General features: G+C 40.1%; 1 protein-coding gene across 1 annotated transcript; it reads left to right on the top strand.

Annotated features, from left to right (window-relative positions):
* The first annotated feature begins 15,739 nt into the window (after positions 1-15,739).
* On the top strand, positions 15,740-20,373 carry LOC137470010 (serine/threonine-protein kinase pim-1-like). Its single transcript, XM_068182993.1, has 5 exons — positions 15,740-15,898; positions 18,940-19,020; positions 19,113-19,163; positions 19,472-19,838; positions 20,203-20,373. Exons 1-5 carry the CDS (start codon positions 15,740-15,742, stop codon positions 20,271-20,273), a joined length of 729 nt encoding a protein of 242 aa, XP_068039094.1. The 3' UTR covers positions 20,274-20,373.
* The last annotated feature ends 51,716 nt before the right edge of the window (positions 20,374-72,089 follow it).

Below are 72,089 nucleotides of genomic sequence, written 5' to 3'. Positions count from 1 at the left end.
TTTAACTCTGAAAATTACATACACATCTTCCTCCTTGGGTTTGAACTAGAAGCTAGAAATATCTTTATGTAAAACAGTTGTAGCCATTCCTGTGTTGATTTGCCACACTTTACCCTCGGTAAAGCTGCAGCATGTAGTCCATGCTGTGTTCAATGAGAAAATTTAAAGAGTTTGCAGACTGTGGTTGTCTCTCTCTTGATGGATTTGGACCACAAATACAAACATACAAACATTTGATTCAAACATAAACCTGGGACATACCTCCTGCACAGAAAAAAATGCTCTTGAATAACTATTAATTATTAATAATAACAGATTATTAATAATGTGAACACACAAAGTAAAACTGATTCCAGATGGCTTTGTAAACTCCAGCAACACAGCAAACATTAGATAAATTGTTCTGCTCATTAGTCTCAGTAGATGAACTAAGCTGTTAAACAGGAATACAAAAAAACCAAAATCCTATTATACATATAATTTTGATCTGTTCAGAATTTTAGACTCTCATGCTGAACCCTAATTTTAATGCAAGTGCTATGTTCTGGTGTGGGGGACAGAAGACTGACTCTGCTAGCTTGGTTTTGGATTTCATACTGATACAAACAAGCCTGGTTCATAAGAGATAAAAATTGGAAGTAAAAGTCACAAAACAAGGTATATGAACATTAAAGTTGTAAACTCCACAACTTTTTTTGATGATTACAAAAGCTGAGAGTGAGTATGGTGGATATAATTTGTGCGAGCAAACATTGTCACCCAAATATCGAATGGGGCTTCATGTACTTTTGTGTCCTCAGTCAAATGCTTGATATAATTCCAGCAGTAGCTTCCCAGCTGGAAGATTTTGGCTTAAATGACCGCATCACTTCCTGAAGGTGACAGAAGCTGTGTTCCCTTCTACATTCCCTTCTAGGAGCCCATTCACACCTTTGAAATACAATTTTCATCTTTTGAATGCATAATAGGAAAAGTGTTCCTTTGTGTTTGGCAATGTACATTTTACCTTTAGGCTGTGGGTTGAAGAGTGCTCCTCTGTGGACCTTTCTTGATGCCAAATTTCAGCTATTCCTTTGCTGTGCTCTGGGTTAGTAAAAGTAACATTATATCAAGTTTGCAGGAGCAAGGGAAAGTTCAAGCAAGGAGAGCTTGGTAAGCGACTGTCATTTACATCAAGCTGGCTGATTCTGTCCTTGCTTATCCAAGGCATACCTCCAGGAAGATTTCCCCCAGTGTGAACATTTTTTTAGGATCTCTTATTTTCTGCAATTGAGTAAGAAAGTTTGTGGTGGGCTGACAGCTTGGTCTGGGATGGCATTGTTTTCCCTTTCCTTATGACTGTACTTCCCACGACATTTAGGGTCTGTGCACAGGGCACAAAGCCATCTTGTGCCAGATAGCCCAGATGAAGGGCTGCAGTTTAGCTGGGATGTTGTGGGAGCCATTCTTGCTGAGGAGCAGAATATCTAGGCTATGGTAATGCTAATATGATCTCACTGTTCCCAGTGACCAAGCTAGGTTGATAATTTGGGTAATATACCCATCTTAATTTGTATGCTTATTCTTTTGCTTTTTAGAATAGATGAAGGAAATTCCTGTTTAAAAATCCAAGCATCAGTAAGTTGTCCACACAATAACACATTTAAATAAATGTTTTGTCTTAAGGATGAAAATCAATCCATTGAAAACATAGTTCCTATGGCTTCTTTAATGGATTTTGCACTTACTGTCTGTAAAACACAGTACCTATCTGTGATCTCCACACAAGGTGTCTCCAGACTCCCAGGGAAGTGATATTCATCAGTTCATGAACAGGCCAGGCACCCAGATCCTGTATCATGTTTTACAATGAACCCAGTGTTAAGTACCTGTCCTGGAAATATAATTTTTAAGCTCATGCTATGTACTTAATTTCATTCTGAACTTAGTAGGGACCCTTGGGTATGTAGGATTAGTATTAGCAATAGGCAGCCCACAGGGATACATTGAAACAGCCTGTGGAAATTGAATTGTCTCAATACCTCCCCACCCTTTTGATCCTGGGATAGGAGTGGGATTTGCATCCTAGAACTATTTCATGAGCTCAGGTGATGAGCTGTTGTATAAGAAACATATGTGCTTAATGGGGAGGAATAGACGTGCTTTTCCTTTTGGATTGTGAGGCAGAAGTTGCTACTGCTGCATTAAATGTTCCAAAGATTGCAAGCACAGTGATGCTGGAAGAGTTCACAGCAGAAGAATTGCTAGGCAAGGACGTAGCCTCAAAAGCAGGAGTATTACAAGCAGCAGAAAACCAACAGTTTTCTGCTCTCAAAACCAACAGTTTCCAGACGATGATGCACTGGCAAGACTGGAAATCATTGTAAAGAAGAAACTGGTAGCACTGTTACTACTGCAGTCCATGGAAAGCTTGGCATCCCAAAGCTTGATGTTTACAGTCCTTCAGATCCAAAGGAAGGCAAGGGTTGAGTGATTGTGTTCTTTAATTCAGATGGCACAGCTGCTTTTGTCAATGTAAACTTAAAACTTTCTTCTGAGGCAGCTGATGTTTCCATTGTCCATTCTGTTGGACAGAATTTATGTAGTGTTCTGAATGTTACTGTTTGCTCTGCAGTCATAAAGCTCCAGATGGAATGGTTCTGGCAAGAAATCTGAGAAGTCTGAGATATTCAGCTTTTCTTTCATTGGTGACTAAGATGAAACTATTCATTGTCCTGAAGATTCCCAAATTTCCATGTCTTTCACTACATAGTCAAGAAGTCTCTTCATCTTTATAGCCATCAGCAATATTTTGACTGTTTGTAAATGCAGAAAATGTGCTCTGCAAAAAGTCCTTGACCTAGGGTAAGAACTACTTAGCAACAACCAAAACATCAGTGTGTTATCAATATTATTCTCATACTAAATTCCAAACCACAGCACTGAATAAGCTACCAAGATAATAAACCCTATCACAGCCAAAACCAGGACACTCACAGAGGAGTGTTACTTTATCCAAGTTCCCTGGGATTTATGTCACAGTGTCATCATCCCTGACATAAAAATAGTAGCTGAAGAACAATGATTCAATTTAGAATAAGATTCAACTCTTTTAATGTTAATTGCTTTGGAGTTAATTGTTGAGTAAGAAAGTGATCTAGGCTCTTAATTGTTGAACAGAGAGACAAATGACTCAGCCCATCCTGAAATGGGAGATGCCTGATGAATCACTGAGCAGAAAGATACCTATATCAAAAAATGCTCCTTTGAGTATGGAGGAAATGGGGAAGACTTGCTTGCCAAAATTGTTGAGCTTGAGGCCAGAGACAAATTGCATCCTAGGTTTGCTATAAATGAGGGTTTGGGTTCCCTGTGAGTCACACCAGGAGTGCCTTAATGTAATTGATTTTAAAGAGCAGATGGGATGTCAAAGGAGGAGTCCGGTTCTGTGAACATAAAACTGTCCAGTCTTCCTCCTGCATATGTGAAAATTAAATGATTGCCCATGTATGGAGGAGTTGCACACCACAATAGCCTGAACAACATGGGAAGCAATTCTGGTGTGTACAACGAAGCTGCAACTGAAAGCCCAGGCAGCTTTCAGAGGTCTGGAGAGCTTTTTGAAATGTTAGCCCTTCATGTAAATTTAGTGTATATATTTGAGGTGAAGAAAGCCATTGTGGTTATGTTTTATTCATATTTATCTTCTGCAGAATGGTAGCAGTTTTAGGAAATGAGACATGCTGTGCCCCCAGGGAAAATCCTCCTGTAGATATGTCCTGTACAGGCAAGGACAGAGCCAGTCATCTGGTGGGCACACTGCATATATGCCTTGCTTGGTGGAAAATTGCAAGTTTAATTGGGTTTTCCTCCTGCTGTTTTTTTAATAGTACTGAACCTGTCACTATGCAGGGAACATTGTATATGAAAAACGTCAAAAAAAAGATTAAGGTAAGTGGCATCCTAGTGCATTGTTTTGTGCTTAGGGCATAAATGGCAAATCTCAAAAGACTGACAACAATAGCAATAATGTGTAAAAAACAAAGCAAAAATTACCATACCATATAGCTTAGTTGTATGCAAATCAGGAAGCATTAAATGCCAGTATCCTAACATTTTTTAAGAAAGAAAACACAGAGCCAACAATGTTCAACTTCCTGGTATCAGAGGTGACATAAATCCATTCAAATCCCATGTGGCACCAGCAGCAATGTAGATTTCTGTTCATTCTACTCATAGTGTGTCAGTGCCAACCTCAGGGGTTCTTCAGGAGACACAACACAGTGAAGGGAGCATTGGTCTGGGTCCACCAGCAGTTTTGGGTGGTGGAAAACTGCGTGTCTCTGTGTATAGTCCAGCTTTAAGGTTCCTACTGCCATACAGGAATCAACAGCCTTACAATACCTGTCCTTTCTGCCCCCTCCAAGGACTCATGTCTCATAAGGAATTCACACTCAGCACTTGGAGGGGAAAGGTGTCTCAAATCACTTTGAGGGGCTACAGGGAATAAGCTTCCATCTCACATCGTCATCCTTGCCTGGACTCAAAGTCATCCTACCTGTGCCTCCCGAAAGGTTCTTCATTCCAGACACACTGAAGTAAGCAGAATGTCCCAGAAATTTTCTTTAGAAGTGGAACAGTAGTCATCTATAGGACAAAACCAGAGGAACTATCAAACTATCAACTATTACTTCCTTACAGGTAATCTATGTAATGTAATTCTGGGTGGGCAGAATACTCTATATGGGATAGAATTCCATTCCCTTCTCCATCTGAAAGAATTCCAATCACCTCCCACCACCTAGGTGAATGTCTCAGCCAGCAAGGTATAGATGCTCTGGCAGTTGTTAAAGGAAAGAGAAGGAAGAAGAATAGAAGGAAAAGGGCTGCTAGTTACATTTTTTTAAGCGTTACCTAAAATTGAATTGGAATGACTTAATTTTTAAGGTATTTCTGTAGGATAATGGTCCAGGGAAAGAGCAAAGTAGCTTCTCCAGCCTGGGGTCAGGAGAAGCATGGAGTCACACTTTTGCATGAAAGGCAAAGTTCTTTTACACTGTAGTTTCATGAAAACTTCAGAAAACTTGTGAAACATATCCACTTCCTCACAGTTAAAAGATTGTAAGAGTTAAGCAGATTGTTTTACAGTCACTCCATTTTTCTGGTACACCTTACTTGGAGATCCATGCTGCATAGGTCTCTTCCATGTCCTTTCTCCCTGTTTTTTTGGTGTCTCTGCTAAAGCTTTTAGCTGTTCTTCAATTCACAGTGCTGTCTTTGATGTCTGTTTATTCCTGGCACCATGCAGTGTCACATAATCAGGTGCAATATCCTCATTGAACAAATCCTTCCTTCCAAGCTGAAAATATTTCATGCTGTTGGACCTGGAGAAAAGTATACTTTCTTTTGCAGGAGCCATATTTCCAGTGTCATTTTTTGGGCAGCTAATCCCATAAGGCAAGTTTTAGGAGTCACGGAAATAGTCCCAGATAATGATTTTTTTTCCTGACACACCAGCACTGTTTCATAAAAAAACCAAAATTTTGCAAGTCCAATATGAAAATAAAGAGGTCCTAAAGACAAAAGTAGAATTCACAACAGTTGTTTTAATTTTTTTTATTACTTTATACTTTTGTCTTTACATTTTTAATGAACTAATATGAAAATTTTCTTATTGAATGTCTAAATAGCTGCTGTGGGTCTTCTGATACCTTCATGCCTTTGACTTATTCACAGATCAGAGCTCAGTGGTATGACAGGTGTCATGAGCAACCATAACTGTGTGTTTTATTCCAGAGAGTTGTTAACGAATGACAAAGAAGTAACAGCACGATTTTAGCATATATTCTGTACAAACTTAGGAATGTATTCTGTGAGTTAGCTGCAAAGAATTTATTATAATTGGGAAGGTCTATAATTTACAATGTTCTCTGCAGTGGGTACAAAACTGCAAGAGAAATGGATATATGGATATGACACAAATTTTTTGTATAAAATTCACTTCTGTGTAGAAGGCTAATTGAGAAGCCTAAATGCCACTTCTTATCTTATGTTACAGTGAACTTGAGCTTTTTGTTTACTATGTGTTAGAAATTTTAAGTTTAGTTAAGTTAATATACCTACTGCATACTATATCACAGGAATGTTAAAATGCTGGGAATTTTCTTCTGCTGATGAAGAAGTCATGTCTGAATGTATGTTTATACCCATATGGTTCAGTCATTTGACTTAATGATTGTTTTCATAGACAATTTTGATTAAATTTGGAATTTTACTTCCTTCTCTACCTTGTGCTGTTCTCAGATGATGATGGCTGCATTTGGCAGGGGCTGACAGTGCATGTGTTTTATTTCAAATATACCCAAATATAACCATAATTTGGGAACTGTTACAAATACTACTTTGACCTGCTATTTCTTTATACATGACTCCACAAAACAGGCTACTAATGAATGGATTTCATTTTTCTTATTGCATTGCTTTCCTGTATATTTTTGTCCATTTATGGATCAGCTAGAATCTCTGTAAGGCAGGGACTAATAAGTTTTTTAGGCAGTGCACATCTTGAGATTTTTATCTGTGACTTTATTTTTGTAGCACTCAAAATAATAAGCATAATTTACAGTACTTTCCTGTTTTGCAATGTTGAGTTATTCCATCAGATCTCAATGTGAAAGTTGCTTCAAAAGAAAGCTGCTGGTTATGAATACAGAAAGTTGTCAACTTGTGAAGTGGTTTGACTCCTGAAGAGAACATTCCTGTTTAAAAAATATTTACATCCTTTTGTAGTATTTTTTGATCTTAGGTTGAAGATTTTAAATTGACTTTTGAACCCGTGTTTGGCATTTTATAGAGCTGAATTAATTGTAAGCTTTATGTTTTCTTTTTCTTGAAAGATTATTCAGTTCAATTTTTCCCTTCCAAAAATGCCATAAGGGGCTCCCATGAGCCCACAAGAGAAAATGAAAGCTTTCCGTTAATAAAATGCATTTACCTGTGTGTGTAAGCTGTGACTGACTGAACTTCCCCCAGCACTGCTGTTATTATATACCATATATCTCCCACAGATATACAAGACTCAAGGTCAGTGGGGAGCAAAAGTTTTTGTAGAAATGCTGGTATGCAAGAGTCCTTCATCTTCTGAAGCTGTTGTGCCTGAAGTGTGAAATGGCCATGAGAAAATTTGCTAAAATAACTACTGTTTGCCTGTACACTCAGCTGCTTCTCCCAGAATGACACTTGCAGATGCAAAGGGTTTCTGTGAACAGGTGCAAAATGGGTGGTTCAGTCCACAGAGATTTAAAGATAGAGGAAAGTAGAGAAAGGAAGAGAAGAGAATCATAGAATGGCTTGGTTTGGAAGGGGCCTTAAAAACCACCTCGTTCCAGCTCCCCTGCCATGGGCCGGGACACCTTTCACTAGACCGGGTTTCTCAGAGTCCCATCCAACCTAGCTTGGAACACTTCCAAGGATGGGGCATCCACATCTTCTCTGGGCCACCTGTTCCAGTGCCTCACCACCCTCTTCATAAAGAATTTCTTCCTAACATCCAATTTAAACCTGCCCTCTTTCAGTTTAAACTCATTCCCCATTGCCCTTTCACTACAGGCTCTACTGAAAAGTCTTTCTCAGTCTTTCTTATAAGCCCCTTAAGTACTGAAAGGTTCCTCTGCAGCCTTCCCTTGCCCACACTGAACAACCCCAATTCTGCTAGCCTTTCCTCATAGGAGAGATGCTCCATTGTTGACTTGTGCTTTAGCAATGACAAGGCAAACTGAGGTTTTCTGTGGAAGTATCACTTTGTTTTAGAGATGATGACTATCTGCTTATGTACTTACATCCTTTTTAATTCTTCAAACCTCTTTCAGACTTGATGCATCTCAACTTTTTATGTCCTCCAAAGACTCCCACACAATCATCTCCTGTAGTAATAACTTAAATATACTAAATAGTACTGGCCCTCTACAGCTGCCTTTAAATTCTTACAATTTACATGCCTAAATTCTCTACCTTTGTATCCTTTAATCAGTTTCAAATCCCACTACAGAGGTTTGACATTTAACCCATGACTAATTTGTTTGCCTAATAGTCTTAAAAAGAACATAATGACAATCCAAATAAATTATACTGTACCAACTTGCTTTATCTATTACTAGTATGTTAGTAGAGACATAACTTTCTCCTGCAGAATTGCTTTGTCTCTGTTGCCTTTCCTCTCAAACACACAAAGAGTGGGAGCCACACCTTCAGATTCACTGAACTATTTTCTTTGAAGCTGTGCTAATTTGCATCCATTGAGGACTTGACCAGAAACACACAAGTCTAAGAACCTCATCAAGCAATCCCTTCTCATGCAATTAGTCCTTGATTGTGTGAGTAACCCAATTTAGGTTAGTAGTGAGATAGAATCATATATTCTGGCAGCTGCAGCTATTTTTGTGCTGAGGTGAGTCACACAAATGTGCCCACATCTGCAGGAGCATTTACTTAGGTGAGACATCTTAGTGCTTCTCCCCCAGTGCTTGGTAGCTCTGTGAACTCCCAGAATTTTCCAAGCTTGGTTGTTGTCTGCTCATGCTGCTGAGGGATGAGATACTGAGAATGGAGGCCCTTCTCCCCATTCACCTTTGGCCTTTCTCTGAAGGCTTAGCTCAGCCAATGTTGTTCATTAAGGAAATGGGATTCCCCATCCCACATACCAGCTGCTGGGTAGCAGAGCTACCCTCTCAGTGCAGGCAGCCTGGGGTATGTCTCTGACCCACCTCAAGGGAAGTGAGCACTTAAACTTGTGTTCCTGTGATGCCAATTATCTGCATGCTTTCTCTATAAATTCTGTGACACTCACATTGGTTTTGTGGTTTTCCTGTGAGCTTCCTGAGAAGCTTGCAGGTACACACTAGTTATTAGCAGTGATCAGACTCTACTTGCTTTCAAGATAGCTTTTCTCTGTATTAATTGTGAAAATCTTCCTCAGGGTTTTAGCTCAAACCAAACCTGCAAGCAGCATGGTAGTTGTTGGGTTGTAAGAGTGATATACTGTCAAGTGAAAGGGAGATGCTTCCTTGAACCCTTTATATTTGAGCAATCTATCAGTGCTCCCAGGGAAGATGAGACCCTTGTACATGACTAGTCTGTCAGGGCTCTGTTATGGGGACCCCACTAAATAGCCACTGTGTCAGAGGGTGGTTTGACCATTAATTCAGGGTCACACACTGACAGTTGTCCCCACTCTTTGTGGGTATATTATCAGTTTTGTCAAGCATGTCATCCCCTGCCAGCAGCTACCAGCACCCTTGAAGGACTCAAACTCACATTTTATGGAATAGCACACTTTATTATCAAACACACTGGTAACAGAAGACTGTGACAGGTTAAGGTTCAGAGATTGCCATCAGTAGTATACTGACAGCAAAAATGAATCTGAAGCAATATCCAGACAAGCTCTAATCACCAATGAAAGCTTACTGAGGATAATAATTTGGTGAACATAAAAGAAGGTTCTTACCCAACTGGCATTCCTATGGGGAAAAGACATTTTTGGCCCATCGATGGATCCTAGAAGTTACAGTGGAGTCTTCTCTAACCTTCCCCCTATTTAATCTATATTTATATTATTTTCATTGCAAGAGGAGAAAATCTAAAGTTACAGTTTCATGTTTAGGTGGAGTTTGAGTGACTTATTACCTTATGCAGGGCATGAAAAGTAGTATGTATTTTTTAGTTCAGCTCTTGATTACCATCTGTATAATTCCTTTAGCTTGGTTCCCCTTAGCTTCATTGTTTTAAACAGAGCATAACTGCTGTGCTGCTCCATCTTTTGCTTCATATGTGCAATGATTTCAACAGAGCATGACTGTGACACCTTCATGTCACTCCATCCTCTGTTTCAGGGCTCCCTTGGAGTGATACACTCACCTCCCTCAGCATTCCAGCTTCTAAGGTGTGCAGGCAGTTTGTATCTGGTGAACTATAGCCAATGCACGCACTCCTTGGTGAACTTTGTTTTTTGGTTTCCCCATGTATTATGTACATATTTATGTGTCCATATATGCTTTTTCCCTCCCTGCTATTGGTCAGGTGCTTGGGTGTGTTCAGGGTAAGAAGTAAGAGCTGTAATTTCGAGTTGTTGATGCCTGAGTGCTGACCCAGGGGATTAATCAGCTTGGTGGTTTTGTGCCTCAGGCAGCTGAGGATGAGCACAACCCCATGTGGACTTCTTGAGGAGGAGTCCCAACAAAGAATGCTTTGTATTATACAATAATATATCGAATAAAAATATCAATGTAGGCCTGTTTAAAGCCAGAAGTTTCTCAATAGATAAATATGTCTGCTGTGATCCCCATCTTATTTTTAAGAGGTCTGGGTAAAATGACCATTAGAATTGATAGGTCTAGATGTAGAAAGTAGAAAGTATGAACTTAAAAGTAAGTGGTTTCAAATGCTGCTATTTATATAAAAATATTTGGTGATGCTGAATTGTGAATAGGAATAATTTGTCAGCTTCATTATCAAAGCAATATCTAATGCTGGTGTCTGGTAAAACAAAAAGTATCATTGGAGAGAGATAATGCTGTGTTTCTTTTTTTGTAAGTAAGCACTGAAATGGTGGTGGTAAATTCAGCCAGGGTATTTTGTATAGTTTTAAAAGGATTCTTTAGTGCTTTCATTCTTTTCTATTGGTTCACTCTACAAATGGCAGCTAAAATATTTTCACAACTGCAGATGAGCAGAGGGCATATGCCATGAAGTCTCTCAGGCAGGAAAAATCACAGCATGTGGCAGTATAAATATGACATTGAACATTTACTGGTTGTTCAGAGACCCATGATAAACCCAGAGCAGAAACATAAATCTTCCTTCTTCATTTAAGACTATACCTAAATAATGTAGTCTTGTCTTCTAAGTTAAATACACAGGGTGATTTTTTTTTGGTTTTATATTTGAGGGGAAGGAGAGAGAGCAACTAATTTACAGAAGAGTAAAAGAGCTAACTGTCTTGAATTTTTAATGTGTGCTGTTATCTTTGAGGTGGTTAAATCTTCTGGGATGCAGTATTCCTACCCTTAGGCATAGGGTGCTATAAAACACAAGGATGTGAAACTGATCATGTGTAGGCAAATACCGTCCCTTTTTCACTCCTCAGTATTAAAAATAAAAATCTTGTAAAGCATGAGATGGAAAACTCAATCAAGTTCATATGTACTTTAAAAACTCCTATGAATATGAATACTTCTCTACCAGTAATAAAAGTCTAAAATGAAGAGGTATGAACTAGAGTAACTTATTTTGAATGAAAATACTGACATCTCAAATTCAGCAGGAGAGAATTAAAGGAAACCCAGAGAAAGCAGGAAACTAAGTTTAAAATAAATTCTTTTCATTGCCATTCATTGGGGAATATGCCCAACCATAAAACCTTCTTTTATCGGAGGCAAGTCTGAGGAACTGTCTCAGTACAAAAGGACACCAGAAGAGACTTATAAAATTTAGTGGAGAAGGAAGAATCAAACTGATGGTATCAGGCAGTATGAGCCAAGCATATACCTGTTGAACTCAGGGTTGAGTTTGTTGAACAATTAGTTGTAGCTTCCACCTTATTGTTTAAAATTATTTTTCCTTTTGGATGGTTCAGGAGTGACAAAAACTGTAGCACCAGTTTTTATCAAAGGGTTGCAGAGAGAATTCAAGGAAGTACAGAACAGTAACTCTGACTTTTGTGTTGGACAAATTGGTAGAAGCTGTTATAAATGACAGAAAAGAGTAGCGAGGTGAAATACAGCATAGAAGAGAAGGGTCAAAGCAGATTTCTTAGACTGAAGTCATCCCTCACAAATCTATTCTAGTTCTGTGAAGAATATGTGTGTAAGGGTGTTATGGTTTGACACTGGCGCAATGCTAGCGCCCTTATGAAAATGTACTTTTTTAACTAATTGTTGTGAGATGTGATCAGGAACAGAGCAGAGCAGGCTTAAGATTGATAACAAAGAAAAAAAAACTTTATTAAATTACTACTACTATAAAAACTACAGACACTAAATCTAGGATGAAGACCTTTTAAAACACTCCTCTTCTTCTTACTTAATTTCTAAATAAACACACTGTGAGACACTACTTAGGATCTTGATCAAGTTGCTACCTTTTAGACAATTAATATTCAGTCTATTAAGGGAGACAGGAGTTTCTCTTGTGCCACAGACCCCCTAGGAAACACAACTGCTACTTTTGTGTCTTTATGTTACACATGGTAACTGCACAGAGAAAATCTGTTACGGTGACACTCTCGTTTCCATGTCACAGTGCTCTCACTACTGTGCATGGACAGACTGCTCATAGGGCTCCTTTAAGGGCACTTTGCTAAGGACTAAAAGAAACAACAGTTCAGCATCTCATTTCGGGACTACTGTCCCCTCCATTTCTCCCTGGGGCCGAGGATCTAAGAACAGAGATATTCTTCTTTTCTTTTTCTTCTTTGAAGACAGAGGGCCTCTCCACACTCTCTTCAACTTTCTTCTGTTCTCTCTATTCCTCTGTTGGTAGTCACTGAAACAGGTCTCTTGGTCCACCACTGCATCCCCCTAAGTGCAGTCTCTGTCAGGAGAATTTGGTTCAGTCTATGGCTAACAAGAAAAGTCTAGCCACAAGCCACTCTATCATCTCCTCCTACTCAAAAATTTCTTCTTCTATAACTTCAGATCTTAGACTGTCTCTCTTCTACTTTAAATTAAAGAGGAGTAATATTTTACAAAGCCTTCATTTCCTAAGAAAGGGTTAAAAGTTCAGACTCCCTGGACAGTTAAAATCTCTGCTCAAAAGCCGATTCCCAAAGTTAAGGCTGGGCACCTTCCCCCCCTCTTTCTCTTCTGCGCCAGCAAAGTTACAGGTGCCGTCTGGATTCTCTGTCTCTTCCCTCTGGGGGGGGACGACAAAAGCATCTCCACTTCTCTCTACCCTTCCGTCCACAAGAGCTGGCTCAGTTCTAGTCCTTCTACTCCTCAGCTCACCTCGACCACGCTGCATGGCTTCCCCTCCCCCACCCAGCCCGTGTCTGGGCAGGAGAAGTCTGCACTGCACTCTGACCAGAACTAAAGAGAGCGAACTCTTAAGAGTTCTTGCTTTTAACTCTCTGTATTCTCAGAAGCATATTTATACTTTCAGTAGTCACTCCAAGTGCTAATATCTAAACCTGACTACTGATTAGTTTAATCCAACTTCTCAAAAAAATTCACTTCTATGTCAAACCACAACAAAGGATGATGCAGTTATTAAATTTTTTTAAAAAAATACTTCCAATTATATTTTTAATGATTTTAGAGTCTTGATGATATTAAGACATCACAGATTAATAATTAATTAAATGAAAGAAGACACAGGGTAGGAGTAAATGATCTCTATTTCACAATAGAGAGGAGTATGCACAGCTCCAGCCTCTGTTCTGATTAGTGTATTCATTAATGATCTGAGAAAGGAGATAAGTGATGTGGTGATAATTGCTGCTTGATCAGACAAAATATTTCAGTATAACCAAAAGTCAGACCAACTGCAAAGAGCACTAGAAGGATTTTTTGTTATTAACTGACTGTCAAATATAAATGGCAGATAAAGTCTAGGGACCAGATATTTTAAATAATGTGCCTGGGAAAACCAGTCTCAAATATATGTATGAAATTGTAATTTCCCTATTAGCTATGTGAATTTGAAGTTATTATACATAATTTTCATAAATAAAATCATTATAATGATTATTGATAACTGAAAAGCAAATGGGATGTTAGAAGTTATAAGGAAAGGGATAGAAGATAAAATATATCTTTGTCACTGTTACATGTATGGAGTGTTGAATGGAGAGCTAATTTCTGACGCTTTAGTCTTAAGATGATGTAATAGAAGTAGAAAAGACAGAGAAGGACAATAAGGTTAACCAGAAATTTGAAATGGCTTCTGCACATGGGGAGAATAAATGAATTATGGCTTTTAGCCTGGGAAAGAGACTACTGAGATGTTATGGTGCAGCTCAGCTGGAGATGATCATTCCCTGTCTCTCCCAGCCTGTGCAGTATGGACAGTATAATGGTGCTATTAGACATCTGGCCCAAAACAAACAGGAAGAAGTATTTTTCCACACAGCCTCTAATAGAGCTCAGGAGCTCATTGCTACAGGATGTGTCAGATGTAAAAGTAGAAATGCAAATTGGATGGATCTGGAGAATCAAGGCCGTTGAGAACAAACTCTGGCACAAGCAGCCACAAACACCTGCTTGCTGGGAATATCAGCTGTGGTCAGCAGAGCTCTCTGTGTGCCATGTTTCCTGGCAGGAGCATCTGCTGATAGTCACAGCCAGACACTGGCTACAGAAATGAATGGACCTTTAGTTTGACCAAAGTATCTTAAAATATTTCTGCTTATAGCCATTCCATCATATATATGGAGTTAATGCTGTTTTTCACTATTGACTGAGTGTTCAAAGGCTGGCCTGTGTCAGAGGACTCAGGCGGCTGCTGTGACTCAAAACCTTCTACTAGAAGGTGGTTGTGGCTCTGCTGAGCTAAGCCCTGCTTTCAGGCTTCCCCAGCACTTCTGCTCTGTCACTCTCCTAGACTTTCTTTTTTCCTCCTAAGCCTTGATTTTCTTCAAAGATGAGTTTTGAGTTTTGTTCTTTTTAAGGAATATAAGTACAAGGTGATGCCTTGAGGAGGAACATGAGCATGATTCCAGCATATCTGTGTGTTGGTCTTGTAGCAAAATACCTTGTGTTACTTCCTGGCATGCAGTGAGCAGTGCAAGCTCTCTTGTCAGGATCTTTCTCTGCCTGCTTGCTATGGAGGAATGAAAGGTGCCCACTAATGAGACATGTGATTAATTATGGCATGAAACAGACTAACTAGGGCTCCTTTGTAAATAACCTCTGGCTGTGTTTTCTGTCAGACAAGTGGAAGCTCCTTATTTGTATGCAATAATGACATGAGCTTATCAAGGAGTGATAATACAAGGAACAAACACATGACATTTCCAGTATTAATATGTAAATTACATGCTAAGAAGAAATGATCTCCTGAAAATATAGCAGCAAGCACTAATTGCATTCCTTGCCCTTCAATATGCTGTGCACTTTAGATAGGTCTTTTCCCTACATGAGCATTTAAAGCTTTTTCTGCTTCTTCACGCCTAAAGATTCCAGATTTTTTTTTTCCTAAATTTGTTGCACTGTTTGCATGTACTGCTTTATTGTACCTCATAGAGAGGTGATGTGACCAAAGGTTTGCTAGAACAGCCTTTGTGTGCTCTGATTCCCTAGAAATGTCTGTAAGTTATTCCTAGCTTGGAAACACCAGGCAGAGTGCTGAGGTGGATTTCTGTGTGAAAAACCATTCCAAATACCCTCTTTTGCAAACACATCCAGCCTCATCTTGAAAACTGATTGGGGGTTTTTGTTTTGTTCCTAGAACATTTTTTCTGGAAATCTGTTCCAGAACTTTAGTCTCCAGATGGCTGGAAATCTCATTTCTTCGTATCCATTTTTTTCATATGTCAACACTGTCCATGAATTTGGAAAGGTCTTCTCTTGTGTTTTCTCCTTGAAGCATTTGTAGCACAGTTGTACCCCCCCATCTGGATGTGGCACCTTTGCTATTTTTGAGCTGAATAAGTAATTTTGTAATACTGTTAATTTATAAGATGAATCCCCATTTTCCAGTCTTCTAACCACTAATCTCTGAACATGTGACAGTCTGAGTTCCTTTCTTTAATATTAGCTGTTAGCAAATGTATGCGTTTCGTGAACTGCGGCCTTCCTTACCAGAACTTAACCCAACAATGCTGCTCCTCCACTGCCTGTACATAAGAAGTAGGATGACTATGAATCCTATGGAGATTATGGAGACTTGTACAAAATATCAAGCATCTCCAAGTGAAAAGATCCTGGTAGAATAGGAAAGAATACCTCAGTATTCAAATTAAACTACATGCTGAGTATCCAGAGATGAACTGAAGGAACTTATGTAGGACAATTCAGGTTCATCCTTGTTCCTGTCCAAGGGACTTATGCAAGCCCAGACTGTGGCCACCCAGCACACTGCTGTTTTGGGTGACTCGTGACTTGGGAATGTGCAGTATTCTTTTTCCTTACTGTAGCTGTGAAGAAGGATTACAAGGGGGAAAGACTGGCATCCTCTTCTAGCAGCTACTTTTGTTGGCAGAAGGAGCGACTTGCAAATGATTTCCCAGCTCCTGTATTCCTTTGCCTGGTCATTGGCATTCACTAAGGAGAACTGGGAGATACTGGAAAAGGAAGAGCCTGGTGGGTGAGACTAATCAGAATTTTCCCCTGCGCAGAGAGGGAAATTTGTATGGAAGCTTCATTTAATCATGTATTGAAGCTTAAACATGGCTTTATTTATGTTTTTACAGGATACACTGCTGTATCTATCATTGGAAGTGGTATAAATTAGTTTAAGAGAGAGGATTCCTACGTGCAAGTAATAATGGCAATTAGGCATTGGCAATGGCAAGAAGCAATTCCTACATGTAAGGCACCTGAAATGTTACATCAGCCTTCACTTCCTGAAAATGTGAGGTACTATTTGTTCTCCCTTGCAGCAGGCACAGCGTTGCTATCTAGCAGTAGCTATTCAGAGGAATAGATCGGATACACCTGGTTTAAGGTAGTTTTCAAGCTCCTTCAAGCTCCATCAGCTCATCTGTACTCATTGCACTTGTGTTTGCTGTCTTTATTTCTTAAAGATGGCTTTTACACTGAGACACTAATAATTTCCTTTTGCTTTAAAGTCCCACTTATGAATGTAGCAGAGAGGTGCTAGAAAGAGCTGGGGAGGGTGTTTTATTCATCAAGAAGCTAAAGGGAGACTTGAGGTGATGTCTCTGCCTCTGATGAAATTCATTCCCTTATCTAGAAGCTCTTAAATCATCTCTGGCAGAGGTGACATTATAAAAATAATTCTGAAGAACAAAAGTTCTTGCCCTTGGAATACACTGCATTGCACCAAATGGTAGGCATTTATTGCCTTTTTCTTCTTGTAGGGAGTCTAGGTGGATGCTTCGGTTTCCTTTAGATTTCTTTAATCAGTTTTTGCAAGCTGACAGATATTTTTCCCCCTCAAATGAATACCTTGTGAAATAAGCTGCACAAAAGATAGCCAGAGTGGTGACTGGTAAACCCAGGGATTAACTCAGGACACTTTGGGTTCATCCCTGTTCCAGTTTCAGGGGCTTTGGGGAACTCAGCCTTGGCTTGCCTTTCACCACCTCTGAAGTGGTCTGATGGCCTTCCTCCTTCTGATAGTATAAAGAGGTGGAAGGTGACACACTCAGGTAAATTTGTTCATAGAACAGAGGCAGTTTTCTGGTTTGGGGTTTTTTTTTGGCAGTGAAAGCAATACTTAAGATGTGCTGAAGGTGAATTATGGGCATAAGGATATATGGAAAGCCTGCTAGTTAGAAGGACACGGACATCTGTCTCTTTCTGTAGATTATTAAAAAAAAAACCCAGACTCTAGGAGACAGCAAAGAAAGGATGAAAGTGGTGAGTCTATGCCACTATATTAAATCTAATATAATAATCAATCTAATATGATTATCAATATATTAAATATATTAAATCTAATCTAATAATCTAATTCTTTCTGGATGGATAGATTTATGCACAGGTAATGTTATTTTGAAGTAATTTCTGTTGCTTGTAGTGATTTTTCAGGACATATTTTGGAATATCGCTTGGTTTGATTTGTTCTGGAGTCATGTCAAGTATAGTTTAATGAGCTTGTTTAAATTCTGGTCAGGAGCTTTTCCCCTGTATTATAACAGAGTATTTAAACTCTTCTGTTATGCAAACTATTTAGTGTGTGTGTGAAAACTTAGGGCTGGTCTGCAGGTCAGCATCAGTAGTAAATAGTTTACTGGTTTAAATTCTGTGTGTCACTAGAGACAGAAAGGGGCTTTTGGGTGGCTTATGGCTCAGGTGTCCAAGGTACCAGCTCAGATTTTAGTCAGGAAGATGAGACCCATTTTAAAGAGAATCCACAACTTAGCCAGGAGGTTTGGGTGCAAATACATCATATGGTCCAAGAAGCATGAAGACAACTAGAATAACCTGATTTTTATAGTTTTTATATATTTTAGAAAATCAACTTGGTGCAGCTGTTCCTTTTATTATTTTTCTTTGAGTATATTGCAATGATTTCTGCCACATAGTGGCAGAATGGATAATGGTTTCCAGAATACTACAATTTGATTTTAACAGGAGCTGAGAATGACACTGTCTCAGCCACAGCAGCTTCTACTGTCCTCTGAGCAGCTGCTCAGTCTTAGTGACAACTGAGGGGTTCATTTTACTGTGTACACTCAATTAATTTGCCTGATTTCCAGAACGTGACAAGTAATCCTTGCCTTCAGATCAGTTCTGAGACACGGTAAGATGTTGAGAGGCAGCAAAGGTTTTAGCACAATCTAGCATACCGTATGGTGTTCTCTTTAGGATAACTTAGCTTTAACAATTGTCTCTGACCTTGATGCTCTCTCATCTGGGCTGTGATAATGGTGAATTTCGAGAATACTACTTGTATCTGATTAGGGAAATGCTGTTTGGGAATCTGAGGGCAGTAGGGAACAGAGGTGTCTCCTCTAGGAGACAGCTTCCTGTTGTCTGGACAGCGTGAAACTCGCGCTTTTTTTTTTTTTTTTTTTTTTTTTTTTTTTTTCCAGGCATTATGGAATTCAGGTTTGTTCAGGGAACTTCTGCATAGGATGAAAGCATTGCATCAGTTTCACCTGCCTCCTGGTTGCTGCTTTGTGGCCCTCAGTCCTATAGGTGGTGGAAGTCCCTGGATACCAGGGTGGCTTTGGAAGGGGTGAGAAGGGAAGCTGCTCTGACGTTATGGGGATGGGAGGAGGCTGCTCCAAACACTTTCTAAATCTCTACTGTAACCCCAAAACTATACACATTTCAGCTTCACCTGCTGGGCCCTCAGCTGGGGAGCGGTGGCTTCGTCACCGTTTTCTCGGGAATCCGCCTCTCGAATGAGAGCCCGGTAAGTGGCCGGCAGGGCCGGGCGCGGCCGGAGGGCCAGGGCCGGAGCGGGGCAGGGCTTGAGCTCAGCCCCCCTCTGTCAATGGCTTGTAGGTGGCCATCAAGCACGTGGCCCGGGAGAGCGTCCTGCAGTGGGACGAGCGGGTGAGTGAGCGGGGCCAGCGGGCCAGAGCGGGCCGTGGCGGGCAGGGACAAGGCCGGGGCCCTGAGGGCGGGGGATGGCGGGGACAGCGGGTGTTGGCTCAGCGTGCGAGGCGGAGCAGCGCGGGCCCGGGCATGCTGAACGCCGGTGCTGGGTCCAGGCCGGGGGGCAGCTCCCAAGCATGGCCTGGGCGGGAGGAATCACAGGCAGCAGGGAGGCTGCCCAAAGGGGTACTGGGCATGCCAGGCAGGGAGCAGCAGAGGCACAGGGTAGCTCCTGGCCTGCTGGAGGCATTGTCTTGTTCTCACAGCCCGACGGCGCCCGTGTTCCAATGGAGATTGTGCTCATGGAGAAGGTTGGCTCTGGCTGCCACAACATCATCCACCTCCTGGACTGGTTCGAGCTGCCTGACAGCTTCGTGCTGGTGCTGGAGAGTCTGGAGCGATCGCAGGATCTCCAGCAGTTCCTGCAGGAGCAGGAGTTCCTGAGCGAGGAGGCGGCGCACTGGCTTTTCTGCCAGGTGCTGGAGGCCGTGCGGCACTGCACCGCCTGCAGGGTCCTGCACCGGGACATCAGGCCAGAGAACCTTCTTGTGGACCCGGAGAGTGGCGACCTGAAGCTCATTGACTTCAGTTGCGGCACCTTCCTCCAGGAGCGGGCCTTCACTCAACTTGCCAGTGAGCCCATGGCCAGGGTCCTGCTCCCAGTGTCAGGCACTGCACGGCCCCATTCCCTCCTGGGCTCTGGGGTGCGGCATTCAGCCAGCTATCGGCTGCCCCGTGGCACGGGGCAGATGCAGTGCCCCAGGAGCCGGCCGCAGGCTCTGCTGACAGAGGGGGCTGCAAAAGCCAGGCCCAACCCCTCAGCTTGGCAGGGCTGTAGGGCTTGGGCTGCTCTGCTGGCCTTCTCTGCCTTGCAGAGCGGTTTCCTGGCTTTGGCCAATTGTCTGGGGGATGCAGGGTGGCCTGGGGGGAAGTTGTGTCTGTCCAGGCTCTGGAAGGCAGCAGCCTGCGCCTGGACTGTGCCCCCTGTCTCCCCTAGGAACACACCTGTACTCCCCACCCGAGTGGATCTGCCTGGGCTGCTACCACAGCCGTGCGGCGACCATCTAGTCCCTGGGTGTGCTGCTCTATGTCGTGGTCTGCGGGTACCTCCCCTTCCAGGACGACCGTGACATCGTGCTGGGGCAGCTCTTCTTCAGGCGGCAGGTCTGTCTAGGTTGGTACCCGGCCTCAAGAAGGTGGGCTTTGGCAGGTGGCAGCATGCAGCCCAGCCGGGCCCTCACGCAGCTCGGTGGGACGTCGATGTGCCCTCAAGGGCCGGCTGCAGGAGGTGGCCCATGACGGGCTCGGTGTGGCATGCTTGGTTGAAGGAGGTGGCCGTGTCCTGCCGTGCCACTGTCCCTCAAAGGGCAGCTCTGAGCGCACACAGCCTGGCCCGAGTTCTGCAGGCGCCGGGAGCAGCCAGGCAGGAGCCTTCTGCCAGTGACCAGCACTTTCTGCCTTCTCTCCCCAGAGTGCCCACATCTGATCTGCTGGTGTTTGGCCAAACACCCCGTGTACCGGCCGGAGCTGGAGGACATCTTGCTCTACCCCTTGGGTGTGGGCTGGGTGCTTTTGATGCCTTGCTGGCGCCTCTGCAGCACCCAGCTACCGAGCCTCACGCAGGACTGAGGGCCGGAAAACTGGTGAAGTGACCTGGGATGGAGCATCTTTCCCGGGGATCACGGTGCCCTGGATCCCTGCCCTGAAAGTGGGGGCAACAGTGGGCATCTCTGCCCTGCCTCACACAGCCAGGGTGTTCCACAGAGCTCCTCCAGAGCCCTGCTCTTGGCCACCAGGGCGTTAATGAGTGAGGCATTAATGAGGGAAGAGCTAAGGGCGTTAATTGAGGAGGGGAGGGCGGGAGCTGCTCCGAGCCCTGAGGGGGCGGGCCAGCGCTGAGGGGAAAAAGGGCGGGAAAAGGCTCAGCGCTTCTGAGGGGAAATGTCAGCAAGGCAGGGACCACTTGTGTGAAAGATTTCTGTCTCAAATGTGATAAAGAGTTGATATTTTGTTATTTAATTTTTCCATGCTCCAGTGTTACTGGTTGAAGTAATCAAGCCAGATAATGAAACAGACGTGAGACCCTGGTCCCTGTCCCAAAACAGTGCCCTGGATGAGGTCATGGTGGCAAAATTCCATCTGATTTCAAAGAGGGCTGGTTTTCATCCACAGCAATAAACTACCCCTGTTCCTAGCACTTATAGACTAAAACCATTTTTAGCTTAACTTGTCATGCTTTACCTACCACTTTATTATCAAACATCTTTCATATTGTAAGCAATCCTACAATGTATATAGAGGTAGTAAAACAAGCAGTGATTCTGTAACTCCTGAAATTCACTTAGAATGATGACATATCATTCTAAGTTTTATTTTGTGTGACTTCCAAGGGGTAATAAAGCATTTAGAGTTTTGTGTTTGAACGTTTTCCTTAAAGAGAGTTTCTCTGACCAATGTAAACTCTTATTTGATCCTGCTGTTTAATTTTTCAAATAATGTAATTCCATATATTTAAGGGAACAAATTCAAATCACTTAAAACCAAATCATTCTCCTCATCAGGTACTAAAAATTTTCTCACAATAATTTTACCTTGTTTACATTTGATTTCTAGGGCTTAAAAATGTAAATAAAATGTGAATCATTTTGTGTATGGAAGTTCTGTTGTAGGAAGGTCCAGGTAATTTTTCTGAGAATGGAGAGGGTATGTGTGGAGGTGCAAGGCAAGTATGTGTGTGTGTATATATATACATACATATACACACACATACATATAGGACAGGGCTTTGTAAAGAATATAACAAATAAGTTTAAAGAGGAAGGAGACAGTAAAGGAGGAAAGAAAGTGGGAATGAAACCACAAGATGATATAAATTATCTGTAGGCTCAGCATGGTGTTTATGAGTCATTGGAAAACACCTTTTAATAAGAGGTGTGGATTGTCCCTGACCGCTGTTAACGTGTGAGGATCATTACCTGACTGATAGATGTCGCAGCAGAGGTAGGTCTTGAGGAGAGATTTGAAAGAGAAGATTTCTATCAGATCTTTTTCAAAGGGTACATTTTCTCCTCTACATCTGTTGGAGTTCCCAGAGCTGAATCATTAATAAGCATTTTTTCTGCTGAAGTTCAGAGACCCACAGCACTGAGAGCAGGATGAAAGTAAAGCTTGAGAGATTTGCCATGTACACAACCCCACAAGGGCTCACTCTTCCAATAGTTGCCTCATGTTTTCTGGAGAATTGTGCATAAATGAGTCATGGCCATGCAGTATAATACCCCTGCTCAGCATGTTCTTGGAGTGTTCTTCAGGATAACATGAGGCAGGCTGCAGTCATGGGAGTGACCTGAGGAGGTTGGTGCTGCCAGTCCTGACAAGCAGAGGGCTGAACTGGTGCGAGTCCTGCAGCAAATCACCAAGTCTGGATCCATGGCAAAGCTTTTAAGTACGAAAGAAAATACCATTTGGCTAAGCCTGATTTCTTAGGTCTGTAAAAACTCTTTCAGAGTACATGTATGCTGTTCTTACAGGATTGTATCTCAAGAAGAACAGTTGGTTTAGTTCAGTCTTCAAATCCCTGTTAAAACTTTGACTTTTATGTCAAGGTAGTATATTTTAGTTAGAGATGGATGGAACAGGCAGGATTTTCTTTTAAAATTGATTTCTTTCTTTTAAATAGGGTTTGTGTTTTTAATCTCATGCAGTATCTCTACAGCTTTAGAGATCAGAGTTTTACAGGTAAATATCTACATACCTTGCTGAGGATGCAAGGCAGGTGCCTACCTATTACTGATGACATGGATTATAAGTAACACGATCCTTCATTTCTTTCTACAAAGGCAGGAGGTCCACTTGGGCTCACATCTAGCCTTTTATACTTTAACCTATGTCTGCTCATGCTGCTGAAGGAAGGATTTATGGACACCTTTTTTGTCATCGCAGCAACCATGCAGTGAAAGTGGGGGCCTTTCCTTACACTCCCCACCTCCATGGGAAGAGAGACTGAGTTCAAAATTTCCAAGTGGAAACGGGGCCCCTACATTTGGGGTTGGCCTACCCGGACTTGCTGTGAAAGAGGATTGCTCCTCTGCTGTAAAATATTAATGAGACCAATCTAGATTTGTGCCTGGAAATTGAACTTGCTGAAAGCTTAATGTGATACAGATTTTGGCACTAGTTTGGCCCATTTCTAGCTAGAGCGGCACTCTGATTTTTATGTTATTCAAAGACCCAGCTAGATGAGATTGATCTTAATTATTAAAGTAATAATAAAATGTTATGTAGATAATTTCTATGTAGATAGATTAATTTCATACAGGCCAGCAGACAAGCACTACCAGAAAATAGATTTGAGTCAGTCATTTCCCAGTCTTCCAAAGGCTTTCCCTTTGTTCTTATTCAAGAACAATCACAGCCAAGCACAGTGCAATAGCCAGAGAAACTCTGGAGCACCATAGCCCACGGAGGCAATGATTCTGCTCACACTGTGAGCAGTGTTAGCATTCAAACACACATTTGTCATAGACTCATGGAATGGTTTGGGTTGGAAGAGACCTTAAAGATCCCCTTGTTCCAACCCCCATGGCATGGACAGGGACAACTCCCACTAGACCAGGTTGCTAAAAGCCCCATCCAGCCTGGCCTTGAACACTTCCAGGGTTGATGCATACATATCCTGTATAGAATATGCATTACCCATTACCCCAACTGAATGCATGTTCATAAAAGCTGGTTGTTACTTTCTTTACTAGTTTATTGGTAAGTAAAAGCAGCAGCTCTCTGTCTTCTTTCATGGAACAGCTGAAAGAGAGGTGTTATTTAAATGGCAAATGTCTTTGCCTCTTTTTTTTTTCTTCCTTTGTGAGCCTCAGAAGTTTCCTGAGAATCATTTAGATGAAAATTGTGCTAACAAATGAGTGACGAGAGAACTTGGGCATAAGGCATCTAATGTGCCTGTGACACCTATTCTCACTCTTAGCAAGTGTGTTTCAGACCATTTGTGGGGTGGAGGACACAGAGTTTTGTGTTCAGGCTGCTAGAAAGCAGAATCCTGCTGTCATTTCCAAAGAACATGGCAGTAGTTTTTTTCCCCCCATTAGAGAAAGGGCTTCTCCCTCTTTTATTCCCAATCTCTATCAAAACTATCTCTTTGAATTCTTTCTTAATAATTTCATGTGTCATCCCACTTCATTGTTTGTCTACCCCCCTTCCCCCACCTATTTATCCCTGAAAATAACATGTGTGTCCAACTTTTGTTTCAAATACAGGTTTTTTTTAGCTTGCTTTTTTTCTGAGCAAATATGAAATAAGAAAACATGCTGCATTTGTTAGATGATTAGTAGTCCACAGTCCTGCTAACACTGACCCCAAACATTTTGACACATGAGCTGATTTCATCCAAGTTTGTCAGAAATGTAAAGATAAGAAAAATAATGACCACCTATGAAAATAATAAACCTCTATGTGAAAATAACTGGTCAGGTAGAGGAGGCAGAGGGTTCATGCCCCATCAGGGCAGAAGCTGATGTAAAATCATGTTGCTTAGACATCAGAGAGTCCAGAGAGACAGCAGAGACTTGAGATGCAGATCTGCAGGACACCACGTTTCATCATCTCCGCTGCTTATAGGGTGAGGGATTTAATTTGTCTCTACTTAGAGAAACATTGAACTGCTCTTCTTTACTCCCAGGGTGTCATTGGTGCATCTGAATATTTTCTTTCTTTCTGTCTTGAACTGCCAGTTATGATTAATTCAGGTTTTGTTGATGCTGCTTATTGCATAGAAAACTTCAGACTGTGGCATCTACAATGTGGAGTCTGTCACCTGATTATTCTCTGCTATTTTTATGTCTGTTCATGTATCAGAGAGGAAATAATGGCTGTGCTAAGAGGGAAAATGACTAGTAATGGATTAGGTTGTATCAAATGGATTGTGAGACTGAGATAACCAGCCATAACAGGGCTGAGGGACCCAATACCAGCCACAATAAACCTGAAATTTATTGGCAGCAAAAATGAAACTCATAACCCAGAGAAGAAGGTAAAATTATATAGACTCAAATTTACTATGGAATAATAGTCCCATTCCTTCTTACATTTTCTCTCAGCTAAGAAATAAACCTTTAACATCACATCTTTTTCAAAACATCATTTGAAGATAAAAATAAATGATTTTTTTAATATAATGTCTATTTTCACTGATAGCTCTAGCAAAAGAGATCAAGTAGATATCGTTTTTCTGGAAAACTCAGATTAAAATCTACTGTCTGCCAGTGCCTTCCAAATGGAAGAATGTGTTAAAGCGTAAGACTTATTTTATTCCTTTATAAGTAAGTGAAGATAGCTATGAATTTACATGCTTGCTTTAATAGGGTCCCTAACTTGTGCTTTGGAAAAAGGTGGCAGTTAAGCTTTACTTTATCAGTTATGGGGACATATTTCTTTGGTTCTCACAGGACAAACTTTCAGCTTTCATGCTGTCAGACTCAGAAGGACCAATAACATCTAATATCTAAAATTTTCATAAAGTTTTAAGGCTTTAAAATGCTACAGTAATTACTTTCTTCTGTCTTGAGATATTCACAGTAGGCTTGTGGTACCTGGTAATGATTCAGCAAGGGAAGGGTGCTTCTCCTGCACAACCACTTATTAATGAGCTAAGTTTATCTTTTGCTCAGATGTTTGACTTCTCTCATGTAGTATTTTTATAGACAACCTTTTTTAGCAAACTTCAAGAGATCAAAATAGAGGTAGAAAAAAGGGAATATGTTAGTGGAAGGAAATATGAGTGACATGGTTAAAGTTGGTTAGAAAGAAATAGATGGAATTTTTCGTCTGAATTTTGGAATTTTATTTATTTTGCAGAAAACTCATTTTGGAGAAGAAAGATGGCACCATATCAAAATATCACATTGCAAGTTGTCTCCACCTGTGACTTCTATGTCCATTGAACCAAACTATTCAAAACTCAGCTGTCAGAGGAAAACAAAAAACAACTGAACAGTAGGTGGGAGTATATTCAAGTCTTAAAAAAGTTTCTTTTGGTTACAGATCAAAATTAAAATCTCAAAAATGTTTGGGATTACAAATCTTGAGAGCACACGGCTCAGATAAAAGCATACAGTTTTGCTTAAGTTTTAAAGCAAAGTATTTTGAACACAGAAATTTTAACTTTTTTTCTCAAATAATACTTGACAACAAGTTTTAGCTAGACAAGGTGGGAATTGTTAATTGAAAAATTTCTCACCTGCTCCACAAAGAAATCTTAGATGGCTTTGATTGCATCTGTGAACAGCGTTCTCTGAAATGAGTGAGCTGTGCTCTCTGCTCCTACTTTCATCTTCATGGGAATGGCTACTGCACACTCAGAGCTCCAAACAGCAAGTGCTGCCACTTTTGAGAAAAAACAGCCAAATTAACAGCATAATTTATCAAGATATTTTAAAAATTTCAAGACCAAATTTTTGAATAATGTTTTGATTCATAGCCTGTCTATTATGAACTTAGTTTTATATGATATTGAATACAAGTTAAACTATTTGGAGATGAGGCAATAAAAAATTATGGATTACTCAGTACTCTGCATAGCCAGGCATGTTTCCTTCTTACACACCCCTTGACAGTTCTATTATCAACTGATAATTGTCAGCTCTGCTGTCATGTATCTATCTAATTATTGGTTATTTCACATCATCATGAGCCAACTTCCTCTGTCCTAGTGCTGCCCAAAGGTGGAACAAAACCACTTTTTCTTGTTCTCCTTGGAAAAAGAAAAAGGAATTATCTCTGGAATAAGAGTGACAGGATCAAGCAATATTGTAATGGTCACAGTCAAAGCAGAACCACTGAATGTGTCATTTTGTCAGTGTGCACTCTCTGAAATCTGTCTAGCTTTAGAGCTGAAATAAACCCACCAGTAAAATAACATCTTATACCTTAAAAACTTTTCTGGCTGTTAGTAGCCCAGAGGAAAATTTTCATCTCAATTTTATCAATCATATCAAACTGATATGAGTTTACTAACTGTTATATGTGCTTACTGTAGCTATTCTGAAGACTTTACTCTGTGATTGGGGGAGAAAGAAAAAATCTGTATTAACACCATGTTGATGTATTAGTTGATACCACATATATATTAACACTTCTTTATTGATATAACTGTCTCTGCCTGAGCAGACTGCAGTAATTTAGTTAATTTAGTGTACCTATCAAGGCAGCTAAATGAAGGGAGAAAAGTAAATGCTAGACACAGAGAAGGAGAGGTAATTTCTGTCACTACTTTGAAAAGTGGTTTTTCCAATCAACAGCAGATTTCTGTGAACAGAGTAGGCATTCTTACAAAACCTACAAAAAATGAAATGTCATTTTTATGGATAATGATGCTATTTGCTCTAGAGAATTCTACTTATACAAGAGCTGGTTCAGAAGTTGCTGGACTTGTTTCTATCAACCTTCCATTTCTCAGCATCAAAGATGTTAACTGAGTCCTATAAAGTAAATATTTAAGGATCTTGGGACTCATCCCTTCAAAATTTTGCATGAGATTTTTGCAGTGGCATAATTTTTTGTCAAGATGTACTTGCAGTACAAGAGAGGAATGATTTTCCTTTTGGAATTAAGGAAGCCTTAAATTATTTTATTTCATTCTGCCCTTGATAGAGCACAATGTTTTTTTTGTGTAGGCTACATTTTTACTCCCTGGGAGAACCTAGACCTGCAGAAAAAGAAACAGCATTGCACTAATTCAGTTTTCTTGTTTCCTTTCAAGTTTCAGCATCGTGACTGTGCTTGAGCATCTGGATCTGACAGTTTGCACTTCTGCCAGGGGACCAACTCCCATATGCTCCCTTCCCTCACCCCCTGCCTTCTTCCTCCTTACCCCAACCCAGAAGTCACTTTTCTTGAGAAATGGGAAAGCTATCAGCATGTCCCCATGATTCCAGGACAATTTGCAATCTCTCTTTGCTCTCAGAGGTGGATGACATCTGCTTTCTTTTATGGGCTGGTCAGAAAGCAGCAGGCAGAATTGATTCCAGGGAGGCTGGAGCTGTCCCTGTGCTGCGTGGGGAACACACGTGGATGGCTGTGGAGGAGGACTGATGGGAGGTGGTGGGTGATGGAGCAGAACCCAGGGCCACCCACTGCCAACCTGCTCAGCTGGGACGGGCCTCAATAAGCTGTAAAATCTTGCACGGACGGTGAACGCTGGCAGAGAAAGGGAAAGGCATCCAGCTGCCATGGCTGCTCTCTTTCTGGAAGAAAAAACTATAAAGTACATTTGTGCTTTGAGAATGACTTATTGTTACCCTGTTTCTCTGCCTGTGAAAGACATTTTGTTTCTCTGCCTTTAATAAAAGTATTCCTTGGGAGGCTGTTTGTTTCCTGTTTGCCAGTGGGGACAGTTTGTTCCCCGAGTCCTTTGCTCTGCTCATTGCATCAGGATAATTTCCCCTGGTTTCTGGGTGAGAACTTTTGCTGCTCTAGCAGTGATTTAGTTTAAATGTGAACCCACCTATTACCATTTCCACTCAGGTCCTGATAGAATGGTTCATATCAACCACAGTGTAGTGCTCAGTGTTTATCCAGTACCTGTTTAAGAGGTGATGGTTAGTGTTGACTGCCAGACTCACCCAGACTCGAAGTGACAACTAAAAGGAGAAAGATTCTGTATCCTTCTACCAAACTGAGGATGGCAGTCTGTGCTAGGGGAACATATCTGAGAGACCCAGACCCAAAACCTTTGAAAGTGAGGTTTCTCTTGTGCTTAGTTGTGCTTTACCTGCTGAAAGACTTTCAATGAAACAGTTGAAAAAAGTATTTTAATGCCCTTTCACAGTGTGACAGAGATTTAAAGCACAGATTTTTTTTTTTTAATAAACAGAATGTTGTTTAATTTATACCAAAGCTTCTAACCCTGCTTAGAATTTCAAAACCAGCTTTGGACTGGAAAAAATAAATCCAACAGTGAAGGAAAATATTCAAATCCTCCCCCACAACCCCAAATAAAAGGAAAGAGGAAAAAAGTGATATGTCACTTTAATATTAAAGGTAAAAGGCTTTGAGAGAGAGCAGAACTTTGCAGAAGAGAAAATGATGGGGGTGACAAATCTTTAAAGAAGGGAAAATGGAGTACTATTTTTAAAATTCTTCTTTTCAGATTGTGGTATTTTATAGAGCCTTACAGATTACAAAGCAGCTGCTTCCCCTGAGCCTCACAATGCTTTCTCCACACACCAGAGGACTGGTTTTTTTTTTTCTTTTTGTGTCACATTGATCTTCTCTTGTTGTGCTGTCTCTAACATGCCATTAGGTGCCTCTGGCTGCCGATAGTGAGGAATATCAGGTTCTTGTGGGTAAACTGCCATTAGGCTCTTCCTGACATGACTTAAAACATTAAAGTTTATGTTGAGTCTCTGAAGATATTTTGAGAGGTTAGGATTACCTTGTTACTGTTTTTACTACTTGTACTGAAGGAGTTTCTAGGGGCCCTTGTCCAGATCTATTGTACTGGAATTGCACAAATGAAAATTAAAAGGCAGCCGCTGTCTCCCAGAACTTGCCTTCAAACAAGTGGGATATAAAAAAGGGAATTATTATCCCAAATTTACAGCAGAAATTTTTTCACTGCTGCACAGAAAAAAAAGCTCCAGATAGAAGTATCCTAAAAAACCCACTTATCCTAAAAAAACCCACCTTCTTACGACCTTTAAGGTGAAATGATGTGTTAAGGCAATAAAACAAGATACCCACAGTAGCTAACAAGTGCAGACAGTTAATCAGTCATATGAACCACCTTGGCAGCTCTCATAGGTTGCTGCCCCTGGTACCCAAAAATCAATATTTGCTCACCTCTTTTCAGGGGTACACCTATAAAGCTCATGCTGCCCAAAGCTGCACTGCAAAGTAACTTCTATGAATATGTGCAAAACAGCTTTATTGTCCCCTCCTTGGATCTTGCCTCAAAATATCTCTCTGTGTCTGTAATTTCTGCCAAGACTTGATGAAGATGTGCCACTGGCATGTGGGTGCTCTTGTCTGTCTCACCAGTCAATACTGTCTGGTGGGTTCCTATCTGCCTGTAAGGGCCTCTTGTCACTTGCTAAATTTGTGCGTGGCCAGGACAGCACTTCCAACCTGTGGAGCTCTTCACACAACAGAAACCTAGTAAATGTTGGTTTTCTAGGTCCTGAAGTAATACAAACCATAATAACAAATAATAACAATCAGAAGCACCAAGAAATCTTTCTTTTACTGCATCTCTATGCTTGTATGCTCAAATATGCCCCTGATTTCTGCCACCCTGGAACATACTTAACAAAGCTTGCCATGTGTGGGAGCAATTTGCAGCCAATGATATTAAGGATGCGTGTATTTAATAATTGAAAAGAATTAGCATAATGCTTGACTCATTGAATTTCTGTGGGGAAACAGTAACCTCCAGTGGTCATTTAGAGTCCAGTCATGTTCTAACAGACTTCAGTGAGTACATTACTAGGTCCTTAATTTATACCTGGCTTTAAAATTTTCCTTGAAGCCCTAAATTTTACATTCATAACCAATTTTTCATAGAACACATAGATGCTAGAACTGTTCTCTTCAAAAGGTTTATTTTGGAATTATTTACCTTTGCCAAGGGCCTTGACATTCAGAAAAAAAAAAATCCCTGTGAAAATGAAAAGTAATACCAATTTTTAGTGAAAAGTGAAAACTTTTTTAAGGAAACAGTGCAATCCATACAGTGTCTGAACTTGACTTAGGAATGTCATCTAAGTGCTGAGTGAATAGATCCTGTTAAAGTGGGAGACATCCTTCATTTAGAGGTAAGGCTAAGACAACTTTCTTATGCATTGTAAACTGGTTGGAGGTTAGAGTTTGAAGTGAGACACACATTCAGGAATACTCTAATTTGACCAGTCAGCAATCATAGGGAACAGGGGTGGAAGAGACCTTAGGACAACTCCTATCCTGTGTCCTTCAAGGCCGGGCTACCTCTGGTAAAACTGTGTCACCCCTCAGCTTCCTCCAGGCTGTCATCCCACAGGAGAGGGAAAGGGAAGGTCGGTAAGGTTTTATGTTCCCTTGTGGTTCTTTCTTGTATTAAAGACCCTGACTGTTTCTGGCATGGTGCTGACCTGCTGTGTGTTGCTGATAGTGGAAGGCTTGCAGGAGCTGGCACAACTGTTCTGTTTCCTTCAGGGAAATTACTGCCTGAGAGCTCAGAGGCTACATCTTCAGAGTGCTACCTGGGGTTGCAGCACATTAATCTGGACTAGCACAGCATAATTAGCTTTTCTGTGGATGTGTTTTCAAGGGGTTGAAGGTACACCACTGAATATGAGCTGGGTGGAGTCACATGTATTCCTTTGAAGTTTTTTATGTTGTTTGTCCACAGGGTGAGGTAAATTGTTATCATCTCCATTTGAGAACTGAGGACCATGCAAGTGCATGTGTTTATATTTATACTCCTGGTCGGGCATTGTCTACATAATTACTGCAAACTGCTCAGAGCTTAGAGTGAGCACAGTCTGTCAAACTGGAAATCAAATATATTAAGCCCTCTGCAATTCAGCTGGAAGTGTACACTCAGGTGGCTGGAAAGGCAAGGGAGAGCCAGCAGAGAGAGATTTGTCTGATGGCAGATAGCCAAAATGCCTGCTTGTCTGTGCCTTATTGCCATCTCCTGCATAGATGTCATCCACTTCTGCTTTTTGAGAGTAGTCAAACTCTTACCTGAAGTCCACAGGCTCATTCTTGTTGCTGACACATCCTGTTCATCCACCACAGTAAAAGGCACTCCAGTGTGCCTCTGCTGTGAAGCTCAATTCTGCTCATGCTGGAAAGACCACCTGGACTGAGGGCTTGCATGAGAATGAGGGGTGCTTAGCTGAAGCAGGAAAATGAAAATACTATCAAAATTAAATTTAAGAGCAGATAGGAGATGAAAGAAAAAAAAAAGGTAGCAAGCTGTGATTAATATGGGAAATAGGTAATAAAAAGAAGAAAGTTAAAACATTCATAATTAAAAAAGACCGCAGGCATCACAGTCAACAATATTTATGCCACAACTGGTTTTGCTGAGGGAGAAAGCAAAGTTGAAACAGATGAACTCTGAGTGCTGATCTCTGAGTCCTGCTTTCTTTCAGTTAAGGATTATTTCTTATCTTTATTTTTTCTAGTGGGGGCTGCAAACCCTGATTAGGGAGTTACCAACAGTTTCCCTTGATTTTTGTTGTTTTTCTGGTCTTTTTTTTTTCTCTGTGGCATTGTGATATTTAACATCTTTGCCTCTCCTTAAATGGGTCATTTGCAGGAAAATTACAATACATGCCTGGCTGAAGTACCAGTGAATTGAACACTCAGAAGACAGTAAGTGATGCTCTTCTTAAATTCAGGCTATGGATCAAAGAAAGCAAAAAATATACTAGTGAGATTCATGGGGTAGGTGAGGACATATTCCAAATTATAGTCTGGTGTCAACAAGAGGGGATGTATGGTTCAATTATATTGGGGTTTTTTGCAGTAAATGCGTACTTCTCATTTACTTTTAAAATATAATAATTCCTATGTCATCTGGCAGGAAATTTAGGTTTCACTTCTGCAAAGATGAGATTAAGGTTCCATGTTGCTAGATGCTACACGAACCCTGGAAATATGCCTTCATATAGGTGGTCTTTTCTTAAATTATATACATTGGAAACAGGCCATTGTGGAACAAAAACTCGGTACAGTTGTAAGCACTATACATGTTAGTTGCAAATGGGAAGAAATATCTAAGAATCATCCTTTCTAGACTGTAAAGTACCAGTCTTCTTCAAGACTGATCTGGAGATGTGCTGAGACAAACTGATTATATTGACATCCTGAGAAGATTCCCTGACACTGTCCATGGAACCCAATAACAAGAGTAGTTACAAAGCTGAGTGTGAAAATCTCCTTGGACTATTATAGGAATCCTATAGGTTTATTGAAGTCCTTCTCCCTCTCTCTCTTTCTCTTTTAAAAATGACTGCCTTCAGAATTTAATTCTGTATATTAATGGAATATGTGGAAATGATGGAAAATCAATATGGTATTTCTGGATACAAAGACATACATAAATATGACTTTCTCCACGATTAGGAAAGATTTATGTTTATTCAGCCCCTGTTTCATCTTTCTGCTCTCTGCACAGTCCAATGGTAACATAAATAATATTAAAACAATGCACTGACTCACTTTCATCCATGTTTCTTGTTAGTTAAATTATTAATAAACACTTGGTGCAAAACTGATATCAGCTAAATTTAGCAGTATGCAGTGCATGCATTTATATCTGATTTAGCTTTTTAGGGCTCCCTTTACAGTCAGTGTTGGGAAAAGCAATCCCAAGGAGTGATGCACATAATGAGTTTTAGGTTCATTGCTTAAATGAGATGAACTATGCCCTAAAACACTCATCTTCCTCCAGTTAGATCTGTTGCAGATGCCTTAATTTGTAGACATGAACTTTACCCTTTGTTCAGATAGTGTAATTTCTATGAGTACCTGGATCATTACTTATAATCATGTCTAGCCTGAGGGAGCTGAAGGCGCTATTCTTCTGTGGCATGAGGTGCTGCTGAAAGTGATCTCCCTTCATGAGCACTCACTGGCTGATAAAATAGCCTCTGTTTTTTATGAGTGTCCTTGGTTGCTTTTGTGAAGGCATCTAATTCTGCTCCTGCTGCGTTAAATGTCTGTCAGATTCAGTCTTTCAAAAAAAAATGTGGCAGAAACATGCTCAGTGCCATGACTCAGGTTTCCCTCATGTGGGAAAAGTTTGAGAAGCTCAAGCTGGAGCAGCACCTCAGACACTGAGTAGATTGCAGTAGATAGGAGGGTGCCACGTGATGGTAAATGTATCCAGAATTAAGCCATAGCAGAAAGCGATTTTTTAAAAAAAATTTTAAAATTATAGTTTGTTTGGAGGTCTGTTAGTTTTGCCACAGCCTCATGTCAGTGGCTCAAGTCCTTTAGTGAATATAGATGTTCATAATATTTACAACACAGGGATTTATATACACATTTATTCTGGAGAAATCTAATCACTGCATTGCTTTCGTAAATGTAGCTGTATCAGAAGCAAACAGTGCATGAATTATATGTCTCAGCAGGATTGATCATGCCCTTAGGAGCTAACAGCAGCACCCAGAGAACAATTACATTCTCCTGCTCCCAATAATGAAGTATTATTTAGAAACAGAAATTCATTATGTAAAACATTGAGAAATGATACAATTACATTACATTACACATACTTTTGTCATAGACCTGGCTTACTACATAAAATTTAAATGCCTTCTGAGAGAGAATTCTATAGTGCTGGTTTCCTGCTCTTGTGCTCCCAGGACCTTTGCATTTTCTGTTAAATGATGAAAGAGAACTGTTTAGTATTGGAAATATCATATACTCTGAAAATTCTAAAACCTCATTTATAAAAAGAAGTAGTGCTTGAAAACAAGCAGTAATCATATTAATATTCAGTCAATTTCATATTAAATAACCTGTTAATTTACCAGTATCTATTTCATATTTTGGATTACCATTTTATTACAGCAATATGTAACTCAAACAAGTGAACACAAGCATCATTATTTCTAAGGTTATCCATCCTGATAGTGAACATGATTTCTTCTTTAAATCTGTAATTGTTTACAGATTTAAATTTAAGCCATAAGTTTTTTTCTTCTATTTGCATAATAGTTTGTTTTGCACGCTGCTTTCAACTGATGCATGGCAGGAGCTGTGTGATGGGAAGCAAAATGAGTTGTGTTAGTCTGGCTGTGCAGCGTTCAGCTGTCCCAAGGCAAAGCTCTGGCAAGGGGCTGAAATATGGGGCTGGGGCAGATGCCACCCTTGCATGGAGGCAGAAGTTGGAAGCAGGCAGGATCATGAATGACCAGGATAGATCTGCTCTTTCACAACCTCTCCTGCTTTAGCTATAGAAGGTGAGATGGGAGAAATAAACTGGTAGGAAAGGCTAACACAGCATTTCCAAAACATCTCAGTAACACTCCTAAATCTTAAGGATTTTTACCTGGGGCTAGAACCACAACAAACATGAGTTAGTTCCTGAGCATCCTGGCATTGTCTTGAGTGCATCTCATTGCTCTCACTAGCAGTTTTTGTTTACACAAGCCTTTCCTTGAAGGGGAGAGAGATGTTAGGCATGTTTCATAACAACCTCCCTACACCTTTTATTTCACTAGGACTCCACCATATTGTGAAAAGAGCTCAATGCTTGTTCTTAGAGAAGCTCCCAGGACCTCATAGGAAAAGCCATAAGAAGCTCTGTACTATGGAAAAAAAAAAAAAAAAAAAAGAACAGTTTTAAGTTCATCAACAGTCTGTTATTCAAAGGAAGTTGCTTCTGCACTTCTATTTCTGTCTCAGTAATTGTGGATGGTTTCAGCAAATGTGTTGCATCAAGAACTCACCAACATGAGGGGAATTGAACCAGGGTTGATTTTTTCACCCACCATCTCCTCATATTTTCTAATGGGTTGTGTTGCATGTTGCTTTTTAAAATAAATTATGTGGCAATCACATTACACTAACAGCATGTGTGTGTATTTGCACACTGGGAGAGTGGAGCTCCATCAGAAAACTTGTGAGAAGCCAGGCACTCCAAGGAAATCTGATGAGACCTGGTTAATAATTTACATGTTTAAGATTTTCTGCCTAAATCTTACAGCACAAAAACACTGAAGTAGTTCCCCATCATAATTGATTACTTCAGGAGGCTGCTAAATGCCCACAGCACTGGAATAATACATAAACCAGTCTACCTTACCCTCCCAGGAGCCATTTTCCAACATTTTAGTCACAAGCATTGCTGAGAGGTCTAAAAATATATTAAAATTTTAAATAGGTGGAAGCCCCCACAGATTTGTTATGAGAACAGCATGGATGCATTTTGACAGTATTTAACCTTTATTTCAATTATTCTCATGAATATAATGCCTTATTTACTTCTAGATCCTATCCAAGCTAATAAATAGTTGTTGAAAGCACTACATTGCAGAAAGCACTACATTGCAGAAGGCTGTCATTAGCATCTCACACGAGCAGCATTTTTGAGGGCAGTCAAACTGAATTAAACCATGCACAGACACAGTGTGACATCTCAGTGACTACCCTCTTCCTTGCCATCCCAGGAGGTGACTTGGTATGAAATTCAGTGCCATAGAGCTTCTCACACATTCCCATTTGTTTTTAATCCAACCCTTTCTATGATCCCCGGGCACAGAGATGAGAGCTTTAAATACACTCTTGTTTCCTGGATGTTGACTTGTTCCAGATTTTCTGATGGTCAGGTTATATTAGAACATGCTCAGGTCCAGCACTGCTGGTGACCAACAGTGACACACGGAGCAGTTCCAGACGCTGGACAGCTCTGAGATGCACGAAGCTGCTTCAGTCCCTCAGCTGTCAAGTGATGACTGCTGTCCTCTGTGGCTGCTAACAAGTGTGAGGTGGTTTTTATTTTCTTCTATCTTATGTGATAAAATGTCTATGTAGTTCCCACATATTTCTGGAAAGCTGCACTGAATTTCAAAATTGCCAGCTCACTTATAAAGGACAGTAGTTTTCAAATTATGCAGTGATTTGTTTTTCAGTCAAAGGCTTTGCTCCTGGACACAAGTCATTAGAGGAGATTATTCACTTACTTTGGAAAGAAAAATCCAACACACAAACAGTTATTAGTTTTAGTGGTTGCAGTGAAAAACTCAAAAGTCATGACTCAGATTACCCCAATGGCAAATTAGAATGTAAGTAAAAATTATGCAGTATTTATTTTTTCAAGTCCAAATTCTAACAGAATTATATATATAACAACACGGTCTTTTGTCTGCCTCATAGTCTGAATATTTGTAATTGATAGGCTGATGTTGACAGGATAGTGCTACACAGGACCATACACTCCTTGAAGATGGTGGTCTTCATTTTTAACACCCTCATCTGTCTGTCGCTCATAGGGAAACACACTGTGTCTTGGGTAATCCTGTGGTTTCATTTAATAGTGCTGAAGTTTCAAGAAAAAGATTCAAGAAAAGGAAATGTAGAGACTGAAGAGATGCCTGAGGCTAAATGTAGTGATATATTGTTGTGCAGAAAAATTCAGAAAACTTGGATAGAAATGACATGGAAGATCTGAAGGAATCCCCATCATGAAAGATTTTAACAAGAAGTCTGGCAAACCCCTTGCAAAAAAGATATTGTGACAGTGAAACATTTGGACAGGGATGGAGTAAGCTATGTCTTAGTATCTTTTTTATTTCTCTCTATTTTCTCTTTTTGGACTTTATTGAATGAGTTTTGCAGGACCTTCTGACTCAGAGGTTTTCCCCTCAGAAGAGAATATCAAATCAAAGACAATAATGAAATTTTTTCATATTATGTCTATGTAATTACTTTAGTCTAAAAATTGTGTATTAGAGAGGCAAAACTGATTTTGATAGCAAGTTACTTTTCATAAAGCCAGCTTGGTGGACATTACTTCTGCATCTGGTTTTTGATTGTTTCATACCTTCCTAAATGACCCTTTAATGTTGCTGAGCATAATTTTATTTCTGTGTTTCTGGTTACCCTTTGGGATAATGGGTACAAGTAGCAATTTTCCAATCTTCTTAAAAGTCCTTCAGTGATCCAAATTCTATCCAATTCATATCCCCAGATAGGCTTCATGGCTTATTTTCTAACTCTTTGGATGCAACAGCTTTGTTCTAAGTAAACCTGATGGAATCTGTAGAAATCCTGAGTTTAATTCTTGGAAAAGTGAGATGGAAGACCTGAAAGATAGGGATATCTGTATGCACACAAATGAGATGCCACGGTCACAAATATCTTACTTTCTGTGGTAACATAGTAACTTACAATTTCAGTGGATTGTGTGCTTTTATACCAGTCTAACAGAAAAGGCAGCTTATAATTTCTTGTGACATTCGTTTCACAACAAAAATTATTGCTTTTTCAGAAAACAGCAAACAGAAATATTTCTGTTTTGTTTTAGAGAAGTGATGGTCTTGAAATCTAGGTGTGACAGCACCAGACAAACAGCTTTCATTTTCTGTATTGCTGAAGGGGATTGCAGTAGTGAAATAGCAGAAATCAGTTATAACAGTTGTTTTTATTAAAATGGCATTTACCTTGCTGCTCTTTCACTGTCAGTCTTAACTGGATTAAAACCAATGCAGTGGCAAGTATCCATTATTAAAATAATTTTCCTAGTATGTTCAGTGAGATGAGCAACTGTATGTGCACCATGCCCTCATTGACAGCAAAAATTATATGAGACTATGCATAGTTGTTAATTATTTTAGTTTTAATAGTGAGCTGGTATTAAAGGACAAAATATAATTTTCTCTTCTGCCCTGTGTAAAGACTGCAAGTCCATTACTCAAGACATTTCAAAGCATTGTGACAAAGGAGCTGTTTGTCAATAAGAATTTTTCAAGAAAGACTTATTTACAATCTGCAAATCTTTCAGTTGTTTTTCCTCATCTGAGGGACTGAATTTGGATTTTTTTTTCTATCCATATTGATACATTTTCCTAAGTGGATGTACACTATTCACTCTGAAAACCCACAGGCATCCAGGGAACTTGTAGGTAACTAGCTCAGGTTTTGTGAAAAACATTGAGAAATTGACCTTCTGTCCAGTAGCGTTTCTGTAAATAAACCAATAGTGTGCTTGTGTATGTATGAATTGGGATTAGAAAAGTAACTGTTCAAAAATTATAGGATATTAAGAAAAGGTAGCATTATTCAAAAATTTTTGCATATTTAAATTCTCATTTGTTTTAAATGGTAAAAAGAGCTAACTTTGGAAGACTTAAAGTGAAGGGTTAGAAGAACAGATACCAGTTTGCAGCTGGTGTGTAAAGAAAAATGGTGTCAAATACTGGATTTAGACATCACAAAGATAGCATCCCATTCTGCTCCCAGCAGGAATGTTGTGATTGATCTCAGTGCTAATAGGATCAAACAGAAATACGAAAGGCATGTAGAAGTGGATAAAAGCAAAGTGGAAAAAGAACAAGATTGGCAAAATGGCCTTTACTGATACAAAAGGATGGCAGTTCTTAGAATTAGGCTTTGCAAAAAATGCAACATCACTGTTCCAAATGTATAAACTACTTGCAAAACAATTGGTGTGCATACGTGTTCTACCTGCCTCATGACTATATTAATAACTGGGTTGTATAGATATGTATATGGCTACAGCCCTTTGGTGTTCTGCATAAAATAATTGTTTGTCAGTAGCCTTTCTAGCAAATAAAAAAGAAAATTTGAAGTATTTTGCAATAAAATAAACCATACCATACCTAATCTAGCAAAAATTTTCCAGGGCTCAATGTGAAACAATAAGTTCCACTCATGAGATGCTTTTTAATTTATCATTTGGTGGCACACAAGCACATCATTAACATTATTCAACATTATAAGAGCAATAGTACCAACAATAAAAGATAATGAAATAGGATTTTTATTTAAATTTATTTTTGATTAATGACAATGTTGTAAGATTTTACCACAGATGAATAGAAATCAGCAAATGCAAATAAAAAGGTAATCTTTCGTCAGTTCATATCATGAGAAGACTGAAGGAGGATTCACTGAAAGGCTTTTGAAAAATGAGTGACTTTGTATGTGATGCTTCCTGGTGTAAAAGGGAACCTGTAAGCAGACTTTCTTCTCTCTTGTTCTTAGAGGAAAATCCAGATGATAAGGATCTGAAAAATCTGGTGGCAGTCCTTACCAGGTAAAAATAAGGGTATAATGATTCATTTCATTTACTTTAGAAACTTACGTTGGGATGAGTATTAGTGTCTAAAGAACCCAGTTGTTCCCATGGAAGAGGAAGCTTCCTAACTTAGACTAAAAGTCAGCCTTATACTTTCAGCCTACTAAGGTTAGTGTTTCTCAATATAATTTAATGTTATTCACTTTAATTTATGCCTTACTGTCACATTTCTCTCAGCTTCAAGTATCATGTCACTACGTGGCTGCCTCATCCAAGCCTCTAACATGAAAGAGAAAGAAGCCTTTACCACTTTAGAGCACAAGAACACCAGATAACATGTTTTGGCTGGAGGCTATTTTCATGGGATTTGCTGTCTCCTACTCACCACCTTCTCTAAATTATATTGGACTAGTAGCTTTGGTTTTATTGAGAATTATGGTTGCTCCCACCTATTTCCATACACAAAAAACTTTGCTTTGAAATCAAGTGGGAGAAGATATGTATGCAGCATGGTATAATGAATGACCTACATTGGGAACTAGAGCCAGAGCAGCAGCCCTAATGCAGAGTGGTGAGGACTTTTGCAAAGCTGGATACCTTAGTCTTGTGGAAAGGACAAGCTGATGCAGCTCCAGATTTCTCTCTGATTTCTCTGGAACCGCTTTCTCTGGATTCTCTGTGCAGCACTGAATTTTGTCAAGTAGACATATTTCTTAAGTTAATATATACCTAATAACTATATGTGCCCAATGAAGACAGATGAGATCATTTTATGTAGAGAAGTTTCTTAGAAGAGCTGTGGAGCTTGTGACAGAGAAACAGTTAATTCAGCTGAAAAAATATATGTAAAAAGGCAGAGCATATGTTTGGAAAGGGATGTTCAAGTTGTGTTACTTAGTCAGGCATCATGAAATGATTATTTTTGAAAATATTTTGGCAAGGTCTCCTGACATGTAACAGATAGCTTGCAATTTCTGTTGCGTGCACTCCAGTAATAGTTCTGGAAAAAAAAAAAAAAGTCTGGTTTAATTAATGAAGTTCACTTTCTTTGGAATTCCACTTTTTCTGGGTCACAGGAGTGATGATGAACAGTGTTAAAATAAAAAGGTCCAAATCACTGAGACAAAGGATCGTTTCCTTCCCCAAATTAAGGAAAGGAATAGTGTCTATAAATCAGCCTTAAGATTTCACCATAATTGGATAACTAGGCCCTATGACATACAAAATACATTCCTATTTCTATCTAATTTTTTGAGAAATATGTTAGTTATGATGGCTTTTCACTAGAGAGGGCTTCTGGAGTGCTACATTAATTAATAATAATTGTTATTATTATCTAAGGATAGTGTGTGTGAAGACTGACCAAAACTACCAAATGTATGAGTCATGCCTAGATGTGAGATTTAGGATAGTCTCCCAGACCTCCAGCTATGGTTGGTGGAGAGATGGGGATCCTCTGAAGGTAATTCACAGCCACAGCCTAATTTGGATTCCTGAATCACCACCCAGAAGTACCTATGGAAGAGACTTAGCCCAAACCTTACTTTGGCTGTCCTTCAACCTCAGTGGGAAGCTGCAGGTTAGGAACTGTGCCTGTTTCTCTTGTCCTTTTTGTGCCAACATAGTAGGTCCTCCATATGTAGACTGTCTTCTAGATCTGCTGATAATGCAGTGATTCTTGGACTTGACATTTGCAATTCAGGGACTAAGTTAATTTTCTAAGACTAAATCCAGATTTGCTGCTGAGAAAAACCTGTTGAAAATGCTGGTTTGAAAAACTCAGGAATTAGAGGGAAATGAGTTACTAGAACTAATTTAATGTACCTCACAAAAGTTGCTGAATAAGAAATTATGACAAAGCAGTAATCTCAGTGTGCAGGGTCACTTCAGCATCTTCTTCTTATATAATGATAGGGATGTAGAAGTCATGACCAGTTCTGTGGGCTTGTGAGCCTGCTGCTTGTGCTGTCTGAGGGAGTATGAATACTCCATTTGTACTGCTAATCATAAGAATCATTATGCAGCTGAGTAGACTGGGGCAAGATTACTGATTATTAAAAACCTTCTGTAGTTAGGTATGCAAGGAATGGAGAATTCCTCTGGTCTTTAAAATTATATTTCTTTTTGCCCACAATAAAGGCATCGCACAGAAGTTGCATTTGTTTTCCATTCTGCAATGCAAAATTCCTTCCCAAGGTGTCCATGTGCTATGTTCTCATTAGGAGAGTAAAATTAATCGTGGGCTAGATGAGAGATGAAGTCTTCCTTTGAGGAACCTAAATCTTCCTTGAACTTACATTTCTCTCCAAATAATGTCTTCCAAAGAAATCTTTGGTACTAGTCTTCAATAGGTCTAGAAATAATTTTGATTCACGTTTCTTGATGTTTATATTTGCACAGAAGGTTGAGAGGAATCTTGATAAGAGATTTTGATTTTTATTCTCTCTTTTCCTTTGTTGGTACTAAACTATTTATGCCAGGTAATTTTCTTGTTAGTTTGTCATTTTAAAAGAGACAATCCAACTAGATATCAGTTTATTTCTTTGTTTATTTGCATGTACCTCTCTGAGGTAAGAAAGTGAGCTAAAGATAGAGAGCGGAAGTGCTCAGAATGGTTCATCATCATTAGATTTTACATCCTAAATAGCCTTCTGAAAACTTCTGCCCGGCTGCTGCATAACTTGGAGATGTTCAAAAATATGGAAGTTGATCAAGGGTAAATCTGCTTTAGTTTGATCTTTCATCTCATTTACCAGGTTGTGAACAGCACAGGGTCCTAGATCTGGCTTGAAAACTCTGGGAAGGCTTCCAAGAGAAGTCTCACTCTCACCTGCCTTTGCAGCGGGCTCAGGAAGCTAATTCTTTGGGAACATGCCAGGATGGAGTAGTAGTCACATCACGTAATATTGTAATCTGGAGCAAATTCTTGTAATCCTGAGTTGTGCCCTGAAGGACTGACCAGGGTAAGTAGTGTTGGAAGACGGATATGAATTACTGAAGTTGTTCCCATCCCAGGTGAAGTAGTGATTGTAGTTTTGTCCATTTCATGGTGCTGGAGGAGCAGCTACACAGGGCGTTTGCAAGGCCTGCTGATGGAGCAAACAGCCCACAACACACTTCTGGTGCAAAGGGCCATACAGGAGGAGCCAGAACTGGGGTGTTCTTCACTGTATCTTAATAAGAGTCTGGCTAGGAGATAATCAACCAGACCTGAACCACATGGTAATTGATGCTGAATTAGAAAAGACAGAGAGTATTTGTAGACAATCATCTGAGACAGACTACACAAATTTCCTATATTGCACTTTGGATGGAAATATGGAAGGTAAACTAATGATTTCTTATGATTCCCTTGGCCTTTTCAGTGGTTTTGTCTGTTTGCACTCATTTAGTGAAGGCAGCTGGTAGAACACATCTGTGTTAGCACAAACAATGTCTTGGGACACTGACTGCACCATAGCATGAGGGCCAAGGCAAGCTGTGACCGTGCTGAGCTCTCTGTTGTGCAGCTGAAGAATGGCTTGTTAATTGGCTGTGGTTTTAGTTAACAACTCATTTAAAGAATTCAAAAACTATGTTTTTCAGTTGATATATTTGCTTCACCCAATGTAGATTTCAATTTTTATATCAATTTGCTTCTCATTTTTTCATCATCCTTCCTGATTTTTTAAAAACCAGCCAAAGCCGACAGCTATTTTAAGCAGGTTTGAAACCAGGTTATTACTTCTATGCTGTCAGCCCTGGAGTCTATGTTCTTAAAAGTATATGCATACATATATTTATTTATATTTACACATATTTCATTTTACAGTGTGAAATTATAAGGCAGAAACCATTCATTAAATACATCAAAACGCTATGTGCAACTCTTGCACTATATCATAAAAACAATAAACAGTAAATCACATATATTTGCTTGTATATGACAGCCTATTTAAAGCTGGAGTCTCACCTACTTCAGTTTCAAACTAATTAAAAGTTGTTATTTAAAAGCACTGAAATTGTTTTGGCCCCATACTAAATCAGAGTTTCAAGGTTCTGTGATTTCAACTACCATAGAGTGTGTAGTATTTCTGAACTTGCACAGAGAAAGAAAAGCAAAAATAAGCAGAAACATTCTGTAGTTAAGTTCCATTATGTGTCACAGCTTTTATCTTTCCTCTTGCTTCAATGCCTTTGGACTACATGAGCAGCTGCTAGACCCCAGTTTTAGCTCTTGCCTCTCTTTGCAAATAAATATTTGCACAAGGTGGACCAAACTGTAACTTTGTCCACTGGCAGAGGAAGTGGTGAGTTGTGTCCTGAGCACCTGCTGTGCAGTTCAAGCATTCACCCTGCAGCAAGGAAGGAGAGGGGACACAGAAGACCTTGCAGCTAAGTCCCCTTGAGTGCTGACCTGTGACAAAGTGCCAAGATGAAATTCTCTGCACTTCCCAGATCTCCCTTTTATATTTTCTCCACTTGATAAATGGGTTGTGTTTTATCATGACCATTTTGCTCTAATTTTCAGACCTGTTGTTCCGTTTCCTCTCCTGATGGCAGAGCAGTCACTCTCAGCACCAGACTCTAATCTCTTCTGGCTTTTAATCAGGAATTACTATCAAGACCAGGACAACAGGTTGGGCGAGTCCATGTAGTGGTCTTGCTGCTGGAATGCCAAATGTGCCATTTAATGTGCTGAATGCCATGTTAATTAGTGTGAAGCCTTTGACTTTTTTGGCAGGTTTATTTCAAGCAGCTTATTTTCAGCACTGCTTTTCAAATATATTCATTATGTTTTGACAATGCATAATTGCCCCATATGTCTCCCTTTAACTTTACTTTCATCAAAAGCATCTGACACACTAGGTGATACTTTCATTATTGGTATGATAATATTCATGGTCAGTTATGCTTTTTCTTAGGAATTGGAGAGATCAGTGATAGGACACAGTTCTTGTCTGAGACAGTAATGTCAAAAAGCCTTTACTGATGGGTTTCTGATAAAATATTTTGACTTGACTGGATTCAGGCACATGCTCTGTGCTGCTGTGCTGGCTGACTTTCAAAGCTCTTGGAAAATGTCCCTGTGTCTCTGAGTTCCTGTGCCAATTCTCTAGCTGTTGTGCAGATCAGAAGGGCAAGTTTCAGGTGTTCTGCTCTCCACGTGCAGAGTTGTAATTTGTAGTGCAGGCCAAGTTAATAACCTGATTAATTTACTTATACTTGGCCTTCTGCCACAGAGTGCAAAACATGAATCCTGAAGTAGGTGTTGGTGCATTTACTTATGAAACACAAGTCACAAACTGACAATTTTTTAAACCTAAATTCAATATCAATATTGATTGGGATGGGGAGGAATGATCAATGCCTACGTGTAGTTAATAATTAATGTAGCACTCCAGAAGCCCTCTCTAGTGAAAAGCCATCACGACTAACTTAGTTATCAAAAAATTAGATAGAAATAGGAATGTATATTGTGGGTCTTAGGGCCTAGTTCTCCAATTATGGTGAAATCTTAAGGAAAAAAACCTCAACACCTTCAAAGATTTGTACAGGAAATGTTAGCTTAACTGTTTCCCTTTCTTGAAAACAGTTTTGTTTTCCTTCAACCCTCATCCTTTGTTACTCCTAGGCTTTCTATTACCACAGTGACTTTCACCAATGTACACCCTTTAAGACCTGTAAACACAAATATCTCTGCTGCCAAGATAAACTGCAACTTTAAAATCCCAATTTTCAAAGTTTTACACCCTCTTCAATTTGCATATGCATGCATCTGTGCATACATGCAAACCCCTAAATCCTTTTTGATACACTTTTCAGTTTCTTCTTGAATTTTTTTTTCCTGACAATAAATATTCTAAAGGCACCAGCTAGGAATACTTATTCAGTCGATCTTAGATTTAACAGAAAAGAGGATGAACATTTTAAAGCTAAAAAATATAGAAGGTCATTTCTTCTGGGAGAAATAGATGGTGTGTAAAGCATTGCAAGAGGCTGATTCTTTTCTCTGTCACTGACTGGCTTTTGAAACCTGAGCAGATTTGGAGCCAGAGGGACTGGCTTTTTATGGAAGCCTGCTGAGCTACCACCTGTCTGCTGAGCCACATTTCTTAGTTCATCTAATTTGCAAAATCAAACATATTAGCCTAAAGGACCGCAAACATGGTGAAAACACAGGACAAGAAGACAGTCTTCATTTACAAATTTCAGATAGCTGTTTGATTTAGGGCAGTACTGGGAAGATTACTAAAATGAGTAAGGGGGATTAAAGAGCTGCAGACTACCTTGGGACTTCAATTTGGGAAGGCTTTGGAGTGTATGGCTAAGGCTTACAAAATGATGGAAATATGTTTAAGGGGACAGCAGAACTGCCATTTTCCTTAAATACAAAAACTTAGGGAAGTCACTGAAACTGGTGGGAAACTATTTTAAAGGATGTAAGAGAAATTATATCTTTATGTAGTGGGTATAACCTGGAACTTATAGCCTTGGAAAATAATGGAGGCAGAAGGTGTCAGCAGCTTCAAAAAGGGACTAGACAAAAAGGAATGCAGTTACAGGTACATGGATATATACTAAAGGGAATGGACAGTATTATCCTATAATTGATTGGTGAAGGAATATGGCGAGTTCATTTTTCTTGTTTTCTCATCGTCCCAGTTTTCTTCATATTCCTCAAAAAGGAATTTCTCCAGGAATTAATTTAAAAAATGATGACATTCTACTTGAGATTGCCTCTGCAGTGCTACACTAACTACTAAATATACATATTTATATGTGTGTATAAAAATGAAAGAGTGATTCTTCATAAATTTTTATGTTTGGCAGGTTGGTCCTGTTGCCTTTCAGACCCAAATTCAAATAACTCCTGTGGAAATGATTTCATACTGTTTTTGCACAGGTGTAATTGTGCTTAGTTAGTTCAAACTGGGCAGATGTCAGCAGTGTGCAGTGACTTACACCCAGGTGGAGAGACCCAAAGGGTTCCAGTGACCTGCTCCCAGAGCTGACTGGGCTCAGGACAGGTGCAGCAGCAGGTACCTTTGCATACATAGGTATAGATGTGTACACTTCTGTCTGTGTGCATGTGGGTGAATTGATCATGGCATGGATGTTATCTTGAATCTATAATTAAGTCACTGTTTTAATTATACTAAATCCTATTGAATCACTTTATGAATATCAAAGTAGTCAATGATTAAGTTCTTGCTAAACCCTTTTGTACCTTTATCTTATTCATCCATATCATTTGCACCCTTCCTGATCTCTGCGTAAATAATTTTGTATTGATTTCCCTTTGTGTGCTTCATCTATGTGGTAAATAATAGAATGAACCTTGCCTTTGAACTCTGTTATGTTGCACTTTCACAGATTTATATTAAAATCTGCTTTTCACCAATGCTTTTGATGGTGATTCTCTAAGCCTCCCAAACCACCCACTCATGACAGAACTGTCCCAAAAGTAGGGTCACAGCGCTGCTCCTTGCTGTGGGACAGGTTAGTTTGTTAGTCAGTGACAGCCATGTATGAGTGTGTTGAGTGGAGACACAGTCTGTTATCTGCATCTATCCTGATTTAAGGTGCTCATTGGCCTGCACCACACAACTGGAAGAAGAAAGTTAGCTGAGGAGCAGGGCCAGGAGCCAGGCAAGCTGTATCTGGATCTCAGATGATGAGCTGGACCACGCTCCAAAACTTGGTTTTCTCTGTGTTTCTAGTGGGACAACTTTATGAACACCTGAAACTGCTCCTCCTCATGAGAGTTTATGAAGGGAGAAAGAGTTTTTCTGTTTGGCTTTTGTTTTCCCTTGGTTCAGATTTGTATTGCTCACAGGTATTTTTAAAATAGGCCTAATAAAAGCTTACAGTCCACCTGCAGAATATCATAATCTCACCAAATTTGTACAATTCTGGAAGCCCCGTACAAGATACCCGAAATCTGAATTGGAGACCAAAACAGGAATTCTTCTCCACTGTGCTTTGTAGCTGCAGGGGACATGTGCTTGCCCAGGATGTCCTTGGGAGCCCCATTCTGGGGACAAGGGAGGTGCATTTACAGCATTGGATGAAAGCCAGCAGCAGGAGGAGTTCTTAGGAGCTGTGACAGCTTATGTAAAGATGAACTGCATCCTCCAGGGAAATGAAAAAGGAGTTCACCCACTTGTTCTCCACTTGTTCACACATCTGTAAAACAGTCTAGAAATGAAAGACAAATGACAGCTCCCATGTTGTGCAGCTCATCTCCTGGTGAAGACAGAACCATGCAGCAGCTGAAATTTGATGGACAGATTTGCCAGAAATAAGAGGATAGGAAACCAAACTAATAGATTTAGATGAAGGCATGGCTGTGAGTATTTTTCATTTTAGCTCAGTCTTCTGTGGGTGAATATGATTATTCCAAGATTTGAGGCTCACATCATTCATACTAGCAGTGTATTAAAATCATACAGCTCATTGATGTGGCCAGGCAGAATAGGATAAATGATTTCAGGCTAACATCTAATGGCTGTCTCTTCCTTATCTTCCCAAAGGGCTGGGAAATAGCCCTGTGAATCTTTCCTCTATGTTTGTCAAAGATTACTTTTGTGTGCCCATTGGTCCTGACATATTAGATGAGTGCTTTGAAAGTATCGTCAAAATGAAATGTACTATTTTGTTTAATGCTGCAGATCATGTGGCATTATTTCTGATGCCCAGCTGACTGATGTGTAGAACTAAATTTCAGCAAGAGAACTGATGTCAAAGTGCAGATATAAGGGATTATTTTTAGGAATTTAAATTGATATGAGGTTAAACATTGCCTTAAAAAAACCAAAACAGCCTCATATAATTTTAGAAGTATTTACACAAAGTTAAAGGGCATTCATACAGGAAGTGAGTGTGTACATATGAATATGGGGAAATTTGACATGTTTGCCTAAGGTCCAGCAGTAGCAACTGGTATTTTGTAGTGTAAACATCCCACAGAAAAGATCCACAACACCAGTGTTCTTAAAAACACTGACTTGCTGACCCCTTATTTTCTATAAGATTCATGTCCCCCCTACTTCCCAGCCCCCTGGTTTCTCTTTCTCTGTTCTATGGTGTCTGCATCTTCTTGGAGATGATGCCTGGTTCTTGAACAGGCTCAGAGGGGATGGGAGCAATTTGAGGTGTATTGGATTTGCTTGACCTTGCTCCAGAGTGGTGGCATACCCAGTGCCTGCAGGCTGTGAGGACTCCCTGGCCAGCAAGGGGTGGGGGGGGAGGGATGCATGCACATGTGAGACTCCTCAGCATAAAGATGCACAGTCTGCAATGGCTTCCAGCCTAAATGTGGACCATGAAGACCATGAGCTAATCCCATGTTTCAAAGCTCTTAGTACTCACTGCTCAGCACAACTTCTACAGCAGCAGTTTCCATGCCAGACAGCACTGTGATTTATTCCTTGCTCTCAGCCATGCTGGCACATGGTGCAGGGCTGGGTACCCACAGCTGCATGCTCTGTCTGACCTCTCTTCTCTTCATCCCATCAATTTGCTGCAATAGCTCATGTGCATGAAAAAATCCCCACGCTAAGAGGGTTAATGCCAAAGCCTGTGGCTGATGGAAGAGCTGTGAGCACTGTCTATGACCTAAACCTGGCAATCCTGCACATCCTGACTTGCATCTTCCTGTGGACATTGATATTGCTCCTGACAGGGTTCATGTTCTCCTGACATCACACCTAACTGCCACGCCACATCTAGTTAATTTCTGCCATGGCTCCATCTCTTCTTCATCCATCTTCTGGAACCCAGGCCCAGAGCTTCTGCTCAACTCCTAAAGTAAATAGATTGGTAAGTGAAATTGTGTTCAGTTGCCAAAAAACTGTTCACAGTAGTTCCAGACAGTGCAGCATCGGTTAATAGCTGTAGATTGGGGTTCAGAAGTTCAGGTAAAACTGAGAAAAACTACTTCACTAGAAGCACTGAGAAACAGCTCATAGGGGCTGTCAGATCTCAACCTTGGATCTTTTCAAGATGTGGCTTGACAAAGGAACGACAAACCTGAATAAGTGAGGGTGATGGTCCAATTTCAAAGCAGAAGTTGAATTAAGCCATTTTCAAGCAATATATCTGTGTTTTTGTATTTGTCCATTCTCTTAAATCAATGGAATGGTCCTTTGAATGTGCTTGGCCTGAACCATCAGTGGCCTGAGCCATCAGTGTCCTGAACCATTCCCATGCATCACTTGGGAATTAGCCTAAGCCACTCCCAATGCAGTTTAAATTATACTACCTTGTTTATAATGGAAAGAGAATTTTGAAGCATGTTAACAAGCTGTTCCATACAAGTTGTCCTCAGTGTTCAACCATCCAGAAAACATATAACTGTCTAAGTTTCTTAGGATAGATGTGTCCTGTCGAGGAATCTAAAGTGACAACCAACGCAGATGTGTTTCCCACTTAGCTTTGCCTCCGGTAAGGGCAATCGCAGTGTGGCCATTTTGTTAGCTTTGACAGAGGACTAACAAAATGTGCACTTATTTACTGGAGCACTAGGATCACTAGTTTATTACTTTAAAAGTTCTTTAACACATGGAAATGACAACCATTTATCATTGCTGTCAAGAGAGTAATCTAGTTGCAATCTAGCAAAGATATTTCTGAGGATTCTGCAGCAAAATAAAATTTATCATTGTCTTTCTCTATAGAGATGCAGTGTGATGTTAAATTCAATTAGGATATACAATAAGAGGGGGTGCTGTCACATAGTCATTTGATTTTGAAGACCTAAACTTTATTGTCTTGAATTCTTGGAGAGGGCTTTCCAATCAAATAAACATGAGACTCTGGCAATCTTTGTTCAAGGTAGTTCTTGGGCACTATTCTAAATGTGTTTGTAAGCAACTTGGTAATTCAGAGTTTTCACTTTAGAATTTAGATATTGCTATCAATTAATTCTAGGATGGATAATGAGAATTCTCTTTCTGGATCAGACCAGGGTACTTAGTCCAACATTCTGTCACAGCCACCATCTAGGCTCAGAATCAGTGAGAGCCTGATATTCTGGAAGCCAGTGGACACAACAGTTAGTACCAGATGGTGTAGAAAAAACTGCAAATAGCACTGAAGCGAGGGGTCTGGAGTGAGAGATCAGGGAAATTCACCATTTCCATATGACCATAATCAGACCGCTTTTTCTGACCTTTACCAGTGGTTTTGCATTGCATCTGAAATGTCTCTGTTTCTGTTCATGTTCCCCATTACCAAATGCTTAATGCAGAGGAGCTCTGTCTCTAGGGTGCTGTGCCCCAGCTAAGAGGAAGGACAGCATGGTGCCTTGAGGCACAGCTGGCCTCCACTTCCCTCATGGGTAAGGGATGCAGACCAAGCTCGGCCCTGGGCAAAAGCTCATGCAAATAAGCTGGATCTCAAAACTTTGAGTAGAGCCTGCAGTCAGTCCTGGCTGAAATGATTCCCAATTTGCCTTTTGGGACTGAAACTGGGAAAAGTGGATGTTAGCACAGGCACAGGATTAGCCAGGTCTTCTTCCTAAAACCCTCCCAAAAAAGAAACTATTATTTCTACTCCAGAACTGGCGAAGTTGCAGCAGTGAGGTTACCCTTTCTCCAAAGGTGCATGAGGATTTAGTGAGAAGGTTTTAATTAGAACCTGTCTTTTCTGCCTCCAGCCCTGAGTTCAGCCCTGCAGAGCATGCTGCTTTCTTCTTTGTTTCCTCTCTTTGTCCAACCACATCCACTTGGAGAATGATGAAGACATTGTGTCTCCTCTCCAGGTGCCGCTGTACCTACTCTGAAGCTCCCTGTCTTCACCTGCCCGGTGGAGGCACAGTCACCTGCAGGGGACACTCCCCTGTTTCTCGAGAAGATTTGGGGAGCAGCTAAGACAGAGCACTGCTCTGTCTGCCTTGTATGGAGGAGAGGTGGCGTCCGAGGAGGTAATGAGGGAGTTGACTCAAGGCCAGGGAAAAAGTCTCAGGTTTAATCTGAGCTCCGAGAAGCTCCGAATGCCATTGTATCCGACAGCCGAAAGTGCCCCTGAGGCTTTTGCAACAGCTCAAATACCGGGGCGGTAACCAGGGGGAAGGGATGCCCATTAACCAGTGGGGGGGGGGGATTTGGGGGAGTGGAAGGCAGAGGGACAGACAGACACACAAACCAATGGGGGAAGTTTAACGGAGGGACACGGAGGGACCCCTGGCCCTCGTCCAGTCACTCGATGCCCAAGGTGGAAGATTCTGGGAGAGTGGGATGGGGAGCTGAGTGATGGACAGGGTACCAGGGAGGGGACAGGGGAATGACTGAGCATTTTCAGGGAGATTGGCATTGAGGGAAAGGCGGGAAAGCTCGGGGTGGAACCACCGTGAGAAAATGGGGGGTGAAGGGGCAAACCATTACAGAACTGTTACAGAGATATAAAAACACAATACAACATCCAGGTTCAATCCCTGTATTTTCATTCAGATAGTGTGCAGATTTACTTTTGATTGTAATTGAGCATTCAGCTCATCGAGTTGTTTTTTTTAAGGTATTTTAGTTTTATAAAATAAAAAAAAATTGTACTGGCATATTGCAAAAGAAACATTTGATAGTAACACGTAATTGCACTCTATAGTTGTCAAACAGAACAGTGGTTAAGTAGCTGTCCAATAACAGACAGCAGTAATGCTATATCAGGTATTAATGCTGCTTACCTTTTAGCTACAGTGTAATTATTGGTATTTTAGCCTGCAATTATTCCCATGTGAAAGTGCTGCTGTAATGTGGGAAAGTATTCTCAAATCATAATACTTATCAAAGTTCATGTGCATCTGAGTGAAATTGAACATGTCAAATCACTTAGAAAATGGAGAATTGCTCATACTTTCTAAAACCAGTTGTTTAAAAAAAAAGTAGGACTGTATTAGAGGCACCTGACTCTTGTGTTCTGGATAAAGTTCTGCAAACACGTTATCTTTCCTTACTTTATAGAGTAATAGAAAGACTATAAAAGAACATGGCGCTTGAACATAGAGGGCAGTAGAAGATAATAAAGGTCATTTGACACTACTCAGACTGGTAAGTGGCTGATAGTGTTCAGTTCAGCATGTTTTTTATAGCACCCTAAATTAAACATCCAAAATTTTTAGGAGTTTACATTTGAGCCTAGAAAATAATACTCTGGAAAAGCAAAGTCATCTCTTGCATTCTTGAAGTCAAGATGTGTTTTCTGTAGTGTTTTGAAACCTGGATGCACTGAGAGGTCTTAGCAAAGAAAGCCCCACATGTAAAGGTTTTGGGCATCCTAAGTATAGGTTTCTATAGGGGTTAATTTCCTTCATCAGAATAAGAGTGTAGGAATTTGGGGAGTGCAGCATTGTCCTCAGACACTGTGCATACTTGCTCCCTTGTCATTTGACAGCACTTGCAGCCTATTGATGTGTAATAGGCCAGACTGAAAATACACCTGACACCCTTTCCTACATTATTACACAAAAGCAGAGATGAAAATGCACCAGCAAATATGATAGCAAGTAAAAATGGCCAACACTAGAAGCATAGGGAAAAAAATACTGTGAACATCCCTTAAAATTTCAAGTCGTTGCTCATACAAAGTGTTTCTTTACTTACCCAGTGAAAGGGTACTTGCCAAGCAATGTCTTTTCTATGTCCGAATACCTAGATTCATGTCAAAATAGTCATAGCTACAGAGGAAGAAGGTTGCTGGCTTATTTTAGATGGATTTTATTTGTCCACTGTTGTTGTGCTTGAATCTCTAAAAAGATTTGCCTGGGTAGAAGAAAAAGTATCATGTGAAATGTAGCCAGTCACATGTCACACAGAGATTAACTACCTATTTATGGATTACCTGAAACAGGCATTTATTTATGTATTAAGTTTCTCCTCTTGTTCTCAAGAATAACTGACAAGACAGCATTGTTTGCAAAGAGTTTAATGGCTAAATGTGTCAGATTTATTCACAGTGAATTATTCAAAACAACCTGACTCAGATTTTTTCCCCGCCTTGGAATAAAGAGATGCTAATAGATGGAAAGGAAGGTTTACTGTCCAAAAGATGGAGCAGAAGATACTGGCTGGAAACATAGCTGAATCCTTTTGTATGTACATAGCTGCAGTAAATGTGCAGAAGTATTATTTGGTACATTTATTTCAGAGGTACTTTCAGGTTCTTTTAGATGCCAACTGCCTGCCTTGTTATCCAATGTCATGAAATGAGTAATGCTATCTGTGAGCCCCAGCTATGAACTGTATGTTCCTATGTCACGGTTTGACACTGGCGCGATGCCAGCGCCCCCATGAAAATGTACTTTTCTAAATAATTGCTGTGAGATGTGATCAGGAACAGAGCAGAGCAGGCCCAGGCTTAATAACAAAGAAAAGAACTTTATTAAACTACTACTACTAGAAAAACTACAAACACTAAATCCTGGATGAAGACTTTCCAAAACACCCCTCCTCCTCCCACCTAATTTCTAAACAAACTCAACAGTGAGACAACACCCGGGATCCTGATCAAGTTGCCACCCTTCAGATAATCAAATACTCAATCTTTCAAGGGAGACAGGAGTCTCTCCTATGCCACAGACCCCCCAGGAAACACAATTGCCACCCTTGTGTTTCCATGTCACGCATGGCAACCGCCCGGAGAAAATCTGCCATGGTGACACTCTCCTTTCCATGTCACAGTGCTCTCACCACCGTGCATGGACAGACTGCTCATAGGGCTCCTTTAAGGATGCTTTGCCATGGACCAAAAGAGACAACAGTTCAGTTTCTCATCTTGGGACTACAGTCCCCCCCATTTTCCCCTGGGGCTGAGGGTCCAAGAACAGAGGTCTTCTTCTCTTCTTCTTCCTCGAAGACAGAGGGCTTCTCCCCACCTTCTTCAACTCTCTGTTCTCTCTACTCCTCTGCTAGTAATCACTGAAACAGGTCTCTTGGCACACCAACGCACCACCCTAAGTACAGCTTCTGTCAGGAGAATTTGGTTCAGTCTATAGCTAACAAGAAAAGTCCAGCCACAAGCCACTCCATCATCTCCTTCCAACTCAAGAATTTCTTCTTCCATCATCTCGGATCCCAGACTGTCTCTCTTCTACTTCAAGTCAAGGAGGAGTAATATTTTACAAAGCCTTCATTTCTCAGGAAAGGGTTAAAAGTTCAGACTCCCTGGACGGCTGATATCTCTGCCCAGCAGCTGATTCCCAAGGCCAAGGCTGGGCACCTTCCCCCCCCCCCCTTCTCCTCTGCGCCGGCAAAGTTACAGGTGCCGTCCGGACTCTCTGTCTCTTCCCTCTGTGGGGGGGATGACCAAGACATCTCCGCTTCTCTCCACCCTTCCGTCCACAGGAGCTGGCTCGGTTCCAGTCCTTCTACCCCTTGGCTCACCTCGACCAGGCCTCATGGCTCCCCCTCCCCCACCCAGCCCCATGGCTGGGCAGGGGAGGTCTGCACAGCACTCTGACCGGAACCAAAGAGAGCGATCTCTTGGGAGTTCTTGCTTTCAACCCCCTGTGTTCTCAGAGGTGTATCCCTATCTTCAGTGGTCACTTCAGGTGCCAATATCCAAACCTGACTACTGATTGGTTTGACCCAACTTCCTGAAAAAAATCACTTCCATGTCAAACCACGACATCCTAACAAAACAGGAGCTTTTTCATAGCTTTAGTAAAATCTGGTGAATATTCCAGACCAGCAGGTGAGTTGTGCACTTAGTAAATAGTGGCAAGCAAACCTTCTTTGGTGTTAATTCTTCTAACTGCAAACATTAGGTAAAATCTGAAGCTGACTAAGCTGGAAACAAAGTGGTCTCGCCTATTGAGTCAGCTGGTAGCTGGTGATAGCTCTGTCTGTATGGGATGAGCAAACTTTCTCACAGGCTTCTATTTGAATCATAAGGTTGGAGATCACAAATAATGTAGCATCCACAGCCTCTCATCCCATCAAAGAAGGGAGGATAAAAGACCTGAGAATCAAAAAGAATTAACAGAAAATTTTCTGGTTGATTCTTCCATCCTTTGAAGCTTGTGGAATGAGGTCTTGCAGTTTTTCACCCAACATTAAGGTCTGATCATCCCACAATTTTTTTCCACACCTAAGACATATGCACATCAAAACTTCCTGGGAAGAATCACCCATAAATTCAGCTCAGCTTCCCTTTAAAACTTCCAAATTGTCTGGGAGCTTGCTGGGACCTCTTTTCACAAGAAAGCAGAGTCACTCTTAACCATCAATACCCTCTTTCTTCCCTCCACACTGGTACTCTGCTCATTCAATTACTTTTCTCCTGAGCTAGGATGAAGTAAGCATTTGACACCAGAAAGTGCCTCCAGATTGCCATCAGTTGGCTTTGATGGACAATGGAAGACCAAATGCCTTGGAGAGAGACACTGGGGAAAGAGATTTTTCTGCTTTGCAGTCCTGACCTAAGGCTGGCTTGGTCCTGTACAGACAGAAGCCAACACAGCTTTGTGCAGACAGTTGTCTCTGGCAGAGTCAGCCCTGAAGTATTAAGTGCAATCAAACATAAGTCAGCAGGGCTATATAGTTCATTTCCCAGTGGTATTCTATTCAGTCATGTGCTTAATGTTTTGATATATTTCAGAAGCATGGTAATAAAGAGATATATCTGTGCAATGACATCTTTCACTCTTTCAGTGCACTCTAGGCAAATTCAGTATCATCTGTCCAAACTGAAGTACAGAGTAAAATCAAGCATATCAAAACCAGGAAAAAAAAAAAAAATTAAATGCTAAGTCAGGCATAATTCTGAGTTTGGACTGATAAGTCCTCATACTTGGCATGTAAGTTTTTTCAATAGGTGATTCAAGGATCAAGGCCATGACCAGAGCCTATTAAAAAATCAATGATGAAGTAGTTTAGCCAGCATGCTATTTACTTCTTGGGCTTTCATATAATGACCGATTAATTTAAAAGTATATAAACCAAAATAATCTCATAATTTTATCTATTTTTTCTTAATGGCTGAGCTGTGGTTTTTTCCTTCTTGTAACAACTGTTTATTGACTTTATTTGTGTTTTCTTTATTGAGGTTTACCAATGACCCATTTGTATTGGTTCTGGTACAAGTTTTCTGTGTTACAATATCTAAAACTTTTCCCATTAAATGCAATGCTGAAACTCCCAGGAATTTCAGCAATCAGAGCTGTGGGACAGCTCTCAGTTTGGTGACAATAGTCTCAAGTGCCTCATGCTGATATGCATCTTCTGGCTGCACATTCAGGTCCCAGAGGAACATAAATGGCTATAGCATAGAGTTATCAAAGTAAGAAAAACATGCATTATTTATTTATTAGGGTGGAACTGGAAGAGTTACAGTAAGGCTAGATAGTGTCTCAGATATATCCTTATTGTCTAATCTCAGTCAAAATTATACTGGCATCTGTCTTACTTGAGGAACTAAATTTGAACCATGACTTGACAGCAGAAGAACATTCCTATTGACCAAAATAAGCTTTTTTTTTTTTTTTTTTTTTTGTCCATTCCTGCAGACTACAGACTCAAGTGTTCTAACAAACGTGCTGGCTTAACTCAAGCATAGTGGCGAGATTCAATATCTTCACAGTGACTTCTTCCATGTACTGAATCTTGGTTAAAATCTTTGGTCTCGTCTTTAAAATGCTTCTTTGAAGCTTGGACTTAAGCTGATCTGAAAGATGTGTGAACATTAAAGACAGAAGGTGGTTGTAAACACAGTTCCTTTCACATTATAGTGTCTGTGGAGGTAACATATCCTTTGCTACTTTCTTCCATCCTCATCTAAAGTCCATTATGTGCCCTACAAGCACAGCTAATTATTGCATTAGGCACACAGTTTTGCCTTTTGTCTGAAGTGAGAGTGAGCAAACACCAAACAGTGTGTTGCTTAATGCAGTAGCAGAAGGGATATTGACATTCTGGGAACGATAAGGCTGCAGGGATTTCTGCAGAAGAGAATGAGTGGCTGATCACTGCTCCCAAATCCCTCAGAGCTTTGTACATGCAGCTGCTGAGGTTATAATGATGAGTCTGGTCCATTAAGAAAGGTTTTCAGAAATGTCACTCAGCTTTATTTAACAAACAGAGTTTACTGGCAAGTCTCATGGCATAAGAGAATGGGAGGTGACTGAATATGACCTATGTGAAAGGCTTTGGTCTGAAAACTAGGGTAAACAACAGCAAAACAGAGAGTACTTGAGTGACTGAGATCAAAATCATACAACTGAGTGACTTGGCACTGCTGTCTCAACAACAAATGGCTGGCTAGCAATGTCAGTCCAGCTGGTATTCAGAGTTCAGATGCCCCTAAAACTGATCCCAGAAGCAGCAGCCAGATCTGACCTATTTGAAAGTGCCAGAAAACTCTTGGGCTTGGCTGGCTTCACACAGAGCTTGTTTCAGCAAGAGGTGGACAGAGGTCATGGTTTTGCTCTGCAGTTTTTATGTACTAACAGTGCCATTTTGTGTCTGGCGATTTTGACTGATGAATTTAGCCTTTTATGCAACTTTTCATGCATTGGCTGTTTCATGTTTGTGACTTTTTTTTCACCAAAAGGGAATAAGATCTGCCAGTTGTTACTTGGGCACCATCAACATGGAGGCCTGTTTACTTTGCTTGCTTCTGTGTCTCAAGCTTTCTGGTGGGTGCTCCCTAACTGGCTTTGTCCAGCTGACTCAAGGTCACAGAATCACAGAATGGTTTGGGTAGGAAGAGACCTTTAAGATAATCTTGTTCCAGCCTCCCTGCCAAGGACACCTTCTACTAGACCAGGTTGCTCAGAGCCCCATTCAACACAATCTTGGACACTTCCAGGGAGGGGGCATCCAGACCTTCTTCAGAAAATCTGTACCAGTCCCTCACTACTGTCTTATATCCTTTTTAGTTCACTGTGATTACTTCAGAGAAATTAATTACTAATTAGAAAACTGACTAGATGCCAAACTTGGCTTATACTCACACACAGATATATACCTTTGGGGCTGGATTTTCTTTTTATAAACACAGATAACAACATGCTGAAATATTTTTACCTGTGAGTCATGCTAACAATAAGGTATTGTTATTTTCTCTCTTATTCCCTGGCCACCCATTACCACTCTTATATTTTCTAGTCCCAATACACAGTAAACAAAAATTGTGGGACCAATTTAAGTGAAGGTAGAGAGCCAGCCATCTGTGGTAACAGTCTGTAAGCACTGCTAAAATTGTGATGGTGAAGGAAAGCCAGGATCCTGCCTCTGACTTTGCCACGGCTGGTGCCTTGGAGAAAGAATCAGGCTTGCTCTTGAAAAAGACATGAGGGCTAAGGAGGCAAAAGCTCCTACCAGGAAAAAGGAGCCTGTACTCTACATGAGATTTTCCAGCTGATGAGAGGAGAATGATCCCTGTCCTTGACTTGTCTTACCACCAAAATGCACTGAGCCCTCTCCTCCAACCTGGTCCTCCTCTGCTGCTCTGTTGCTGTGTCCCAATTAATTTTATTGTGAGAAGTGGTGGGCCAGTTTTGAAAAATTGCAAATTCATCCAACTATATTCCCTGCTAAATTTTTTTACCTTAAAATACCTCAACATTAAGAGTTCAGTCCTGTTCACCCTGAGTCTGTGGTGAGAGGAGCCTGGCATTGTTCTCAGGACGTGGTCTGCAAATCAGATGTCTGAGAGCACATCTATTAAAATGCAACTTACCACCACAATGTATTAACAAGCTATGAAAGACTATATTTTCCTTGACTTTAATCAGTAGCATTAATGTGATGCAAGTATGACCTAATGGAAAGAATATCAAATCCTATGGATTCTCAAAGTCATTGTGGATGCTGGCTTTGCTACTGAAGAGTTACTCTTGTCTATGGCTTCATAGTAATTTTTCTGGCTCCTGCAATACAGGATGCATTTTAAATTCTTACCACAAATCCATGAAGAAAAATATTTATAGGGCCTGTGGAAGGTAATAATTTTAGATATTTATTAAAAAAACAAAACCCCATGCAATTCTTCTTCTAAAATAAGTAAATTTCAACCTTCTACTTTTTTTAAGACTAAGCAGCATCATAGAGAATTTTGGTGTTTAATATTCTATGCTCATAGTCTTACCAAAAATGGCAAGAAAGTAAACTCTCTAACATTATCATTTTCATATTAGAAGGCAGGCATTCTTTACTACAATGCTCGATACATGAGGGGATATTTCCACCAAAATATAATACATGTGGATATAGAAAAGCCCCTATATATACACACAAACTATATTTTACATACATATTCATTGGTTTTCACAAAAGAAACCTATGTATGATAATTATTTGCCCAGAAAAATTAGCCTATTTCCCGTCCCATTGGTGAATGTGTTTTCTTTTACTGGGAGTCTCTCTGGTAGGCTTTGGTGGGCATAGACCTTAAAGTTATAGTTGGCTGCCTGATGAACTTGATGTTACTTCCCAAATATGGAGCTGAGTTGGCACAACCAGTCTTGATCATTCCTTTGGAGACCCCTGACCGACAAGGCACGTTCTTGTGTTCCTCTCCATGATTAGTGTTTCTCTGGAACTTCATCTCAAAAGATTAATTAAAAGTAAGGTTTTTCTGGCTCTGGATATTCTCAGAAAGTTACTAGAAAGGGATGAGGGCATCTGCATATTTATCTGAGAAAAGGATATCCAGTTGGAATCTCAGAAGAAATATGTACAGTTGTACACTTTGGATAATTTAAGAGATCTGAAACTGTATTTTCTGTGTGTTATTTTTGCATGTCTGGCTACCAACAAGGAAAATTTTTGGCCATTGGCAGAGGCATCTATGCAATGGCAGAACAGGAAGATATTGTTGTAGTAGCATTATAATCGTTATATTTTTATAGGCTTGGTATGGCCGTACTCCCAAAGAAATGGATTTAAAAGACAATTTTTGTTACTTAATGCAAAGCTCCACTTTGAAAGAACATTGGTAACAAGATCCAGTTCAGATTAATTTTACCTGGTCCAAAACTGTAGTTACCAGACCTTAAGCTGTTAAAATTGACTGGACTGGGCTGTATTATAGAGGGGAAAATGGAAGGTGAACAAGTCTGTGTGCACTCCAGTCCCTCTGCAGAAGATGAGTGCTTGCCTGGATATGCTAAGAACAGTGTTTTGCTGTCTGAAAGATGAACTAATATTTTTCAACCTTCCCATTGTCTCTGAGAGGATCACTTGTGGGTGGCGGGCTGATCTTGGACCCAGTGCTTGCAGCCTCAAGACTTTCCTGTCTTTGCTGGTCCCTGGGTTTTATATCACTATTGGGTTATCTCAGCATAAATGGACTCCCTAAAACACAGCTCACTGCAATTAGACCTTTTCATATAACTGAGATGCTAATTTTTAATTTTGATCTTAACAGAACTAATTTTTGATTGTCAAACTCTGACTCTTGAAGGAAAAAAAGCAAAATTATATCTTCTACAGGTAACTAGGCTTTCATTTAAACAAAGACAACGTTTATAACTTTTTATTTCATTAGCAACTTCTTCTCCTTCTAAATACCTGCTAACAGGTTTAAGCTCTCCCCCACCCCAAACCACTGGCAGGAAATCATATAAGAATTCCAGACCTTGGTTATAACTATGACAGCTCCATCTGAGTAATTGTATTTATTAGAAATTACAGCCTTATCAAACTCCCACACTTACCTGCCTTGCCGCTGAGCATTTTTTTGGTCATATGCCTAATCATGTATGACAGAAATGCTGACTGTGTAGTGTCACAAGGAGAAGGTGATGCAGGGATGCCTCAAGGTACCAAAGTGGTCAGGGAAGTGCAGGGTATGTGGGTGGAATAGCTCAAACGCCTGCTATGCCACATTGACATCATTGGAAATAACAATGTATTACATATGGGTTTTCTGGGGTATGAAATATCTTGGGCAAGTGGAGGCCATGAGAGATCGTTCTCAGCTGGAAATGTTCTCACAGCCTTTGTATAAACAGTAGCTTCTATGTAGGTCTTTCTTTCTTAACAAGCAAGTAATATTCATGCAGATGAATCATAAAAACTATCAGTCCTTTAAAATTTCCTTTTTGCCATGGGATCTTGCACCAAAGCAAATGAATCTCTGGAAATACTGCTGATGTTGTGGTGTGACTGGATTCAAAACAAATGCTACTGAGGTACTTTATTTTTCTCTGTGGCTTCTGAGGATCATCTGGACAACGAAAGTGGGCTTTAGTACAGGCTGTACCTACTCATGTTATTTTGTCAGATTATGTGGTTATTTTTGAATTACTATTCTGCAAAAGGAGAGGATATGCTGGGCTGGGCTGTAACATGCATAGATTAGAGTAGCTCCCTTTCCATTTGCCTGTAGGGAACTGTGTTGTCGCTCTGGCCTAGGCTTAATTAAAAAGGAGTTTAAATTCTACATATATTGAATTATTGTTGTAATTAAATTCAAATTCTTCAGGATTTAATTTGTATAGAGGTTAGATCAAATATGCTTAATCCATCTGTGGTCTGTGATACTGACACTTGTGGCCAAATAAGTAACATTGATGAACGAATTCCCTTCCTTCGCCTGTCACAAGGCAGGGATGTGGATAGAGCAGCAGAAGAGAAGGAAGTAGGTTAGGTGTGGAAAAGGCCATAACATCTGAGAGGGCCACCACACTCCCTTATTAGATCCTCAAATATTTTGTTGAGATGAGCTCCAAGAGCTTGAAAACAGAGTTTTTATGATCCACAGGACACATTTTGTTCAAAAGCTGCTCCAAAAACAAGCCTGATACATCAGCGTATTTTGAATGTCAGGTACAATTTATGAAATGAGGCTTCAAGCCTTATTTCTTTTTATTACTGAATTAAAGTTTTTCCTATGCTTATTAAGATAACCTGAGAATCAAGGAGGAAAACAATCACTTGCAAAGAAGAAATTAATCTTTAAGAGAATCCTAAAAAAGAAGCATTTATCATTCATGCTTCTTCACTAATCTCCCCAGGCTGAGATACAGTCCCATCTGTATGACTGATGCTGTCTCTGAATAGTGTTTTTCCCCACCTCCTGCCTTGCCTTTCCCTGGTTAGTCAGGCCACCTACCCACATGGATAAATAGAGTAGCTGGACCTTCTTCAAGGTGATGCGACAGTGTTTCTCTCCCTTCCCCCATTGCCATTCACATTGCAGCCAGTTCAAAGAGTGAACACAAATCAATACCCTCAGCTGCTGAGATCAAGCAAACCTTATGGGTTGGTCTGTGTTGTCTTTCATGATTAAGTTGTTTTCCAATAGTGGTTTCTTAGGCTGCCATTACAAGAAGAAAAAGAGCAATTTCTCGAGCTGAAGAGTTGAAAGACAAAATCAAGTTATATTTTTTTTTGATCCTGGTCTTCACCCAGAAACCTGCATGTAAGGCTGCAAGCTTAAAAGTATTAACCTTCTTAGGTGGTGTGGTTTGCATGCTTTTGATCAGGTCAGAGGTAGGGTATTTATTGTTTTCACTCAGGTGTCCCTTGGTGAAAAATCTGTTTAACCTGCTCCGTCTGTTTAATTTCTTGTCCATTTAAAAAGTATTTTATTCCTACAAATCTCTCTCTTATTACAAAAGCACTACAGAGAAACAAATTGCTAGCTGTACTTATCTGTATGTTAGCTCAGAGATTGATTTTTCCAGCCCACATCATCAGTAACAAACTGAAAATTTGGAAATGTTTCTGCAATGCACTAATGGATCTGCTGTTCATCCCACTCAGTGCTGGACAGGACTAGTGTTGCTGGTAATTAATCTAGAGCTCTCTTTGAAAAGTCAGGAAGAGAAGTGAGGGTCTAAAAAGTTATCTGTCCACTCTCAGAAGCTGATAGTCTCAGTTTCTGTTAGTAGTAGTGTCTCCAGTACCGGAACTGGAGTCCCTCTGTTTGGTAGGGCACTCAAGGGAGTGCTATCAAAAGTATTATTTATCATGGTTCATGCTGAGTGTGAGGATGTGTACAGTCAGGGAGGCATTGGGACCCCGCAGTTTCTGTGAATGTTCCTTGGAGATAAGAGGCTTCCTATGTATTCTGTTGAATTTGGAATAGGTATTTAAATTGCAATTAGATTGCATTAATTCTGCAAATGAGAATTAAAACCCAGGTACAGGAAATATTGATTTAGGGAAGAGCAATTCAGCTCTTAGCTGAATCTTTATGTAAGCATTAGAACTTAGTTGTCTGAAGATGACCTGGGAGATTTTTGGGGTGATTATCTTCCAGACTGCACTGGTTATTTTTTCTTTAGCAAGTATTTTTATATCAAAGATTGGCACATAACTCCTGTGTTGTGCACACGCACCACACATACACACACAGAATGGCAAACCTCTTTTATTTCCATAATGTTACGAAGATATCTCCCAGTTTTTGACAAAGATTGATCTGAACTTGTTCCATCTGTTGATCCACCTATCTTCAATACATCTTCCCTTACCTTGGCCTGGCTTCTGCTGTCAATATGTAATTATCCACTGGAAAGTGTTTCTTTCTAGTGTTGCCAGAGGACAATAGAGCCAACACCCACATTTTTGCCCAAGGCCATAAATGAAATGCTGAAGTGAAGCCGAAATCTACCATAACATTAACTAGTGGTGGCTCTGACATGTAAAACTACAGCACTGTAGCAGCTTGCAGGACTCCAGTGCAGCCAAATATATTCTTCCTCTTGTGATTTTATGTGTTTTTGACAGTGCTATGAAGTAAAATTTCCTGAGGCTGGATCTGGACTCTGTGGCAGACCTATTCTATGGCCCACTTCATACAGCTTTTAGAAATTCCATGTACAGAGGCAATGGATGAAGTCTGTAGTATGCAGAGATTGTTTGGGGCTGTGTTCTATTACCATTAAGTTAGTAACTTACTTGCATGGAACTGAGATTCAATTGTACCTGTTTTAAATGTTACATACAAATGAGAAATATTTTTATTAAAACATTATCAATTCTGTTGAAAAGCCAAATTAAATGGCATGCTACCACAACTGTGAATTAACCTCCCCCCAAACAATAAGTAAATAGTCAAATAGGAGATCATATTTCAAAACATATTGACTATATTGATTGGAAATATAGAACAGAAATGGGCAGGATGAGAGAAACTCCATGTCTTCAAATAGAAGAAAACCAAATTATAGCAATTTTTGTTCATATGCTGCAAAGGCTCAGCTGTACTTTAAACTGAATTGTTTCTGCTGTATTTTTAAAATACTGAAAGTTGTAAAAAGCCTTCAGGAGATGATTTATATTATACCAATATGCATTTTATACCTATAATGTATCCATCACAGTTCAGTACAAGACACTATACTGCACTACACCGCACCGCACTACACTAATACAATATTGTGTCCAAACCATCATTGATAAGGTATTCTTCCTTATATTGTAGTATCATTTTCTTCCTAAAAGGACAAAAACAGAAAAAAGCAGTTGATTTCTTCAAATCAATGAAGCTCTCTCCTTACCCAGCAGCACCATGTGCATTTGTCTCAATGTTTATATTACTGGAAAGGGACTATCAGAAAGGAACATTTGCAGGAGCAAAGAACAGATATGAAATCATAGCAGACATTCCAGTTATCCCATTAAGATAAGATGTGACCTTTAAATGGAAAACTAATACTTTGGAGGCGGACATTCGGTTTCCCAGCGTGCTCCCAGCATATTGTAATTTGTTACAAATCAATGAGTAGCATTCATTTGAGGCTAAAAGTTTCTTTAGCAAGCGCACAATATGCTGTGAAAACAGCAATTGCGTTTTATGACTTGCCAGGCACTCTTTCAATGTGCTAGTGAAATTATCAGAAAATAAATAGGAACTGGGATATGAATATTGCATGAGAGGAGCTGTACAAACAAACAAAAAATATATGGTTACAGTCATATCACTCCTTTTATTAAAGTGTTTATTAAAGTGTTTATTCATACATTAAAAAAATTACATTGAAATATTTAAGAGTTTGGTCTAAGTTGGGAAAACTCTGACCAGAGCTGCTTCAATCTCTATATTCAGTGGCCTCTCCCTCACCACCGTACAGGTCATACTCTGCTGTGGACAAAACTCTCCCTCTGGATGTGGCTCTTTGTGTTGTGGGAAATCTTTATAAAATCTCTGCCTGGTCTCAGCTCAGGAAAGGAGCTGTTACTTGCAGGTCATGTTGGTTTCTACAAATGATGGATGCTAAAAATTTCTAAAGAAATGTCGGACAAGAACTTGTTTGCTCTTGGATGTGAGCACAGGTGAGATTTTGCCTTGCAGAGTAGTTTCCTACTCAGAGAACTTTGGTCTTACATTTCCAGTGTCTCCTGTGTGGCACTTCTGGAGAAGAAAAAGGTACCCCCCCTGCAGGGATGGTGCTGTGGTTGGATATCTGCATTGCCAATACTTGTCTCAATTTTTCTATCCTGTTTCAGCAGGGCTGGCAGATGACCACTGTATTTTACCTACTGCCTCACTAGGAGGCAGTCCACCCCCTGCAAGCCCTGGTGTGTCAGTGCCCTCCAAGCACGGCAAGCCTTTCCCTAGGCTCACAGCCTCCCAGGTCACACCTTTACAAGCTGATCATTTGCCACTCTGAGACACTTGCTGTGAAATCCTCATCATTCCACCATGAGTACTTTCTTTTTAGAAATTCAGGACAAAGGATTAATATTTTGCAGCATTTTTTTTTGTTGTTGAGTTTTTTATGGAACAAGCCCTACAGGACCCAGGTTGTCTCACCTGTGAGAAATAGGAGAGGTTGTATTTTAACCCCACATTCCTGTGATTGTCACTGGGGACTGCAAGTCAATGTTCTTCTGCTTGTAGTTTGTGTTGGCAGCCACTCTTCCAGGCTATCTGATTACACCAGTTCCATTGCAGTGGAGCTCATGTTCTGCCCAGCAGTTTCTTTATCTGCTAACTGAATTAGTAGGAACGTCAAAATGCTCAGTGATGGACAAAGGTGGGTTATTAGAAGCTATCCCATTTGGGATTCAGCACTTCTTGTGCTCCCAAAGAGCAGCAACAGAATCCACAGGCTCTAAGGCGTCCCCTGGCCTTGGGCAGGAGCTGAGGGATTAAAATTGACAGCAAATATCTGCTGAGGGCAGGTAAATAGAAGGAGAGCAGAATGGACATATCCATCTGTGCACACTCTATGCTGAGGGGGCTGGACTCAGGGAGAAGTTTAGGTTACTGGGATTGAACCCCAGTGCATAAGTCCACAATGGGATCGGAAAACAGCCGGTGTCTGGGACAGCTGTGGGGAGTACAGGAAACCAGAAAGGATTTCACTGAATTCTATTCAGAGTTTTCTTTTATCTATTTTTTTTTTTGTATTTTATTTTGGGGGGTAGTTGGGGGCTTGTTTCAGGAACATTTGAGGGAAGACAGAAAATTGGCAGAATACAAGGAATAAATGCAAATATTCATCATTAGTATTTTGCATCTTTGTTTTGCAGAGTGCCAACAGGCAGAAAAACTGTCAGCTCCATAAGGGTGGGTTTGTTGCTGGCAGTTACTGGCTTGGAAAGGTTTTTCTAGCTTCATCCACTGAGACCTTGACAATATATCTGGTTTGCTGAATCTGAGTAAGCTGGTATATCACACCTTCTTGGGACATCAGTGCCTCGATGTTTTTGACAGCCTAGGATTGTTCTGTAATTAATTTTCCATCTCTACACAGTTGTTAAATTCTATTATTCAATAAAAAATATTTCTCAAAATGTTTCTGGAATTTCATTAGTAATACTAATTTTCCCAAACAAGCAAAGCAGAAGCTATCCTCAATTTCTCTGGAATCATTGCATAGGTAATTATATTAGTTTTACTGGTGCCTAATAACATTTACATTAGTGGGGTTTTTTTTGTTGGTGTCCAGTCCAGTTATTTATTTTATTTAATAATTCTCACTTTGATTGTCATCAAGGCACCACTTTGCTTTATACCTGGGAATAATGGCACTGTAGCCAGGAAGCTGGCCAAGAAATGAACAATGATGTCTAAATTCTGAAACCATGACTAAGAAGAGAATTTTGAATGAAAAACACCCAAACTGTGCCAGGCCAGATTGCCAGGAGGGCAAGACTAACTGTGGGAGGTAGAGTTTCCCTTCACTGCATCTCTGTGTTGGCTCCAAACTCATTCTATTTAGGCAATACAAAATTGATTAGATCATCTAAGCCTTAAGTCTGCTAAGTAATAAAAGGCATATGTTGACCTTTGTAATATGATTTAGCCTTTAAAAATAAATTTTGGACAGAAGATCAACAGTTCATAGTGAATCTACTCTATTCTATTTGTGCTTTGAGACGAGGGAAGAAGTTGAAATTGCCTTCAAAACCCTACCCTCCTATGTTGTTTCACACTGTAGAGTGAATTGTTTGTCTTGTCAGGAGACAGTTTAAAAGACCTGTTAGTAAACACTTGTCCTTCTCTTTATTATTACTATTATTATTATTATTATTATTATTAATTTATTTATTATAATCGCTGTCTCCAGTGGAACCAATACATATTCTCCTTTTGTTTTAACAATTAGAAGAAAAATTATTGCAGACTCAATCTGTTAAGTATCTTCTCTGTTAGAGTTGAAACACTGTGAATTATTTGCACAACAATGAAAAAGAAAAAAAGAAAAAAGAAAAAGTAAAAAAAAGAAAAAGAAAAAGAAAAAGAAAAAGAAAAAGAAAAAGAAAAAGAAAAAGAAAAAGAAAAAGAAAAAGAAAAAGAAAAAGAAAAAGAAAAAGAAAGAAAAAGAAAAGAAAAAGGAAAAAAAGGGCAAAGAAAAATTAAGAAAAAGTTTTCAATCTTCACTCAGAAAAACCTGAACTATTCCAAGGCCATGTCTTGATTATGAATTTATTGATGGGAAAGCAAGTATCTTTAGGTTTTAAAATAATTGTTACATAAGAAAATGACACATTTTACACAACTTCAGTAAAGTGCCCAAGGGCAAAACGTGATTCAGGATACTGGTTTTATTCCCAGTAGAGGGCACTGGAGAACTAATTCCAACTCACTGTGCATTGCCAGGACATTGTCTGAAGAACGAAGGGCTGGTAATTTCACATGAGGTCTTATAAACTGAATGTATATAAAAAAAATCTCTATGGGCTGTTAATAAACATCCAAACATTTTTATTGATGTGCAATGTTACACTCTCTTTTACAAGATTTTTAACTAAACTCTATAGGCTTGCAACTGTTGAGTACCACTTCTGTAATGAGTGCTAAACAACCTCTGCCTTTTTGTTTCTGCAGTGTTCTTTTTGTCCGGCTTCAATAAAAATGTTTATTATGGAGTGACACTGCACAGGGAAGCATTAATTTAGATATGCCTGCTTCACAGGGGACTTCAGCTTGTCTCTGATCATTAAATTAACCAATTTATATTGCTTTTCAGTAAATATAATGGCCACAAAATTTTAATTGAAATTGTTAGGGGAAAATGTGCAACCTAAAATAATCATAATATTAATTTTAGTTTTGGACTGATTAAACAAATATACATTACAGAATGTTTGTTCAGCAGCTTTTGGATAGTTTTGACACCAAATTCAAATTCTGGTCAGATTTAAATAAGACTTCAGAATAATCCTTCATTTTTAGTTTTATAGTGCCATTTGTGTATTAATTTGTTATTAGACAGCACTGGGAACAAGGCTTTCTTTAAATTTTAAATGCTTATTTTCTGGATTGTTTGTGTTTTGTCTCTTATGCAGCTAACTTTGAGTGCAATATTTCATGAACTCATTCCTATTTGTGAGATGTATTTTGCAAGTTGGTTTTAGGCTAGACCTTCTTTCCCCATCCCATTGCTCCATAGAGTATTAAGTCTAGCCTTGTACCTGGAGTCTAAGGTGAGATCCTTGTTTAGCCCACAGGGCTACAGAGCAACAGAGTAACAGCTACTGAGATGCACATTTAACTCATTTTGCCAACTAAAGATTGGTCTGGTTAAACATAAACAAGTTCCTCTTGCTGACCTGAACAGAAGGTGGTCATTCAAGGTAAGCACTATTTATCCTCTATTCTTTTCCTTTTCCAAGGAATATCTAACAAACATAATTAATTAGACATTTCTTGCTTTGCAAAAGCAGATGATGCTGCAGGCATAAACAACTTCTTTTTTGATAGAGCTTTACTAGTTTGGAAACACTCTGTGTAGTTAGTGTGAGGAATATCACTGTGACCAGCAGCACTGCTCATTTTTAGTTGAGACCAGTGCTTACATCTTACTGATTAAGTCATAATTTAACCAGTGAGGATCTTGAGTTTCAAATGCAAATGGATCACAATGTGTCTTCCTCCTACTTTCCTTCTACCTTCAGTTCCCCATGCTCCCTCACCAGGTTCTCTTTGTCCCTGTTTTTCCACCTCTGTTCTTGTTCCCTCCATGCAGCTTGTCACCACCACTATGCTTTCAATGCTGGCATGTCTTAAGCAGCCTTCACCATCACACCTCTGGATCACTGATCACAGTGAATGTCCTCCTTGATCCAATTCCTCTTGTAAGTTCTTCCTGTAAAATTGCTGTATTTTTTCTCTGTATTTCTCATTGATCCTATAATACCCCAGCCTACCTTGTGGTCCTCTGCATTTCCTTTCTCCAGGTGCTCCCCATTCCCCTCTTCTGGCTCTTCCATGTTCTCACTAGAGTGTGAGACATTTCCCTGTTCCTTGCTGAATGCTGTTGGTTGCTTTTGGAGAGGAGTTTGCTCTTTGTAATTTGTGACTCTAAGGAGAACATGCAAGTGTCCTTTGACCTGCCAGTACAGAAGTGATGCACAGTTCTCAGTCTGCTGGCCAGGAAAAGCCATGTTCTGGCTGGAAACCTTGTGTTACTGGTGCTCTGCCTTACACCCTGATGGAGTGGACAGCATGCATGTGCAAGCTTTTCCTCAGGACTTGCTTGGCAGCAAGAAGGGATAAATTCCAGCTGAAGGACTCCACCATAAAAGTAGTACTTCAGTGCTTACCAGAGATCTAGGAAGATTACTCTAATACCATGGTGATGAGTGAAATAATTGTATTCACTTGCAAACACAAGTCAAATGCCTTCAACTCCAATATTTTTGTTATAGGATGGAAAACTGATTGATAGATAAACAGGATGGCAGCAAATTTGAGGTGGTGTTACATTAACTGACATTTGCAGTCTTTCCTCCATAGAGCAGTCCAGCTGGTGGTCTTTCCCCATCTTCAGTAACTCTTGGCTGCAGTCTACAGTTAAGTCTTGCTCCATAGGAAGGCTTCATTTAAAGTGAACTAATATGTTGGTGTTCCTGCTCTCTGCTCCTTCTCCTGTAGGCTGCCCTGCTGTAACACCCTTTACCTTTGGTTTCTTCTGGCCTCTGAGCTTTGCTGTTGGCCTCTCTCCTCTAGCTGTTCCCAGTGTCCATGCTCGTACTATCCCATACTCTACTCTGTCTGACAGCCTCTCCAATAGCTTCAATATCCATCCTTTATATGCTGTGCAGGATACACTTACAGCCAGCATTCCCACCATTCTCCTGTGTCTTAGCTTATAACCCAGGTGTCCCTCTTTTGGGACCTGTTGCTTTAGATCATCAGGGCTACAAAAGTTAGGGCTGTTTGGACAACATTAACAAGCTTTAGGAGGTCAAAGGCACCTGGCATTTTCCCCTCTTCACAATATGATTCTTTTTTTGGGAGGAAAAAACAGCTCCTCAATAAAAAGTGAAGCAGAATGAAATACGAAAGTGCCTGGTCTGAGCTCACTGTGCTCCAAAAACCTGCCAGGAATGGAACTTGCAAAGTAGAGTGGGGTGTGGAAGACAGCTTATTTAAGAATAAAAGCTGCTCCATCTGTATCTTCTGGAAAGGGAGCTGGGACAGCTCAATATTTCTGACAATTGATCCAACAAGGTTGTGTCATTGGTCTGCTTTTTCTATGTGATCTACCTTTGCATCAGGATGTTTTGTTGCATATGACTAGTATGCTCTGGCTGGTGTTCATTTGTGACCTTACAGTTTCATGTTTGAATTAATGCAGTAAAGCAAGCCTCAAGCAGTAATAAAGTTATGAGCATTCTCTGAAAACACTTTAAGGAATAAAATTGGAACTTTATTTTTTCTGTTTTTTATTTTTCCTCACTGGCTATACTGTAGCAGAAAAATAAAAGTTTAGAGTGAGATGTAACTAAAGTTGC

This window comes from Anomalospiza imberbis, chromosome 3 (genome assembly GCF_031753505.1).
Source record: "Anomalospiza imberbis isolate Cuckoo-Finch-1a 21T00152 chromosome 3, ASM3175350v1, whole genome shotgun sequence".
Taxonomy (NCBI): domain Eukaryota; kingdom Metazoa; phylum Chordata; class Aves; order Passeriformes; family Viduidae; genus Anomalospiza; species Anomalospiza imberbis.
The sequence above is the reverse complement of the archived record's forward strand: the minus strand, read 5'-3'. Positions and strand labels throughout refer to the sequence as shown.

What these genes read in the sequence shown, in the direction of transcription:
- LOC137470010 (XM_068182993.1), top strand. Translation starts at nt 15,740, where the DNA reads ATGTATGCGTTTCGTGAACTGCGGCCTTCCTTACCAGAACTTAACCCA. An exon ending in CTCCAAGTGAAAAGATCCTG is followed by an intron (nt 15,899 to 18,939) that starts GTAGAATAGGAA and finishes TACACATTTCAG; the next exon opens with CTTCACCTGCTGGGCCCTCA. An exon ending in GGCCTTCACTCAACTTGCCA is followed by an intron (nt 19,839 to 20,202) that starts GTGAGCCCATGG and finishes TGTCTCCCCTAG; the next exon opens with GAACACACCTGTACTCCCCA.